The sequence below is a fragment of the Onychostruthus taczanowskii genome, unplaced genomic scaffold, assembly GCF_017590055.1.
Source record: "Onychostruthus taczanowskii isolate IOZ18803 unplaced genomic scaffold, ASM1759005v1 scaffold8, whole genome shotgun sequence".
NCBI lineage: Eukaryota > Metazoa > Chordata > Aves > Passeriformes > Passeridae > Onychostruthus > Onychostruthus taczanowskii.
The window spans coordinates 9,941,030-10,012,556 of record NW_024505892.1 but is presented as its reverse complement, the minus strand read 5'-3'; the positions used below and the strand labels follow the sequence as shown (position 1 = coordinate 10,012,556).

Sequence of the window (71,527 nt, the reverse complement as noted above, 5' to 3'; positions counted from 1 at the left end):
TGGCTCCTGTTGTTAATTTGTTTTATATAGGACATACTTGAAATGTAAGATCTGTAGTCTTAGCTTATGGCCATTTCAGTCTCACTGACAATCTGCCCATGCACAGGATGGGGTAGGTGGTAATTACTCTGTTCAGTATTTTCAGAGGCCATAAATTCCATTAAAGCAATATGATCCTTTCCCTTATGTGCATATACAGATGGAGAATCTTAAAATTACAGTGGGCATAGATAATTGCTTGTATGCTCTTTTGAGAAAATAGGAGAATACAATACAGCAAAAACACAACAGGGCAAATTTCTTTTAGCTCCTTAGTGGTTGAAGAAGAGTGTTGTGCCTCACATGGGAAGCAGACACTGCAGTATGACCTGTGGCCTCTGAGTCAAAGGTGGCCAAACTGGACTTGCAGAGGTTCACATGCAGCTGACCCACACTCAGGGAACTGAGAGTGGCCCTGAGATGGGTCACCAGCCCTCGCATGCCCATCCTGCCCTCTGCCTCCTGCCCTGCCCTGCACCCTGGGGAGGCAGAGGGTAGAGGCTGCTGCAAGATACAGCCCCATCCCACAAACAGTTTGCAGCTGTTTAATGAGACTTTATTAGAAAATGCCGATGTGAAAATGTGTGATTAAGCAATGGAGACATCTTCAGCCTCCTTGACTTGAGCGGGTGATTAATGTCATGTTCCCACAACCATGATTGCATAAGGTCCTTTCATGTTGTTCCCCATTTCCTCCAATGATGGAGGACTGGAAGAGGTTCAGGGCAGCTGAACATCAAAAGTGTGGATTTGGACAAAAATAATTTATGGGCAATGATAGCTGCCTGACAAATTTCTGCCATCTTTCTGTCATCTTTCTGCCTGCAAATCTTTCTAAGTCAGACAAAGACTCTATAGCTTGGTTAGTGCTTCTGAAGGAAACCCCTGAGCAGGCTGCTGTCTCTGGGTTAATTTTCCCCTGGGGAGCACTCAGTGACCTCTCTAAATTTTATGAAGCACAAAACTAAATAATGAGGAAAACAGAGGTGATAAGTAATGTAATATTTAAAAGAGCTATTAAAAACAAGCACTCTTGAGTTACAATGACCACCATTCCTAGGAAATGTCACAAATCACAAACGGGACTGCTCCTTTGCAATAAAAATCTTTTGCAGCTAAGAAAATACCAGCTCTTGAACTGTGTACAACTGAAGAATTAACCTATCTCTGTTCAGTCTGGTTTCATTAAAAGCAGAGAAGGGACTATTCCCCCTGTTAATGCTCAAGGAGCTCACTGCACCAGCAGCCTTTAAACCTTGCACCCTCCTGCACACAGACTACTCAGCAGTGCACGCATTTGGTGCAGTGGTTAACAGCTAAAGCCTACCCCAGCCAAAACTGAATTAAGTGCAAGAAGAATTGCATAAACTCTAGAAATCTGCTTTACTCCCTTTCCTGATTCTGCCTACTGTAGTTTCATGCTGGAGGAAGCAAGAAGAGAGCTGCCAGTGTGGTGTTCACATGCCAGTTATCCTGGCAGAAAGTTGTATCTCTGATGATGATTAATGTTATTTCTTCTGGAAAACATTCACTGTCACTTGAGTATTCTCTTTTATTGCCAGGAAGCAAGTTGTTGTCCTACAGTGAGAGTGACCATGAGTAGCTTCACATACTGCAGGATGTCCAGAGGTTTTGGCTACTGTCATCCAAGCTGCCCTTGAATAATCCTGGCCAGACTCTCTCCTGTGTATGGTCACACCAGTCTTGAGGGAACTGAGTGGTCCATCCCACCAATATAAAGGCAGGTGACTCTTGTCACCTGGATATTCCCAAGTACGATGTCTTTAAGATGTTTTTAGTGTGGTTTTTTTCCCACTTTGCTGGGGACAGAGCAGGCAGTGAGCATGCATGCAGTTCTGCTGGTGGATCTGAGTGCATGTGAATAGAGGCAGCATGAGAGCTTGCCAGGCTGACATCTGTACTGAAAAACTAAACGTGACTGTGCATGGGCTCAAGCACTGTCTCAGCCACAGGGCTTCCTCTTTACCACCCTCCCCAGTACTGTTTGGCCTGATTCCTGTCAGCACCTCACAACACCCAGGCAGGTCTGGGGAGGTGATGTCAGGCAGGCTGTTTCTGGTAGTCAGGAGAGAAAAGATCACCCTGACTGGGGATGGTGCATACAGACATGAGCCATTGCCTGCAGCCTTCCCGTTTATTAGCACAAATGCAGCACAGCACCAATCAGCATACAGCAGGTAGTTGAGCCAGATGAGAAACGGGAAGAAAGCCAGGGCAGCTCTGTTAGCCGAGGGCATCTGTGTCCCTGACAGAAGACCCATATCACTCTGCAGTGGCAGGTTCATGAAACACTGTCAAGTGTGTCAGGTTTGCTGGGTATAATCAGTAATCCCTTCAGTCTGCAGTAGTGAAGCATTACCATGACTGCTTTAAAACAAGTCAGCCTTCAAAAGCTGGGGTAAACGTTCCTGTACTCTGACCTTCCTGAGCTTTAGTTCTAGGCTTGAAGGGTTGGTGAAATGTGAACAAAGACAAGCCTACCACACTCCTGTAAAAAAAATTACAGATGAAAGGCATACTGATAATGATTGTATAAATAGCTGTTGGCTGCCAAACAATAGCCCCAATTCAAAGATATGAAAGCATCTTCTCATGAAATCACTCATGAAGACTGAGAAACTGAGGCAGAGTGATCTGGCAGGTTAGCTTTTCAGAGAAATTGGTTTTCAGATCTTTGAGAATTTAGGCTAAAACAGTTTGCTAGAGGCACTTTAGAGAGACTTTCCCATTCAGACTTTCCCAGGAGCATGCTGACATTCCTAGAAACCTTCTTGCATGAGTAAACACTTCTGCATTGATTTCCTTCTAGTGAGTCTATGGTTGTGTTCGAGGGTCTCAGGACAAGGGAAGAGATGAGAATCTTGATTCCATGTTTCAGAAGGCTGATTTATTATACTATGATATTATATTATATTACATTATATTACATTATATTATATATTATATTGCAATATTAAAACTATACTAAAAAGAAAAGTGAGAAAGGATCCATCCGAAAGCTGAAAAGGAATGGAATGATAACAAAAGCTTGTGACTCTCAGAAAGTCCACACAGTTGGACCATGGTTGGTCATTAAGTAGAAACATCTCACATGGACCAATCAAACATGCACCTGTTGCATTCCACAGCAGCAGATAATTATTGTTTTTCTTTTCTTCTGATGTTTCTCAGTGTCTCAGGAGAAAAATCCTGGGCGAAGGGATTTTCATAAAAATATCACGGAGACATGAGTCATTCTTTCATCCTTTCCACTTAGTGATGATTTTGGTTCAGTACTTCCCTGGGTATTTGGATCTCATCATAGCTCTGTTTCCTGTGAATATATCAAGAACACAGAATTTTAACAGGGAGCTTTGTGCATGCTGTCTGTCAGAATCATGTGCTACTATGTACCTGAGCAGGGGGCATGCTTGATTCACATGAATGTGATGGAGAATCACTGGAAACATCCATGGAAGCATCAAACAATGCACCCACTGAGAGGCACTGCCTGTGCATTGGGGTGCAGGTACCTCAGCCAGGCTGAGCCAGTCCAATTTCTTGGTGCAATGCCCCATCCCCTTTCCTACAGCCTGTTTTGGCATTTGCTAATCCTGTAGACCATAAATTGGCTCAACTTGCTGCAAAGACAGAGGTCAGTCCTGTCAGCAGTAGTAGGTTGTAGGGCTCAGTGAAGGGATGAGGAAAATTCAGCACAACAGAAGGCACAGGATCACACGGCTCAATCTGCTAGGAGAAGGAAGGGTGTCCCTGTGGTGATGGAAAAACCATCTGTCTTGTAGTTTTTGGTAGGGTTTCACCTGGGCTAATGTCAGCCATGTAAAAGCTGAACATGTAGCATCTAGTTACCTCTGGATATATATCCACATGTGAAGCAGGAGCCTACAGAGGTGCTTAATGGCAGATCTGTGCACCCAGAGCTGCTAATAGCAGCTGGAGCTTGGGGCATGGGATCTCAGCTCTTCAGGTCAGCAATGAGAGCTGGATATCTAAGAGCTGACTGTAGAGGGAGCCTATGCACCTTGTTTTTAGGCTGCTCAATTTCAAAAGGCTCATGTTTGCACTTGGTATTTATTTGCACCATGAGCACTTATTTTACAACTGAGAGAAACAAAGTGTACTTTGTGGTTGGCTCATATACTAGTAACACATTTTTCTATGATGATAATCACACTATATCTGGCAAAACCCTCTAGTTTAAGATTATTTGTATCTAGATCCAAAAGTCACAGCTTGAGCTCATTTCTTCCTTGTACATTAATTACCACTTAGTATTGTGCAACCTAGGAATATCTCCCTTGGTCACAAAGACAGCTCAGTGCACAGTCCTTACTCCTCAGCTTTTGCCTTGGCACAGAGCACTACGTGTTCATGGAGTTTGTCCTCTGAAGGTTTCATTTCTGCAGTCATGAGGTGGCATGGCTTTTGCCAAGACCAGGAGCATGCTGAGCTGCTGTGCCACTGACATTTGGCCTCGTGGGCTGCTGGAGTGCTGTGTGAGCACTCTTTGGCCAGGATGAGGATGCTTGTGCTGCCCAGGGAGACGGAATTGGCCCTGGGACAGCTTGGCTTGTTGTGAACCTGTGCCATGATCCCTAGGGTGCTGTTGCTTCGTTCTGACTTCCCAAGGAGACGGCAAGGTCACCCCACAGTGCGCTTGGGATTTGCAGAGCTGCTCTTATCAAAGGGTGCACTGATAACAGGTTACCAAAGTGAGCAGAGAAGTCCAGACAGCCCTGCAACTCCTGGCACAGAGCCTAGAGGGTGTGCTAGGCACTTCAGGAAAAACACACAGGTTTTTTAAATGCTCATTAGAGAATTTTCCTGAACCCACCCACCCATCCACTTCACAAAACTCCTCCAAGAGCTGTCTGGAAGGGGTAACTACATCTATCAAGAGAGTCAAGGATGGAGCTGGGGAGACCAGCCTTCCCAGCTCTGGGATGTCACAGCACAGGTACAGCACATGCCATCCGTGGTTATCCCTGTGTCTCTACCCAGCCAGACACCACAGCCACCCGGACTGGGAAGCCCATGGCTCCCAGGACTGCAGCTTCCTGTTGAGCAGCCCAGAGTGACTGCAAAGAACAAGGGCTTGCAGTCTAAGCCTTAGGTTTGTTATTTCTTTTGCTCAGTTTAACTGCTGATACCTGCTGTAAAGGCAGCAGGACCTACCTGGGACAAGCAGTGCAAACAGTATGGGTGTTACAACGCAAGATCCTGCTCAGAGGACTTGATGAACAACTGGGGCTGGGGTGAGCTGGGTACTGAGGCTGCATCATAACATGCATTTCTGCTGCTGGTGAAGGCAGGCTTTGCTGCCATGACACACTGGGTAACTGCACCCAAAGCTACCTGTCAGGGGCTGAGGTGGTGCCTGTTTCACTGTTCTCTGCCTGGACATGGTCACTCCTGAATTGGTTTAAGCACATTGGCTCCTTCTGTCCCATGTGTAGAAGCTTCTTTTGGACCACCAGCTCTCAGGAATTGGAACTGCTTCACGCCCAGATAAGAAGGAAGAGGCAAGTTAAATAGGTGTCATGTGAAGAAAAGCTTGAAGAAAGCTGGCAAATTCAAAAGGGAAGAAAGAAAAAAAAATAGGAGAAAGAAAACTGGCAAGTAGCAAGCAGGTTTGCAGTTTGAAAGTGGCCCTGTTCCAAGACTTTAAAATGTAGTTAATTACAAGCATTTAATTTTGCAGGAAGGTCTTGGGAGTGTAGTTGCTTAATAGGTTCCTAGATTACACATATCAATCAAGTACTTACTGCTGTGCTCAGACAGGGTATCGCAGCTGCACAGCTCGAGGTGAGGCATGGGGCCATCCCTGGCACCTCACCAAGCTCAGAGCAGGACCAAAAGTGGTGGCAGGGGTTGAGGATGTCCTGCAGGGACCAGAGCAGGGGTGTCCTGTTCCCACCTCTGCAGGTCTCTGCTCCTGGTGCTGCTGCTCGGAGCAGCCTAGGAGGGAAGGTGACAAGGAGCAGCACATCTTATAGCTGTTTCCATCATCAGGGGGCTCCAGATCCCTGCTTTCTGGAGATCTGTCCTGGGCCACGCCTTTCTCCACCTCTGCAGTGGGAATGGCAGCTATGCAGAGGTGACCCACTGGGAGATGGAGACGGGGGTGCTTCTCTGAGGGGTGGGTGGCTGTGTGAAGGAGATGCTGACCCTCTGTCTCATCAGACAAGATGCTCTGGAGCCAATTTTCCTGGCCATGGGAAGATGGACAGGAACATGGAGGCATGAGGAGAGGCTGCTCTTGTCCTTCCAGATCAACTGCTCCCTGTCAAAGTTCCCTAACTCACCTCTCTGCCCTGCCTCAATCTGTGACAGTGCCCTTTGATTCCTTCAGCTGTCCCTGTTTTTGGCCCAACACCTTCAGAAATCCTGTTTGATCCTTCAGGCAGAAAAATGCCATCAGCCAGAGGACTGGGCTGTGTAAACCCAACCCTAGTAGAATAAAAGATCATATAACAGTATGAGAACTGATTTTTCTGAATTTCTGACAGCCTTACTCCTTGCATACCACCATGCAGCTCTTAGGATCACTGGTGTGAATGTGGTCTAATGAGAGGCTGGCAATTACAGAATTCCCACAGCTACACCATGTCAGAAGACTTCAACTTCAGAGTCATTATGAACAATATTCTTGAATTTTCCATATGGTCCTCAGCTAAATCATAGTTCTAGCACTTTTGTGAAATAAGTGAACACACCTATATCTCTTGGTATCATAAATTGCTCTTTAAATTACAGAAAGCTTGGAATCAAACAGAAAACACATTAAAAAAAACAACAAAGCAGTTAATACTGACCTAGGAAAATTGTAATTGGGGATCAATCCTAATTAAGCAACAGATTTAAGGACTTGACTCTGGGTTTGAATATTTTTTTTCCCAAATGCAAAAGGAGTTCAAATGTATTTCGCAAGCTTGACTCTGGGGAGTTAAGTATCATAAGAACACACTTGTGATGCAGTTTGTCAGTGTTTGTTTACACAATTGTTATTAGACTGGACATTTATGTTTCTAAAAGAGCTTTCTGCTGAGCAGGAAATGAAGCTACTTCTTCTGCTAAAATTGCTTTAAAAAAACAGTCCTTTTGTATCTGAGAAATGGCACATTGGTCTGTGAGATTTGGTGCTCAAGCCTGATGCCTCTGACATCCAAGGTGCTTGGCAGCGATGTGCAGCCCCAGCAGAGGAGGAGGTAACTAACACTACTTGTCATGTCAGGTGCTAAAAAGTCTTCCTTTCAGGACAGGCTAAGAGTTCTTGCTCTCAACTTTTATTTCCATTTCTTAGCCTGTGTTGTAAGTGTTTGGGTTTTGATATATTGTAATTTGGTTTTGTGAGCATTTGGGCATCTGTCTACACATCTGAGAGATAATGAAATACACTGATGACACAAATCCACTTGCAGCTACAAATTAGGTAATACAAACACAAGAAACACAGTTTCTTAGGGTCTTCAAGGGTAAAGAAAACCATCAAGCAGCAATGGCAAGAAGGTGTCATAGTTTACGTCCAAAGGGAACATACAGACCCAACATTCATAGACAGACAGTCAACTCTGGTAGGGAATTCAGACTGAACTCTGCCAGCCTATGATGAATGCAGACAGCCTTGCTTCACTTTAGCCCCAGGACTAAATTTCAGTGGGACTAGCTAGAAGTACACTAAAAGAGGCTGGTCAGGGAAGTGGGGGAGTCAAACATAAGGACACTAGCTAGCAGGCAAGTTTGAAGCCAAACACATACCACGTGAAAGAAGAAACAGAGAGCAATGTTTTTTGGTTTAGTCTTCCCATGGTAATTGCCTGTCTGTGCTGCCCAGTGGGCTTTGGTGCTCCCTCCCTGCTGCAATAAGTGCCTTCATAATGATCTCCAGGGTAAGAAAGGAGGCAGTGGGTGGACCTTAGTGGTGGAGGAAGCAGGGAGACAGTGATAGTCCCCACCAGATATCCTGTTTGGAGCAGTGGTAATTTGCCCATGTGCTTCAGTGAGATGTGACCCTTGAGCACCATAGGGCTGGTCTGCTCTTTAACAAGCATCTTTTGAAGTGAAATATCCATGGGAAAACTGAGACACTTTACAGCTAAGGGAGTGGGTGGAACGAGATCATTGAACTTGGCCCTTTGTGTGGCTGAAATATAAACCCAGCACGGGGACACTGCTGAGCCAGAGCAGGTCCAGTTTTGACTCAGCAGGAATTGGCTAAGTGAAGTCAGGAGAGCTCCCCGTGGAAAAGCCATCCTCAGCGGATGAAACTAAGACATGATTTCAAGCAAGTTAAGTGACTGAAGCTCAGCCTGTTGATCAGATCTAGGTAAAAACAAGGACAAAGTGTAGGCAGCATTCACAGAAGGAGCCACAGCGGAACAGCAGCACGTCCCTGTGTGTGTACACGGGGGCAGTGTGTGTGCAGGGGGGTCTTGCATTTCCCAGCAGGTGGTGGCATGATCAGCCATGCCCACAGCCCTGCTCCCACTCTGCTCTCCCGAGACTGAGGCTGCAGAGCCAGCAGCACAGGCAGTTTTACAGTGCTGTTCTCTAGGGAGGTACTTCCGAATGAGTGACCTTCTAAAATGTATGTGACTCTCCTATGGAGCAAGCTGCCCATTCAGTACAAGAGATTACTGATAACTTCTGAATTACTGGGCTGCTCCCATAAGTACATGAGTAAGTGGACTGTGATTGTACCAAGAAATTGTGAGCCTAAATTGTCGTTCAGTTATCTCTCTGAGTCCCTGAGGTTGAAAGCGGGTGGGCAGTGTGGTTAGTCATACCTGTGGAGACCACCCAGGTGAATGTCTATTTTCAGGCTCACGTGCAACACAATATGTAAAACACAATGCCTGTAATACACACACATAACACTCAAAGTACGTAATACTGTTGGGCCAGGTCATAGCTGTATCACAGCAATGTTAATATTTAACTGCATCTGCCCCTTGGTTAGAGTAGAAGATACTGTGATATCAGCTTCCCCTCCTAATTTCAGGGTGTGTTTCCTCTGTGACCTGCGGCAGAATTGTCCCATACCAGTGACACCAGTGCTGGTTCCCAGTTCAGACAGCATTCAGAACTGGCCTGGAGCCCAACTCATGTTTCTACCCAATGAGTGCACATGACACAGGATCTGTGCCAGCTCTACCTTTATATCAGTTTTAAGGCCAGCCCCAGCAGGACAGGTCATATCCAACCTGCAGACAGAGAAGGATCTCAGCCAGCACAGATACTGTTAGGTCCCTTCAATACTTTCTGGCTAAACCAAAATCAGCTGAGTACATTTATTAATAATTTTCACCCAGCACTAGAAGCCTTACAGGCACACTGACCAGAGACTCTCAGCCTGATATTGCTGCTGGTGGTGCATGGACACTCCTGTGCTTCTGGTGCTTCTGGTGTGTGGGATATGTGTGACTTCACTTCTTGTTTTCTTGAATGCCACAGGCCAAAGGGAGTAGCAGATAGAAATACAGTCATCAAGGACAACACCCAGCAGGAGTTTCAGTGAGATTGGGATGGTAGAGCTCAGCAGAGACTCCTCTCCCAGAGTGGATGTACTTTGTGGTGATCCACACACAAGTGCTCTGCTGGGCTGATGCAACAGACAGCACAGCCATGCCCAGTGCAAAATAAATCTGACAGCTACTGAGCAGGGAGAAATACACTGCAGACTCCCAAACTCTCACCTTATCAAGAACATCCTATAAGACTTTTGTGTGCTCTGAGATAATTAAAGGTGGCCATGGTTAAGAGGAAAGCTTTTGCGTAAGTCATATGATAGCACGTAACAGCTTTGTTTAAACTTCTGCTTGCACTGCAGTTTGCTTGGAGTTCCCAGAAACAGTGAAATCTAGGAAAAAAATAATCTTAAGAAATAGCCCCTAGGTCTGCTAAATGAAACTGCTGCATAGCAAGTAAGAAGCTGAAGCATGTCTGAAAATTTTCAGAAGTTCCAAGGTAATGAGCCAAGGTTTTCTAAGCAGGCACCAGGAGTGATCAGAGACAGAGGCTGAATGAGAGGGGGCAGGAATGCCACGTTCCTACAGATGGCATAAGGAGGTGGTGGCAGTATTTCTGCTGTAACAGTCAGCAGTGCTGAGTTTCAATATTATTTATCTCTACTTGAAAGTGACAGCCACTGGATGAGCAATCGTGCTTCCCCTCACTTCTGTGACCTCCTTAGTCCCCTCCTGCTATTTGGCAATCCTGTAATTTTTTTCACACATATGAAATATTTTCTGACAAAAGCATAAGAAAACAGAGATGAAGTCAGAGAAACCCAGCTTGCCTTTCCAGTGTAATGGCTTAGCACAGGTAACACAGACTGCAGTTGCTTGGAGCCTTGCAAGGAAAAGGAAACACAGAATCATCACAGATTGGTCGAGATTGAAAGGCACTTGTGAAGATCATTTGCTCCAGCCTCCCACTGCTCAAGCAGGGCCACCTAGAATAGGTTGCCCAGGATCAGTCCCAGATGGCTTTTGAGTATCTCCAAGGATGGAGACTCCACAACCTCTCTGGGCCACTTGTTCCAGTGCTCAGTCACCCTCACGCTAGAAAGTTATATCCTGGTGTTCAAAGGGAACAGTTCAGCCTGTTCCTATTGCCTCTTAAAACATACTTCTTAAGAATGTGGTTTAATCCTCTCCTGGCAAAAATTCTGCAGTCTCTGTACACAGTAGTCTGGACACAGCCTGAGTCAATGGATCGCCAAAAGATCTTTTCACAGTAGCAACTATCAGGGATCACAGCTGGGACTGTGGTTGCAATGCCTGAGGCCTCCTTATGCTGGTCACAGGGCTAGTGGTTCCTCCTGGATTCTTGGCTTTATGGAACAGGAGAGCAATGGGAGGAGGGAATTCTCTTATTGTACACAGAGATTTTCAAGTTTCTGCTTTTGTCCCGGAGAAACAGGACTTTTCTGAAAGGTTCATTCTCAGAGGAAGGAAAATAGAAGTGGAGCAGAATAATATAAGAACAAAACATTATGTGATGGGAAAAACAGGAGAGAAACTTCCTTGGATATAGAAAAGTCAGTGAATGACTGGCTGGGAACACCTTAGACTTCCAGAAGATAGAGAAGGATCTTCCTTGTTGAAAGCTGACAAATTGCTTAGCAGTGCCACCTGTCTGACCAAAAGCTGTTACCAGGAGGAATGTGAATGAGGCATTCCTGGTACTTCAGTATAAATTACCATTTTAATCACGCTGCTGAAAGGAAGGAAGAAGAAAGATTTTGAAGTGAAAGGAGGTTGGTGAAATTGCCTTTAAATCTCCCCCGTGCTGGGACAGTGACAGCCAGGGCCTGCCAAGCATGAGGTGTGTGACAGACAGCCTTCCTCAGCTGCACAAACTGCTCCAACAGGTGTATCACTTTGCATCCCTGCTCTGCCACCCTGTGCTGGGTGGGCAGTGAGTCTGGGACAGGCTCTGCTCCTTCTCACCCCATGGGAAGGTGGTGAGTTCTGCAGTCCTGCTGCAGATGAGGAGAGCATGAGGTCCATGCTGGTTCCTGCTGGCTATGCAGGAACACAAATGTGTCCTTGGCTCCACTGGAGCAGTTTGGTGTTGTACACAGGACTGGAGTGGGACAGTAATTTGAGGGGTCAGGAGGGTGCCAGCTGCTGTACTGATGCATATATGGAAATTATACAGTAACATTGCTCTTTTCATTTATTAAACAAACCCAAAGTTAATCCTTTTTGCTTGTCTTCAGCTATCATTTTTACTAAAAATACCATATGAACTAATCCTCTAAATAATATTTTCATAAAGTTCTTCTGTGAATCAGTCTCCTAAATCTAAGTTTCAAGGAGCTGGCAGTTAGTCCAGGAACTTCTTGTTTACTGAAATTGGACCGTTCCCCATCTCCTCATCTCTGTGCAGAAGAGCAGGTATGTGGGACTGGAAACCCTTGCTCCCCTGAAGGATGAATGGTGGGCCTGCATCCAAGGAATGTTATCCACCCTGGCAGCAAATGGCACCATCCCAGACTTTACAGGACCTCCCACTTTCCCCTTTCCACTGCAGCTGGCCAGCATGGAGCTGAGGGAGCAGTGGTGCCATCCCTCATCTGTGGTTGATAATGTCCCTTCATCATCCAGCAGCCCCAGCTCTTGGCTACTGCGTGTCTGCAAGGACTGGGTCAAGGGTTGCACTCCTTCTGCCGACACCAGCTGCCAGTGGGAGCAACCTTGCAGCAGGAAGAAGAGTTTTTGCAGACAATGCCTCCCAGTTCCCTGTGCCCCGTGTTTTCCACCTGCTGCATTGTGCTGACACCGCCAGGGACCAACTCTCCAAGTTTCCTGGTCCCTGCAACCCCTCACTCAAGGTCCTCTGTCGAGGCCTGGGTTTGGTGACTGAAAGCTCAGCCTAAAAATACAGAATTCCTCTCCGGGACTTCCTTTGCCAGCTACATTATTTTACCTGGGCTGGCTCCCCATGATACAGGTGTTACACTCTCCATCCAGTCGCTCATGGGAAAATGGATACAACTTCTGCATCTTTTTCAGATACACTCAGCTTGAGTGGCCTCTGTTTCAGTTCATCTATTTACTCAGGATTTGGGGATCTTAGACCAATGTAAACAATTTCATCATTTTTGAATTTGTTGAATCATTCTTGCTTTGCATCTTCACATCAGATATTTACATCCTTATGGTTTTTCTCTTAAATACACTCAGACACACTCAGGAACATTCACTAGGGAAAGGAAAATAAAATAAATCCAGTGTAATAAATACACTTACATTTAAAATCAAATAAATGTTAAAACAACTGAGTAACTGAAATACCCTGTGGTAGGGCCACATACCCAAAAATGTCCATTTTAAGTAGTGTGCTAAGAGCTGGATCACTAACAGTGAGCACGTTCATCCAGCCAAGCGGCCTGATGAGAGGAGTCTCGTCCCTCTTCCTATTAATAAAGCATGCTAATAAAGCAGGAGGTGAGAACCCAGCTGTGAAGAATTCCTTTGGGTTGATATTGTGCAGTCAGAACAAAGGACACAATGTTATAGAGAGATAAACTACAAAACCAGGGTGAACTATAAATAGATTGTAACTGCGAGGGGTTTCCAAAAGTAAGGACAGGGAGAATAGAGAAAGGCGCTGAGAAATTACCAGTTCCCATCCATCCTTCCAGGATGTCTTGAACTTTTGCTGGTCCATTTGGTGGTGTGTGCTGGTGTGTGCTGGATCTCTGCTGCTGCTCTGAGCTCACCCTGATCCTGCAGCTTTTTTTAGTTTCTGCAGAGCTGTTTCTCGTTTCTTTTTCAGTGGTGTTAAAAATAATCTGCTATTGTCTTGGAAACACAGAAACAAGAAATCTGTTGAGATTAGATAATTTTTCACATAATTAAAAAATGTATATTTATTCTCCCATGTGGACTTTGATCAACTAAGTGTTAAGATTCATGGGGTATTTTGAACCTGAATTTTTTGCTACACCAAATCATATTGCTTCTACCCAAAGCTAGGATGGGCAGTAGTTGTCTGGGGGAATTCCTCTGTTACTTTTTTCTCATATATATGAATGCGGGCATTTTTGTTGTGCTGGCCACCTTATGTAAAAGACCTTAGTGGTCTTTTACATTCCTGAGAGTTCCCAGCCAAAAAAAAAATGCAATAGAAAGGAAAAAAAAAAAAAAAAAAAAAAAAAAAAAAAGGCTTGTTGGGAATACGGAGTATAAAAGTAAAACTGAGAAACAGTATGAAAGTAGATAATACAGTCCAATGTAAAAAACCCTGCAAGGGGTTTCATGAGGGTTTTTTTTTCTCCTTTTTTTAAAAAATGGAATTCTCCCTTCAGAAATAGTTAGGGAAGTATATAGGTAGAGAGGAGGCATTCTCAGAACTCTCCATTGCACTGACACCATCATCAATAAGATTTAAAAGTTTCATCTTTATTCTCATAAAATGGGTCTATCAACTTTAAAGTAAAGTCCTTTTATTAGTATTTAGAAATGTTGACTTCCAAGCTTAATGGAAACTGAGTCATGGGGGAGGGACGTGCAACCATGAGGAAATCACAAACAGAAGCAACGTGATTTCTTATGACTTTTTAAGCAGAACTTGAAGCATGTGCAGTGGAGAGAGGAAGCAATCTTGTGATTTACACCTGTCTGATAAAGTGAGTGGGAAGATTTTCATTTTATTACACCTTTACACCCATGTCTGGAAATATACCTTGTTTGCTCCATTGTGTAAAATATCCTCTGGTGAACTTGGCTTATCTTACGGCTGAAATGCTTGCTTATTCTGAGTCATGAGCAAGGATCCTGATAAACATGCTGTGGAATTATGGCATATTTATCTGAACAGGAAGGTAGAGCCTGGTGTAACCTCTTCACTGGCCTCCAAGGTGACTGATTGAAAAGAAAAATGATGAGGGAAGCCACATATAAACAGTAAAAATGGGAATCCTTTTTCCTCTGGCTGCTTTTCCTTCAGCTGGCCTTGAGGAAACTGGTTAGCCCTTTTGGTTCCTGAGCCTGTCTCAGGTCCTGAGCTGAAATCCTGGCAAGGAGATGTTCCCACACCTGTGTGCACAGACACATTTCTGCTGCTTTCCCTCAGCATGCTGAGTCAGGCTATCATCTGCAAGAACCCAAATGTGTGGTACCTGATATTCTCCAACAGGCAAAGATGAGTGGGGTGCAACCCCCAAGGGGCTGAAGCAGACCGGGTTTGGGTGACAAAGCACAGGCCCAGCAGGATCCCATTGGCCTTGAGCAGACACTGCTACACGCCAGGAAAGAGCCTGTGCAATGAAAGGTGTGGGGTGGCAGGGAGGGAGAGCCAGTGGCTGCAGAGAGGATGAGCCTGGGGGAGCCCCAGGGGCTGCTGGCACTCAAACCCCGTGTGACCCTCACCTTCTGCACCTCGGCAGTGGGAGGAAAAGCTGAGGGTGTGAGAATGAACAGAACTGCAGATTTAGGATGGCTTTCTCAAAATGACAGATATAGGCTGTCTTCAAAATGGTCACTGCTGGTCTGATTTTTCCTATAACATGTGAAACTCTTTGCTACTCTTTTTTCTTTTCCTTTCACTCTCCATTGTTTATTCCCCCTCATTCTGATTTTCCCTTCTTTCCCCATGTGTCTATTTTCTTCTGCTGTTTCAGCTGCTGTTTTAGCAATGAATACACATTCCTCTGGTTGCTGTATTCTACAGTTCCAAGCACTACATTTATTTATATTTGTTCCTGGGATCAAGATGATAAAAATAGCTTACAGTCCATGGAAATACTGAGGGAGGGGAGTATAATGTATTGTGCATTCCTTTAATGAATTGCCAAAAGGTGGAAACCCTTTTGATTGGAATTGACTTTTCCCATGTCTCAAATTCAGCCTACAGCTCACTAAGTTGATCTGGAGGTCTGGGAAAGGACATATTTCATTGTGTACATTTGCCACCTTTTAGAAAGGAAAAGAGGAAATCTGGGAGAGGAAGAGGGAGATAAAAGAAAAAGATGAAAGTGGATTTGGGAGGAAGAAGAACGATTAATAAAGTGAAGGGGGAAAAAGCCAACAGCAAAAAACCAAAAATATGGGAACTGTCTGAGAAAAAGCTACATGTAATTTAGTGTCCTGACCTGGAATATAATTGTACCATCTGTGGGAGAGGGGAGCCTCAGCATCTCTAACTGCCCCATAAAGTGGTCTCACTCTGATTTAAAAAATCCACTATTTATTTAATCTCCAAAACTGAGCCTTTCTAATTCTTGCCATCTTCTGCTGTGAACCAAGCCCTGCCATTGTGTGTCTGTGCAATGTGCTTTGAGCTGCCAGTGCCTGGTTCCCTGTTGCAGTCTCTGCTGTGGGGTCTCCAGTGGGCAGAGGCTCAAGTAGTCCCCAAATTCAGGGCTGTGGAGATCCCACACGTTCTCCTGGCATGGAGAGTGGAAGAAAAGGCTGGTGTAGGCAGTCCCCTGGCCCTAGGTGTGAAGCTGACTGGTTTGCACCCTTGCTGCTTAGGGCTATCACGTCTTAGCAGTTTTGTCTGCAGGACAAGTATTTGGTACAATATGATGATGCTGCATCAAGTGAGATAACAAGCAGGGTGGATGATTGCTGCCCAAGCTTGTTCACAGGCACTCTTTTATTCAGCAAGAGGCGCATGTCTGTACGGATCTTAAACCTAGGTTGGGGTTTTCTGCACAACTTTATCACGGAACTGCGTAACTTTATCGGCGCTGTTAGGAAGGATGGTGCCCTCAAGTGTCTGCAAGCTGGGTGATGTCACTGCCTCACTGCTGACAGTGTTCCAAGAAGGATTTGAGGTTTATGAGTGATTATCTGATGCACTGGCAGAGGTTATCCGGGGTGTTGCAGTAAAGTTTTAACTGTCCAGGATTCAGTCAGAGTAGGTATTTATCAAAACGTCTCATGCTGTCATGCAGGCATGGATAAGTGGTAGTCTAGTGCCACATGTGTACAGGGAGTGTATGTGTTTTCCTTTCTAAACTACATGGTTTTCATTCCATGTCCAAAATAGCTGTGACATTTGGGCTGCTAAACAGAAGCTCCAAATGAAGATGCCTGTGATTGTAATTCAGTTGTACTTCTATATCTCCATTTTCTCTGCTCCCCTTTCATCACCACTTCTGCATCTGCTCTTTCCCTGGCTTGCTCCCTTTACACTCTCCCTCTTTCTGTTCTCTGCATCTATTTTTACTGCTTCTGCTCTTCTCATCAGTCAACATCTTCCTTGGCTTTTCCCAGTAACAAAGAACATAATTTTTTACTCCATGCATAGGACAGAATGTTTAAAAGGATGACCCAGAAATCTGTTCTCAAAAATTTAAAGTCATTCTTTCATGAGGCTACAATTACAGGCTTTGTGTACAAACCCATCATCTTCCTGTCCTTAGATGTGCTCCACTCTCACAGCAAGTGAAGCTGAAGTTCCAGGAAAAGAATGTAGAAGCCAGGAATTGCTTGCTGTAGAATAAATGCAGTAATGCACACTCTCATGCATCTGTCACTGTGATATGTTAGATTTCTTTGACAAACTGGAGTCTTGCAGTACACTGACATTGTGGCAAATACTGATACACTGTTTTTGGACAGAGAACTTAAAATACAGGCTAGCACTGAGAAACCAAGGTTGCCGTGACACCACGTATGCCAGGGGGTGGCAGTGATTTCACTGAATGAATCCTTGCCTCTATGACCAGCAGTGTAGCTGCAGGGAATGTGAGGGAGAATCCCAGATGTCCTCTGCCCTGAGCTCAGCACTGGTCTCTCAGGTTTTCTGGTTTCTGGTCTGACAGACTGTGATCCATGTGCTGTCCATGACCAGAGCATAATGGACAGGGATGTGTGATATTTTGACAGTGGGCTACTAGACCATGCTTTCTTTTAGGGAAGAAAGTAACTCCAAAAGCAAGGTTGCAACAGCGAACTGAATTCTCCCTCAACTGAGTCTAGCTCCACTGTTTGGCAAAGAGGTGGCCCAGTAATTACACCAATGGGTTTGTGAAACAGGAGGAATGCTGGGCACAGCTACATTGGTGTATGGCATTCAGGGGGCTAACCCTCATGATTCTGAGGTGAGCTAATATTCTCTCATGTAATAGTGGAAGCTGTCCCTTCCCACGGCAGCAGGGCTGGAACAAGATGATCTCCAAGGTCCCTTCCAACCCAAACCTTTCTGTGATTCTATGGTAATATTCAGCAGGGTCAGAACCAATATTTTTTAATTGTGGTAAGGCTTGGAGAGTAGTGGGTATTTAATACACCCTTGGTTGGATCTGTGAGAGCAGCACACAGTCTGAATATCAGGGTCTGTCCCTATTTCTTGTCTTTATGGCATTCCTTACAAGACAATTTCCTCCTCAGTCACTGGAAGCTTTTGGAATAAACATCACCTATGACTTCTCAGCATGATTGACCCCCCAGTTAGCCCTGCTGGAATTAAAGAATTTCTCTTGTTCGAAACCAGTCATCAGAGTGTTCCTCCTCTCCACCTGGACCCAAAGTGATGCACTCATGGCCTCTAAGCTTGAGTACTACAAAATAGCATAACCAGGCATCCAAATTCCCTCAAAAGCGTATTCTGATGCAAACACAGGAGTGCACCCACCTAGAAATCTGCATCTTTGCGGACTCACATCACAGCACCAGTTTTCATGCCAGATAGCCTGAATAGTAATTAAAGCTTTCCTTGAATTGCACCTGTTTTTAAAGTTTTACTTTATTTCAAAACCATAGACACCCATAGTCAAGGCTGTAGGTAACCAAAGACAACGGTTTGCAGGGGACATCTTTTGATAGGTGATGTCTCTCTGCTCCTTCTCCCAAGAGAATACAGTTGCCATGGATGTCATGACCCTGTGGTTCAAAAAATCCCACTATTGAACCTCTGATTTGATTGATGTTGTTCTGCACAAGTTATGCTCACATGCACACAAAATGCTCCCTCTTCCCTTCTCCTCCTTCCTCAAACAGCTGAGTAGAAAAGTGACATAACTTGTTTTCCCTTCATTTTTGAGAAAGAAACACTGTCATTTATCTTTTAAATATCTGAGAGATTTTGTGGACTTTAACAAGGTCGTGTAAAAGCCTTCTTGAAGAGGTAGATCAAACTTTAAGAAAAAAAAAAACCTTGGATTTTAGGTTGTTGCACTTTGTGACCCTTACGTTATTTACACTACAGAAGGAAAAGGCCCATGTGAATTAGGTGTGTACAGATGTACACACCAAGGTGTGCTGAAGCAGTGCCTTGGAGAAGTAATCAGACTTTGCCAGAGAACTAATTTCTATTTCTGGAAGGAAACACTATAGATCTTTTGAAACAACTTTCTTTCTGTCCCTGCCATCCTGCAGAGAGCCTGCATCACTCACTGATGCTTTCTGCAGCAGCTCCTGGGCTCTTTCCCATTTAACTCTGCTTTACCCATTAACTTATCGCAGCCGCTGCGGGAGCTGCCCTTTGCGGCTCGCCCGTCCCGAAGGAGTTAACGGGGTTCATGACATAATCTGTTTGACATTCGGGATGGATAGCAAACGCACGCCCCTCTTCTCCCGCAGCCCGTGAGCCCGCACTGCCCGGGGCAGCGCCAGCCGTGCCGCCGGCTGTGCCCGCATGTCCGCCCGCAGCCGGGCCCCGCTCCGCCTCCGCTCATGCCCCGCCGGCCCTGTCTGTCTGTCTGTCTGTCTGTGCACGTGAGAGGAGAGGAGCGTGGGGAGGCCAGACCGTCACGTTCGTAGGAAGTGCCGGCAGCCGGTGCCAAGTGTGAGAGAAAACTCTGCCGTCTCTCGGGCTGCTGCAAGCGGACAGACCACCCCACATAATGCCATCTTTTGATGAGGTTTTGAAGGAGGCCGGGGAATTTGGAAGATTTCAAAAGAGAGTCTTTTTCCTCCTCAGCCAGACAGGCGTAACATTTTCTTCCCTGTTCGCCAGTGTAGTTTTCCTTGGGCGAGCACCAGGCAACTTCTGGTGCAGGATCCCCGGGGCAGCTGAACTGAGTGAACGATGTGGCTGGACCCTGGAAGAGGAACGAAACTTCACGGTACTGCCCCTGCACCTGGGGAACGAGTCTGTCACTGGGGAGTGCGAGAGGCTGGATGTCACCTGGGACGCCTCTGCCAGCTGCGCCAGCCCGCTGGCCCGCTATGGCAATGGCAGCTCGGGCAGGCTGCCCCTCGCCCCGTGCCACCACGGCTGGGTCTATGAACAGCCCCGCGCATCCATTGTCAGCGAGGTAAGGAAACACCCGCCCTCTGACCGCTGCTGTCTGTCCTGCTGTGGGATTGCAGCAGTAAAATGGGATTGCCAATGTTTTTTTTTTGTTTGTTTTTTTTGTTTTTTTTGCCGGCTGGTTTTCCTTTCCAGTGTATTTAACTTAGAGTCACAAGCAAATCCAGGCAATGAGTATGATGAAGTGCTGGCACGAAGCTTTTAGGGAAAGGTGAACTGGTATGAGAGGTGGCTGTTCAAAGTCAAGAGCCCATACAAAGTCGAGTACCCTGCAGAGATATTGCTCTATCTGTAGAGAAATGTCAGATTAAAACAAAAAATAGTTAAATCCTTGCAGCTGAGGCTTCAGGTGCTCAGTTTCAGGCTAGCAGCTTTGGTGGTGTGAATTCCAAGTGTACTCTATGACCAGGATCAATGTAGATTATCACTCTTCTGTATTTTCAGTATTGAACATGTAAGTTTGCAGGTAATAAAAAACAACAGGTGGCAGACTGCCTATCTGAGATCTGGCAGGAGTCAGCAGAAGTGATTGTGCTTACTAAAGAAAAAAACCCAAAAAACCAAACACACGTTTTTCTCCAAAGCTAACATTCAGCTTTTCCTGAATATCGGTGTCAGAGAACAGCAGGCTGTTATCACTAGTGGTAAGCACTTGCAAATACAGTGATTTTTTTTTTTTTAATGAGGCTGCGAAAGGCCAGTGAAGATGCTTTCCTAGGAGATCCTTTGTGTAATCTGTAATTGTGCCATGGGTGTGCTGTGGTCTGGCTTCAAAATACAGTCTGCACACTAGGAGTGTGTATTTTAGGGTCATTCTGGCAGCAATTGTCGCTCATGCAGTGATGAAAAATCCAAAGTGTTCTTAGAGGGATTGGCTCAGAAATAATCAAGGTGAACTGCAAAATGTGCAGTTGAGGGCTCTGGTTCCTCCCTGTCTCGTGAGCCTCCTGCTGTGCTCTTTAATTCGGTGCTTGCACTGGAGCTGTGTGCTCCAAAACAGGGAGCAGGGCACAGCAGGCAAAGCCCTGAGCAACCACTGACACAGGAGATGCTAATCCCATCCTTCCAATTCAGCATCCTTCTCCCATCCAGGTGGAGCTGCTGTATCCTCTGCCAGGCCTGGAGCTGTCCTGAGCAGCAGCTTTGTTCCCTGAGTGTGCAACCTGAGCAGCTTTAGGGCAGGGTCTGTGCCCAGGAGAAGAGAAATCAGAACACGCGACTGACCCTCGAGCAAAGGTTCAGATCTGGCTTTCGTGTACGATCTGTGAAATCAAGGCTGCTCCAAGGGCTGCAAATGGCATGCAGGGAGTTGGTGTCAAACTTTGGTCCCTAATAATGATGTGTCTCTGCCCACAGAGCGTAAGGCAGGGCTGGATGGGCAGGGAGGGAGGACAAATGGTGCCTGGGAGCTGCAGCCTGGCTCTGGAACAATCCATAAGACATGGAGCGGGTGGGAAGTTTATATTGCTGCCTCTAAGGCACCTCTGCTGCGGGACTGCAAGGAGTTAGACCTTAAAAACAAAAATATAGAGATTCCTTTTCTGTTGTTGCCCCTTTTTTCCCCCCTTCAGCCTTGCCACAGGTGAAGGCACGTGAGCTGTGTCCATAAGATCATGCTCAGAGTCCATTTATGGCAGCACTTTGTGTATCTAACAGAGCCACTATGACTTTCCAGCAGCAATGGGTACAGCTGTGGGAAAAGGAAACCAGTATTTGTCTTGCAGCAATAAATGGGAGAGAAAGGTTCAATGTTCTCAGGCAAATACCTCATCCATCTTCACTTTCTTGCTCTTCTCTGCTGAGGAGAGCTTTCAGGGTCAGAGAAGGGAGGAGGGATGAAGGGATGATTGGGCAAGCACTCCCACCTGTGCTCTCAAAGGTGCTTATTGGGAAAACCCTGGAGTAACAGTCTGTAAGGTTGGGACTGTCTCTCCCCTGTGCCAGGGCAGCAGGTCCTGCCACTGGTGTCACTGTGACTCCTAGAGACGCTCTCACTGGCCAGGTCCACCTCAGATGGAGGCTGCTGGGCTGTGACCTGTGCAACTTGGAACCTCTTCCCAGTTTTGCAACATTTTCTGGACAAATCATATCCCACGAGGCTCAATTTCTTAATCTGAAAAGGAGGCTTGTGGCATGCATGTCCTGACTCAATTGCTCTGAGATCAGCTATTAAAAGGGGCTTGATATCTTATTAATGAGTTATACATCCAGCAAAGACAATTTATATCCCAGATTTAATTTAGTCTCTTTTTGCCCAGCAGAGTCTCTAACAAAGCGTGACTCAATTTAGGCTCTGTTTAATTAGCTCACCAAAGACTTATTTTCTTACCCATCTGCTTGTAAATGCTTCATTTTGTCCATGATTGCAGAAATGTTTCTTTCAGCTAAAGATTTCTGGCATGACTTGTTGAATCAGCAGTGGAAGTGACCAGGGAGACAAAGTCAAAAGGAGGAGTTGCAAAACAATCTCAGTATGTGTGTTTAGGGAGAAAGAGAGGACGGGGGGAAAAGTCGGTGTACTGAAGGAGTTCTTCCAGGCTCATGACAAGCACAGGTCCAGTGTGGATTTGCAGTGTGACAGAGGATTCAGAGGGCAAAAGCAGGCATATAAAACTTCTCTTTGGATAGATGTCATATCACACAGGAGGTCTGGCAGCCGAAGCACAGGCTATTGCAGTAAGTTCTGAGCACCCTTCAGAAGCTAAATCACGTGGCTGATTTGTCAGGAGTTGTGAAACAAATGGCTCTGTGGTACCTGACTTCACTGCTCACGTTGCTCACTGGCCATTCTCTCACCTTTGTTGTCTTATGCAAAGGTGTTCACAGTAGCATCAGCAGAAGGAAGCAAAGGAAAACAGGGGAGTGGGGATTGATACAAAGCACACACTTCTTTGTAAGTCCTACTTGGGGTGCCTGCTGCATCACCTGCTGCTGCAGGACTCCCAGGTCTCAGTGTTGGGAGTACAGTGAAGTTCTGGGAGAATGTACAGGACTTTCCTCCTTCAACATTTGAGGAGAAGAGCAAATTATATTAAGAAATTGTCACAGAAGCCACACATGGCAAAGCCAGTTACCTTGTTCTGCTAAAGATTCCCTCTTAAGATCTTTTGGGGTCCAGTGGGCTCTAAGAATAGGTCCCTACCTCTGCAGTGACATGGCCAAGGATCTCTGTGCTCCATTGCTTTAGGTCAGGCTTTTCTGTGAGGGCAATCCAGATTTGAGAAAGTTGTCACTGGTGCTGCACACACAAACCTGCACTGTGTTAGAGCTGAGCAAACAAGACCTGGGTTGACATAAAGGTTTCAAGATATCATTTTGAGACATAGCTGTGTTGAGGTGGTGGAGCTGTGCAGAGGACCTTGGCCCAGTGCAATCAGCTCTGGTTTAATTGAGTGTGTCTTGCATATCTCCCTGTGAATCTGCATCAGCAGCAGGATGGGAATGCAGAGGCTATTGAGATTTTTGTTGGAGAGGGAAGCTGACAGGGTAAATAATCAAGGTAAATCAATTCCTGACTCACACCAGCTGGTGCCATCTGAAATGATGCTGATCCCAGAAGGTGGCTGGCACTGCTAAGGAGGGAGGGCTGGTGACAGCAGAAGCCTCTCAGAGGGAGAAGGGAAGGGAAGGGAAGGGAAGGGAAGGGAAGGGAAGGGAAGGGCTGTGTTTTTGTGCAGCAGATGGAGATGGAGAAACAATTGATGTGCTGGGAGGCTGCAGTGGACTGGGGGGTCACAGCCTCATGCTCTGGCCCAGAGGTCTGGAGGGGAGCCCAGGTCATCCCCGGACCTCTGTAGCACTTGAAACAGAAAGTGTTTTGTCTGCCAGGTCCTGCTGGGTGAGCCTTGTGAAGGACCCACGTATCCAGGACATACAGAAGTCAATAAACTTAACTTTTCCAGGAAACTGTGCTGGAGATGGGGTCACTGACCTTTAAGACTGCTGGGCTTTGGCACTATGCACCATTATCCCTGACAGACAAATCAAGCACTTTGTGACAGAATGGCTGGAAATAGTGTGCAAAGGAAGAACTATTTTCTTCAGACATTGTTGACATTGGTGACTCCTCAAGGCATAGGCACGAGTTACAATTGTGACTGCAGTGAAATGGCCTGAGGTGGTGGAGGAAAGGAAGAGGGAGATCTGTATGGTCAGCAGCAGCTACAGCACAGATGGGGGCATATTTTAGGCAGCCTTTGTTGGCAGGAGTTGAGCAGAAGGTGTCGTTGGCCAGGGGCTATGTACAAATCACGAATGGGATGGGACTGCTAGGAACATGTCTTGAGCTGTTTTATTTTCCAGCATCAGTCTCATTACATGGTTATGACAATGGGAAGATGCCATCAGCTCACATCTCAGGCAGCAGACCAAGAACTTAATGTTACAATTTTAAAAGTTTTTTGACTAATCACACAAAGCAAAAGCATATTGACAGTAGCTCCATCCGACCACTATAAGCACACATACCTTTGGTTAAAATAATTCTTGCTTATTTCGAATACAATACCTGCTTGTAAGCCTTAAAACACAATACACAGAACTCAATTATTAAGCTTAGAACTTCCTAATATCTCGCTAGATATACTTTTCTGCAGCTTAGGGAGTTATTCTAGCCAAGTGTCAATACACAGACCATTGTTCTATTCATCCTTACTTTTCTACTTACATAATTTTTCTGCTAAGCAATTGTATGGCTACTGCTTAGCTCTAATCACAGTTCTGCTGTCTATGAGGACTGCCTTTTGTAGTTTTCTCAAAACTCTCTGATTTTATGGATTCCCACAGAAGGGACAGATTTCAATACGTCCTCTCTGCAGCAAATCTTCACACTGTAGATGATGCCATTTTGAGGATACTTTACAATACTTTGCTGCCGAAGTGTGAGGTCTGAGGTGGACAAACGGTCATCTGAGCATAGCCTATTGCACCTGCTGGGAATCAATCTTCTTCCTTCTCTGCTTGCCATCCATCTCAGAAAATACCAGTCAACATTTGCAGAGAAACCTGGAAGAAAAAAAATAATGTTTGTCTCATGGTTTTTAGTCCCTCAGAGAAGGAGATAACATGTCAGTCAAACTCAGGGTGGAAAAAGCACAGCTGATCCTTATGCTATCCTCCTCCAAGGGAATAAACAACTCAATTTACCCTCAAATTGTTGATCTAGTGTGACTGTTGTTATTGGCATGGCAGTATATCCTGTCTTATTTTCAAAGTCATGGTAGGATTAATATTAATTAGGGGAGGGAAAAGGGGAAAGGACACACAGAGAGCAGAGGAAGCAGCAACTGCTGAATTTCTTGTGAAACTCTGACTAAGATTTCTCTGTATGAGAGGGGCTGGAGCAGTCGCTTGCTGGGGTTATGCCAGTGGGGCTGTGTTTCTTCCACTGCCATCAAACCTTGCTACTAGTTGAGAGTTCAATTTTTATTCTTATTATTTTGAGGACAGTTGCTGGTTTTCCCCCATTAGGAGATGAAGAATTTCTCTACCCCCTTATTGTTTTGTCGCTGAAGAGACAGAGAAAAAGGAGAAGCACAGAAAAGGCCTTTTGTGCTAGGACACTCAACAGGTGATCCCAGTGGCAGGGACACAAAGTTCATGGGCTTTTGGTGGTGCACAGGAGAGGAGGGAAGCTTACAAAGTTTTCAAAACTAACCTGTCCCTCAGGCTCTGAGCCCCAGTGCCCTGGCAGCAGGGTAGTGGCTGACTCCTCTTGTCCTGGTAAGTGCTCAGCTTGGAACAAGACACGGAGAAGGACAGTTGCTTCATTCTTGAGCATTCTGCCAGAAGCTTTAACAGAAAGCAAAAAAAGAAGATAATTTCTCCCTTTACCACTGTATGCACTTGCAGAGGGGTTTGATGCAGCAAGGATGTAGGAAAGATAGCAGTTTGAAAGGCCAGTGGACAGGAGAAGAGGAGAAGAACTGCCCAGCAACAACTAAGGAACATGTAGCAACAGTCAGCATCTCCCCAGGTTTTCTTAAACTATGAATATCTTACTGAACCATTTGTCACTGGCAGTGAAAGGGTATACCAAGCTCTTTTTGGTCACTTGTATGAATGTCATTTAAAACGTGTGCCTGGGCTCTGGACATGCTGCTGCAACTGGGCTGGGGAATCACTGTAACATTCTTTATTGACCCTAGAGTTTAATCCATTCTTTGTAATTTAATTGTAACAGGCAGTGAAGCTCTTCAAAACTCCTCCCCAAGGGTGCTACATTTTGAGGAGCTTTTAATGGCATGTTGTGATTTAAAACAATATATTTCTACAGGGATATGTCTGCTGAAGTGAATAAAGGTCACTCAAGTACCAAGAATTACAAGTTTGTGGTTAGTCTGCAGGTCAAACTGAAATGGGAAATGTTGGCTTTGTTCCAAAGCCATGAAGAAAGGAGAAGTTGCCACAGTTCCATATTTCCCAGTCATTAGTCATGTACAAGTTCATCCAGTTGCCACTCCTTCTTACAGTGATTGCACCACTAATGAGCTCATTCCTTCTAGTCACAGCGCTGCTCCTGTAAATCTGAGCATCTCCTTGGTGTCCAAGCCAACGTTCATGACAGGGATGTATTTCCAACCAGCAGTGGCTGGCTGCATGGACTGCAAGGCTAGCAGGGAGGACAGAACTGGTTTTTTTATCTGTTAGAAGATAGAAGAAAGTCTGGAAGGAGCTGGTTCCTCTCTTTGCTGGCAGTACCTCATTTCTGCTTACAATTGCAGCTCATTGTCAAGGCTAAGGGAGAAGTAGTGAGGAAATAGATTGCTTCCCAATTTGGGCAGTTTTTAGTCAGCTCCCTAAATGGAAAGGATGTGTGTTCAGGTGCACAGTGGCTTGTGTCCTACAGTGGATAGAAATCCTGTAGGTGGGGCCAGGACTGAATGCAGAGGTGAGTTGCAGGGCTGTGCTGGGTGCCTGCACTAGTGCAGTGAGGGGCTTGGCTGAGAGCACAGCAAAGCCAGGAGGAGGATGTGCCCTTAGCTGGGGCTGGCCAGCTGAGCTAAGTCACTTGCTTAGTGACTACCTTGAGGCTACCAAGCTCTAACAGGGTCTGTTGGGGTGTAGCCAGCCCTGTACAGAACAACAAATAGGCTTAAGATCAGGGGAAGAAAACCCTAAGGCTTTACTTCACATTTTCATATCCTTCTCTCCCTGCCCTCTGGCCCTGCAATAAATGTTTTAGCTTTTTAGAAGTGCAAACATCAGCCTGTGCATGGACAGGTGTATGAATGTCCAGAAAGGGAGAGGAGGCACCACGCCACTACCTTCTGTGGGGGCTGCTAGCAAGGAGCGTGGGAGGTGTTTGGGAGGGGTGTCATACAGGAGGACTAAGGGCTAACTGGAGGCAGTCTCAAAACCTGGGTAAACTGTTGCAGATGTTTTTTGTCCACGGGATGCATACAGGGATAACTTTCATTCCCAACCCAACCAGGTCACAGCTGGAGCAGTGAAGTGGGTCTGACAGGCAGCCTGGATAAAGAAAAGGTCTCTGCGGGGTGTTCAATTCTCTTTTAAAGGTTACATTCCCCTCTAAAGGTTATGTTTGCAAATAAAAAAAAGACATTAGCAACGTGATGACTTCAATGCTAGGTCAAGCAAATAGAAGTGCTTATCTCTATCAGAATTTATTGAAATACTTAGAAAGTGACAAAGTGCAGGGCTAACTTAGGAGAACAGTTAGTGTACTGTCACTAATCTTTACAAAGAGCCTGTAGCTCCTTAGAACCTGTATGGTGCTGTTTCCCAGAATATATACAATATTTCACTACAGTCTTAGTGTAGAAGTAGTTGCAGCTGCAACATAAATAATAGGAAATTGCTGTACAGATGAAAGAATCCTCTCTGTTAAAGATACTTTCCCCTTCCTTTCTGACATGTATTTGTTCTCCTGCCTTTTTTCATGATAGTTTATTCCTTGCTTGTTTACAATAAAGAGAGATAAAATAATTTTTTAAAAGATAGGGTTTTTTTCAGTTTTTGAAAAGGGGTCAAGGAGAGTCCCAGCATCTGTCATCAGCACAGGCAATTTCATTGTGATTTTGAAAGATCTTCTTTTAATGGCCATTCTCATAAATCCCCACTGTTTTCCAAAGATACATCTTTTGATACCATTTGCTAGCATTGCCATAGCTTCAGAAAGCAAGAGGTTAAGCAGCATTTGAAATTTGAAAGTGCTGCTCTACCTTCAGTCTAATTTCAGAAGGCATTGCAATTGCCCTTGAAGTATGACAGCTGAGAGCAGGTTTTATTCTTCTCAGAGGTTTCTGCAGCTCTTGCTCAAGATTTACAGAAGTGGAAGCTAGGTGCTCACAGCTTGACTTGGCTGACAGGCGGCCAGTCAGGTTCCTTGGAGTAATGGGGTTGACATCAAAGCCATGACTTTGTTTCAAGGCAGTGGAGGTGGGATATCTACCAGGCTAGAGACCTGTGAGGTTCCCCTTGTATGTCCTGTGTGATCTGAGACCTCTGAGATCTCAGGCCCAGAAAATACTCTGGGCATTACAGCACGCAAATGGGCTGGGATGGAGCTCAGGCCCATGACACAACATTTTAGGGTCTGGAGAACTGTGAATGGCTGAAGAGGCTGCTGTCTCTCTAGCCCACCCTGTGCCCACTCTGCTCAAGCAGAGTGCTTGAGCATTGGTGTTGTCATGTACTGGTGAGCACAAATGTGGCACATTGTGTGTGCCTCAGCAACCAGCACCTTGCTGACAATTAAAAAATTTCTTATAGCTCACATCTGAAAGCAAAATAATCTCTCTAGGTCAATGCTGGCAGCCGCTGTTGTCTGTGGCTTCCTTTGGTCCTGAGGTTCATTGTTGCAAAGATTGTCCACGTATGGATTGAAACCTCCCAAATCCCATATGGTCCACAGTGGTTAAATTTCTTTATTCTCCACGAAAAACTGAAGTAATTTCCCACGCCATGCTGCCTATAGAATTACTTCAGTTTTAGTTTAATTCTAGTTTTAGTACCTAGTCCCTTCCTTCCTCTCAACCACCTTCCCTTTCCCTTTGCCTTCTCTCATCCCCACCCCCATCCCTACTAGTAGTACTAGGGAGTTATGGATGCTGCAGTATAAGGAATAGAAAGTCTGGGAAAGCTTCAGCAAGAAAATACATATTCAGTGTGTCTGCAACTGACCTGAGATCTGTTTTCAGTTTCCTTGGAGATTACATGGTTTTGCTTTTATCTAGAAGGCACGAAGAAGAATAACTAAACTAATAGATTTCTATAAGACGCTGTTTTCACTGGCAAGAGCTGTGGACCATTATTCTGCACCAAACAAAGTCAGGACTTTGCCTTGGCCCCATATTTAACAGTGATGTTTGTAGAAGAGCGATTTGCTTTCCAAATCTGGACAATTGATGTATGAAAGGCAGCATCCTCTTGGCAAGGAGAAGCTCTCCCTGCTCATGACCACTTTAAGAGTGCTTGCTATGGCCCACTAGTGCTTGTTATTGAGCAAGCAAATTTGAGCTTCCCCTTCCTTTTTCCCTTCCTGTGTGGACCAATGCAGTTCTGTAATGCTTTACCCTGAGGGTGGCAAATGACCCAGCTGGGTGTTTATGCCTCTCCCTTGTTCCCACAGTATGATCTTGTGTGTGGCAATGCCTGGATGGTGGATCTCTCACAGGCCATCCTCAATCTGGGGTTCCTGGCTGGAGCATTCATCTTGGGCTATGCTGCTGACAGGTAAGGTATGAGTTCTGCTGTCCTTTGGCTTGTTGGGAAGTGAAACCACTCTCAGTCTCACCTGCAATAGGCATGTGTCAATATTTTGCAGGTGTACTTCTATCGGGATAAATGTCTCCAAACTGAGTTAACAAAACCCAGCCAATGTAATCTTTGCTTTGATCTGGGCTGGAAAATTTAGCAATTGTACTTACTAGACCTGATTGGAGCTTAAAATGCTATGAAATGAGCTTTTCTTGTGGTTTCCAAAGTTTTCTATGCACATCTGGACCCAGAAAGGGAAGAAAGACACAGAAACAAAAAGGAAGCATTCAGCGGAGCTTTCTGACTGATGTTTACTGAAGGATATTTAACAGGCACCATTTATGATTTCCACTTTCTTTTCCTTTTTCCACAGATATGGCAGAATCATCATCTACCTGCTCTCCTGCCTTGGGGTTGGGATATGTGGTATCATAGTGGCATTTTCACCAAATTTTACTGTATTTTTGATCTTCCGTTTTCTCCAAGGCATGTTTGGCAAGGGAACCTGGATGACATGCTACGTGATTGGTGAGACCTCTTACCCTCTTTTTTCACTTGGTTAGGGAAAGTGAGGGATTTTTGAAAGACAAAGACTCTGGCTGCATCTGCTTGTCATACTATTTTTTTCTTGGGAACAAAGCACTGGCTCTGGAGTCAGCAGACAAAGAGTAACCCAAATCCACCCTGGTTTATGCATTTGTCCTCCAATGATTAAGAGGTGAGGGAATGGATTATTTATATATAAAGATTTTGTTATTACATAGAAGATCACCAGGATGATAAAAAATCTACAGAGCAAGCCCCAAACAAACCGGATACACAAACAGGGACATGGTTTATTTTGGCCGTCTGAATGTTTTACACAGATGCTCAGAGGAGTTAGCTGCTTCTCCTCACTGGGAGGACAGCTTGGCTGGCTGCTTTCATTCTTTAGCTTAGTGCCAGGCTGGACACCAGGGTCCATATTAGGATTATTGTTTTGCTGAAATGGGAAAAGAAAGGAAATCTTTGTTATAAATAGCATCAAAGCAGCAGGGACACAGAATCTTTGGTAGATTATAATTTATCAGTCTATAGTCTATAGCAATGAAGTTCCTTGCACAGCAATCTTCCTTTTGATGAGGAAAGGGTATTGTTGTGGTGTCTTGAATGACTGCCAGGTTCAGTAAGGCAGTCATAAAGCATGGAAAAGCCAGACACTGAGGAAGGTATCCTGCAAGAGACGGGATGTCAGATTTACTTAAAACCGGCCATTTGGTGATCTACTGCTATAACCCAAAACATATTGATAACATCATTATATAGGGCAAAAGCTTGTAGCATTGCTGTTCTCTATGAGGCCTGTGACAAGTGTTTAAAATTTCTGGTGGAACTTAGATGAATGGGAGCAGAACTGCAACCAGACATAAACACTCACAGTGAGACCTGGGAGCACTGTGGTGATCTATGTGCAAACATACCAGTCTAGCCCTTTTAGCATCTAAAGCCCAAAAGAACCTTGTTTGTCTGGGCTAAGTTACACTGCTGAGCAGCTCCTGTTCAAGATCCAGGGAAAGGACCAGAAACTACTTTTCCTCTTACTTCCATGCACATGGCTTAATTTTAAACTGAGATCTTGAGACTTTGGCAAGTGCTCTAACCAGAAATATGTTTTATGACAGACCCAGGGCTTCCTTAAAATGGCTGAGCTTTAACAGAAAGGAATGCCTCAGATCAGGCTGCCTGACTTTAGGGAAAGATTCAGAGATCCTGAGAACCTCAAGAACACTGTATTACTGCAGACCTCAGCAAGGTGCCTGACTCTTGGATAGAATGATTCCTTCCAAATCCCTTCAGGGATCGACTCTTAATCTCCTGGGATCACTCAGAGTATTTGCCAACCTAACATCTTTTAAGAAACATACATATACAGATCATAGGTTTGTTTGCACCGGGAGGGTGGCTGCTATTAATACATTCCCAAAGCCCTTGATCTGTGTTTCAGGCTGCCCCAATAACCTCCCTCTGCTTTTACATACAATCCAGCTCTTTTGGGGACAGTGCTAATCAGCTATCTTTAGGCAACAGAGTTGCCCCTGAGCTATACAGAGGTGATGGATAATCAATAAAAATGGTCATGCTGTCATATCTCTCTGCATTGACAGCCAAAACAAACCATTGTTGCTTGTAAATTGGTACCTCCTTTAGCAAAATAAATAAATAAATTTAGAATAAAATGTTTTCTGTGTGCTGCAAACCAAGGTAAAGCCCTTTCCTTTTACTATGAAGGTGTTGCAATGGAGATCATTTTGGAACAAACAGGAGACACTTCTTCATGCACTGCTCACCTCAGTTGTGGATGTCATGGCCATGGGATATTGCCTGAAAAATGAGCACAGATTTCAGAGCTAATAGACACATTCACAAAATAAAGAATCCACCAAATGATTAAAAAAAGCCAAAAAACAAAACAAACAACCAAACAACAAAAACTAAAACTTTCCTAAAAAAAAACCCAACAAACCAGATTGGATTGTACCTGACCCTCAGAGCAACCTGCATGATATGGTTAAACTCTCTTCCCCACAGATGCCTTGTCCATATTACCTGCTGTGAGCAGCCTCTGCCTGAAGGATCCCCTTGTCTGGGGCATGTGCCGAAACTGCACCAGGGAGAGTGCTAAGGATTTCCCACCAAGCACGATCATGATGCAATCTCAAACCCCTGTTGTAGCCCTATGTGATTCACTTCTGAGTCACATAGAAACCCCTCTGGCTGGAGAAGGGTGGGTGAGTTGATGAGGAGATGTCACTCATGTTTGCCCTGGACAGCCTCAGTGACATGCCTGCTCTGCTGAAGACAAAATTCTGGGCTAGACAAAACTGTGGCCTGATACAGCATAGCCTTCCTTGTATTTCACCTCTAATAATTTATTTTCAACTTGGGTTTGTTTCTGTGTTATTTATTGTGGCTTTGTCTCTGCTCAGTGACGGAGATCGTTGGTTCCGATCAGCGGATGGTTGGAATTGTGATTCAGATATTCTTTACCCTGGGAATTATAATTCTCCCTGGAATTGCATACTTGATTCCCACCTGGCAGGGGATCCAGCTGGCCATTTCACTGCCCAACTTCCTCTTCCTGCTCTACTATTGGTAATGTTGCAGTCATTGCTCTTGTCATTATTGCTATTGCTGTTTGAGCACCTTGGGAGTCCTGCTGTGGCTCCAAGTCTCCAGAGTGGAGGATGTAGGTTAGGAAGAAGATATTTGCACATTATTGACTTTGTAATTTCTGATTCCTTTTTAGTGACTTGCAGACATACATTTCTCTAGTTTTTCTGCCCATAGTTTGCCTCTCTGATCAGCCACAACTGACCCTTCGCAGAACCCGGCGCTGTTATAAGGTTAACTTGATCAAAGTTGGTTTTTCCCATCAGCCATGAGACCCCACTTCTGCCTCCCATTATCTACTTAGTTAAAGTTTGACTTTGCCCTCAGGTCCCCTGAGCTGGGCAGTACAGCTGATGAGAAAGCAGAGCTCTAAGCTGTGTTAAACACCCATCTCAGTGCAGCCGTCCTGTGGGATGGATCCCGAGAGTTAGCACTCACGGAGCCTCCTCCTGAACACTGCTTGCTTTAACACTGCCTGCTGTGAGCCTTAAAACAGTGAATCATCTTAACCCTAGGCTAGCAGAAACTGAAGCACCCATCAGTGGTATTGCTTTGTGTTCAGTTTATAAAAGAAGTACATGTTTGTGTGTGTGCATCTTACAGTGATACAGCCAGAAGCTTCCTGATCTGCCTCCATGTGTACATTTTTAGTGTTGGCTTTCATTGTTGCTGTTCTACAGGAACTTTCTTTGCTTGTTGGTTATACTTTTGACAGCCATTGTGCAGATACAATATTAAAATTTCTGATTTTTCAGCTTTGCAGAGTATTGATGTAGTCTTTTTTTTCTTCTTTCTTGCTCACTAGGATCAAATATTTTACAGAAGCTGACTGGAAAAGCAGTCCTCAAAAGAGTTGTTTTGTCCCAAAGACTGAAAAATCTGTGTTTTGTGTTAACACAGTGTAAAAGATAAAAGACTTTGGTTTACTTATGATGTTATAAGGTAAAAACACTTTTGTGTTCTTACAGGGTGGTTCCTGAATCTCCGCGTTGGCTCCTGACACGCAAAAAGGGAGAGAAGGCATTGAAAATCATGCGCAACATTGCAAAACACAATGGGAAATTTCTCTCACCCCATTACTCAGAGGTACAGTCATACGTTTGAGCTAGAAGTTTTTTCTAAGCTTTCTTAAGCTTTGGAAGTTCAGTGGTGTTAAGATGCATTCTCTTTAAGGGATGGACAACATTCTTGAAGAGTCACACCCGAACAGTTTGTTGTCAGCCACACAGCTACTTTGTGATTGCAAGATGGGAAAAGTGAACTGGCTGGAAATATATGGGCTGGAAAAAAGTTTGTAAAACAAGGAATCTGGTTTTTCTTTTGTAACACTCCTACTTTAAAAACTTGTGGGAAATATCAGAAACTAACCTGAGGGGTAATGGTGTTTCATAGCAGTTGCCATTTTATCTGACAGAGTGAGTGGAGATAGCATGATCCACTTTCCTGGCTCCTCTTCTGGAAGTTCCTTTTATAACTCTAAGAGAAATTGAGGTTAGATTTTCAGTATAAATTTGCTTTCATCTGAACAAGGAGAAAATACACTGCAAATTTCACAACTGAGGAAACTCTATCTGAGATCACTATTCAGAAAGTGTTAGGATAAGTGTTAGACTTACAGTCCTATGGCCAGCAGTCGTGAAAGAACTTGAAAGGACTGATGCATTTAATGCAAATAATGCTGCTGTGACATTGCAGCATTTGGCTTGTCCTGTGTTGGTAGCAAGAGCTACCTCAGCTCTGGCTCTCAGAGCGTAATTACTGCAGCATTGGCCTTATGGTTCAGTGAGAACAGATGTGGTTAACCAAAGTGATCATTAAAGTCCCTTTCAACCCAAAACATTCCATGAGTCCTGTGCTGGCTGCAGCACTCCAGGTGTGGTCTCACAAGGGCAAAGCAGAGGTGCAGAATCCCCTCCCTCACTCTGCTGGCCACGCTGCTTTGGATGCAGCCCCTGGCCATACAATTGGCTCTCTGGGATCCAAGTGCACATTGCTGGGTCATGTCCAGCCTCTCAGCCACCAGAACCCCCCAGGTCCTTCTAGGCATGGCTGCTCTTGGTCTGTTCATTCCCAGCCTGTGTTGATACCAGGGTCTGCCTGGACCCAGGTGCAGCACCTTGTTAAACCCCTTGTTAAACCACATGAGATTATGAAAGGACCTAGAGCTGTTGGAGCGAGTCCAGAGGAGGGCTGTGAAATGATCAGAGGGCTGGAGCACCTCTCCACCTCTCCAGAGCAAAGGCTGAGAGAGCTGGGGTTTTTCAGCCCAGAAAAGTGACGTTTCCAGGTAGACCTTAGAGCTGCCTTCCAGTACTAAGGGAGAGTTACAAGAGAGCTGGAAAGGGACTTTTGTTGAGGGCATGAAGGAACAGAGCAAGGGGGAATGGCTTCAAACTGAGAGAGGGCAGTTTTAGATTAGATATTAAAAAGAAAATCTGCACTGTGAGATTGATGAGGCACTGGAACAGGTTTCCCAGAGAAGCTGTAAATGCCCCATCCTGGGCAGTGCTCAAGGCCAGGCTGGACAAGGCTTTGAGCAACCTGGCCTAATAGACAGTGTCCCCGCTCATGGCAAGGGAGCTGGAACTAGATGAACTCTAGTGCCCCTTCCAACCCAAACCTTTCTGTGATTCTATGAATCTAGAGTCTTTTGCAGGGGCATATACACCATTGTGATTCCCACATCCAGGTCAGAATTATGCACTGCCAAGGTGCCCCAAGTCATGTAGCAGGAAGTTTGTGCTTCTGCAACTTCCTCTCCATGTTCAGCCCTGCATTCCTACACCCACTTCCTCTCTAAACATCAGAATTTTCAAAGCATCATGTCTGAAAGATGTGTCCTTCCTTGTTTTTTGTTTTAAGTTGTATTTATTTTTTTTTTTTCAAAAGTATCCATGCTCATGACTTTAAGCCACACACAGCTGCAACAGTTTAACCTCTACACATCCAGATTTGTACTGGATCTGTTCATGGGAGCTTTTTAATATGGAATCTCTGTCATCCTTTTGCTGTGCCCAGGGGAAAGACAGCATCTCCAGGAAGTGCATGGATAGTGGATCAAGGGTATTTCTCACATTAACTGACATCAGACTTCTCTTTCATGAAGCAGCTCCAGAATTTCAGGCTAAGTGCTGCAGGCACAGGAAGAAGTGAGGCATTATTCCTCAATGCACTTGGGCTCAGATTTTCCAGTATGTCTGTATCAATTTCATCAGCCAAGTCTCTTACGCAGCTCTGGATGTTGCAGCTTTGGGTTTTTGTTGGCATGCAGAAACCACAGATGACCTTTATATGAAAAAGGATAAACATTTGTTGCTTTTGCTTTGTGAGTTATGACACTGGCGTAGGTCAACCCTAACCAGAACTTATACAATTAATTCTAAATTATAAACTCTTTTTTTCCAGTTGCTCATATTTATCCTATCATGGAGAGTTTTTCCAAACTAATTTTCTAATTCTTGGTCTCTGTCCAAAACTAGAATGAACTGCAACCCGCTGAGTAGAGCTGCTTCTTAAGATAATTGTGGATCAAAATCTGTCACTTTATCTACAGATTTTTTTTCCTACCCTATAGAACATATCTAGACATATATATTTCTTGCATCATTACATTACATATGTAAATGTTATATACATCCATGTATATATAAGCCTGCATGGCCCATGAAGAATTAAGCATGTGTAGAACTATGTACACAAAAATAATGGTGAGAAAACTGATACATAACTTTGCTGGAACATGAAAATGTGAGGGAAGTTATAAAGGGCTCATCCAGGGTTTTCAAATAGTGTATCTTTGGAAACATGGGCCCTGTCACTGAATTCCTGACTGCACTAGTGTGAATAGCAAAGCTCTCCTTGACTTCAAAGAACAAAAAGAGGATTTTTTTTCCCCTGCTAAGTGTTGACTCTCCATAGTGCTTTTTTTCTTCATCTATGAAAAAGTGCTCAGTCATGCTGGGGGTTTTTTTTGACTTTATTAAGACATAAAAATACAAGTGGCAGTTGTGCTGAATTTATCTTTAGTCCTCTGGAAATGTAAAACCATATTTGCACAAAGTCACAACTGATGGCTGGCAGCCTGTTCTTATAAACAGCAGACATGGCAGCTTTATAACCATATTATGAGAGAGTCCAAGAGCAGTGCAGAAACCCAGCAACCTCAGCCTGCCTCACTAAGGAGTCTGGCATGCAGCACAAGTGGCAGTGCTTTGAAGGAAACTTTTGGCTCTGGTTACAGAAGAAAAGTGAGAGGGAGTAGAAAGGAAGTTCAAACAAGTGTGGGGTTACTCTGTCTTACTTACAAAGCTTTGTGTCAGTCAGTTACAAAAAAGTCATGTGTAAACACATCCAGCCAAATCTCACTGAAAAGCAGCTGTGCTACCTTATGATATAATAAAACAAATAAAGGGTGAAAGCTTTGGACTCAGCCCTGGCTGAGCTGATGAGACCCTCAGGCAATGCCTTTGGCTTCACCTGTGTTCTCATCATGGATCTGCATGTTACCTCCAGCTTCTCTTTCTTGTCACTCCTGTCTCCCCTCTGGCCTGGGCTCCTGCACTCTGTGAGCAGCAGATGCTGTGATGATAGAGAGGGGTTTGCTCCTCTCCTTGCTCCTCCTCTTAGGCCTCCTCTCAGGAGGGGTCAATAATGGAGAGTTAAAGCAGCAAGGCTGCCTAAAGTCCTTCTGAAAATGGCACAGCAGGTTTAACCCCATGTTCCCCACAGCTGCTTTGAGAGCTGATAGCAATCCCAGCTGTGGTTGCCAGTTCTTGGGCAGTATCATGTTTGGTGCCTGCCTAAAACTGCCCCTGCCTTATCTTCCTTGTGTCTTCCTCACTTGCCAAATGACCATATGAATGAAGGGTTTTCACCTGGCTTGGTTCAAAACTGCTGGCCAGAGTTAAAAACAGCCTAGATCAATGTAACTAATCTATTTTTGTCCCTGCTAGTATTCTGGCCCTGTACTGCCTACAGCAATGAACTTCAATGGGTAAACACAGGACTGTGTGAAATCCTGCTCTTTTCTGTTAGTGTTAAACCTTCTAACCAGAAATTTCATTGAGTGTCTCATGGGTAAAAGGGTAAAAGCCCTGTTCAGCACAGCGTGTGTGTATTTTAGGACCCTCTGAATCTCACTGGTTGAATATTTTGTAGCACCCAAGCACTGTCACAGATCTCTTTCTCTCACTCCCCTTTTCTTCCTGCTGCCCAGCTTGCTGCCAGTGATGTTCCCAAGCCCATTGCTTACTGATCAGCCCCTCTCTCCCTGCTTCCCTAGGCCATTGTTTTGCCCTGTCTCCTCCTCCCTGGCAGAAGGCAATTTTGTGCCCAGTGGCCCTGATATGACAGATTGCTTGTTACCTTCCAAGAAAATCCAGGTCAACAACAAGGTGGAAATAATTTTTCCATTCTGAAGTTAAGATTGGAGATCTTTTAAATTGATTTTTGCACAATCATCTCATTAAGGAAAGCTCACAGCCATATCCAGTTATTGGCTCTCCCAACACCTGTGCACTGCTCTGGAGTGCTATGAGCAGCAAACTGCCTTGTCAGCACCTTTGCTCACTGGATTGTAATGTTGCTGAACACTGCATTTGCACAGAAACTCTGTCCCAGTGCCTGCCTGACTGCTGACAGCTGACTGCTGCTCACTTGTCTCCTCAGATCACTATTAGCAACGAGGAGGTCAGCAACCCCTCCTTTCTGGACCTGGTGAGGACTCCCCAGATGAGGAGGAACACTCTCATCCTGATGTACGCCTGGTGAGTGCCCATGTCATCCAGCTGGGTGGTGGGTCTTGAGGAAAGATTCCCTTGTGACTTTTAGGGTCTCTCCAGCTACTTGCAATCATTTGTTTGCCTCTCAACCTTTTTTTCCCTCTGCTGTTTAGGTTCACAAGTGCCCTTATCTACCAAGGGCTTGTCATGCGCCTGGGAATTATTGGGGGAAACCTCTACCTAGACTTCTTCATCTCAGCAGTCGTGGAGCTGCCCTCTGCTTTCCTGATCATCGTGACAATCGATCGCATTGGCCGGCGCCTGCCCTTCGCCATGGGCAACATCGTGGCGAGCATCGCGTGCCTCATCACTGCCTTCCTGCCAGAAGGTGATTCCCTTCCCTGGGACGGGCTCTTCAGGTCCATGGCTTCCCCGGAGCAAGGATAGTGAGCCACACAGAGCTGCAGATAAAAGTAAAAGCATCTGGTGATACAGGCAGCACCCAGTCATGGAGCAGCACACCTTTGCATGTAGTACAACACCTTATTTCCCTGGCCATGGAATAGCCATATCTTTGAGGGGTTGTGAACAACAGCTGGGAGTAGCCTTAGAGAAAATGTATATAAAAGCCCTGCACTCTCTGTAAAGGCAAATGCAAGGGAAAAATATACAAACATAATGGGAAAATACATTCCCTGACCTGGAGCACACTTAGTGATGTAAGAAGTCAGTGATTTTGGTGAGTCATCTTGGTAAGTCTTTTCCTTTACAAACAAAACAATGCAAACCACAACACAATGTAGGGGCTGTGGTTGGCATCACAGAGCTTGTTGCCAGGGGTTTGGACAATGCTAAGAGGCTGGGAGAAAGATATGGCTTTTGATTAAGCCATTCTTATCAGTTTCAAGGACACAGAAAAGGTCTGATATTGCACAAAGGCTTCCCAGCACTTCTCTCCTTTCTTTAAATTGTTTTCCTTACCATGGTCCTTTGGAGGGTTTTAAAATGATTTTTGTTGTTTTTCTTGTTTGTTTTCTTTTTTGTTTGTTTTCTTTTTTTTTTTTTTTGGGTTTTTTTTTTGTTTTGTTTTGGTTTGGGGTTTTTTTTTTAATCTCTAGGGAGGCATTTGGAGGTGCTTTGAATTGCATATAACCATAGGATTATGCTTTGCCTTACTGTAGCTGGGAACCAGCAGCTCAATGGACATCAGAAAGGCTTATTCCTTCCCAGAACTGTTCCTATCAAAGTGAGGGACAGTCATGGCCGTGCTAAGAGGTTTTATATTTCTCAAGGTATATGGGGCTGCCAACAGCCTTATCTCAGTAGGAGAGGACAGCCTTGGGATTAAGATACTTGCAGTTGGACACTTGAGGTCCAAGTCCTGCTTTAAAGAAGTCTGTTTATACAGATGGAAAAACCTGCAGCTCTCAGCTGTGAGCCCCATCACACTGTGTTGCTCACACAATTCCAGTCCCCTGGCAGGGGGAGGATCCACATGGACGTCACCATCACCTTGGGAGTCTGATGGAGTGAAGGGATGCCATGGAGATGATGTGGATTTGTTTTGTTATTTCCAGCCTTTGTTTTTCTTATATGTTTTTGAAAACAGAACTCTTCAGGGCAAAAGCAGTGTCTTGCAACATGGGATGAAGTTTGATGGTGATTTGTTTGGTTGTTTTGGAAGGGAAATAAACCCAAGTGTCTCATTTTTGGTTCAGAGAAAACTGAAATGTTTTCTTGTTCTTCCACTGAAGGTTTGAAAAAACACAATCACTGCCAGAGCCCTCTCCAGTGGCAGAGCTCCCCTTTGTGCCAAGTTCAGGCTTGTTGTTTCACTTGCCTCCCTCTGCCTAGTCGTGGTTAGACCATGCAGGAGGCTGTCCTCTCCCAAGAGCGTGACAGAAGTGCTTGTCGCGTTCCTTGTCATGCACTTCCAGAGAGCACCAAGATCTCCAGAGAGGAGTTGCTCACAGTGAGAGGGGCAGCTCTGCCCTGCTGTGTGTGGGTGGCCACTGCATCCCTGCTGATGTACAAGGGCTTCCTGCTGATGTATTCAGGGCAGTGGCTGCTCACTGGAGCTTGGGTGGAGCTGGGAGATCCAACAGGGCAGTGTCAGGTACAGCCTGTGCCAGGTGTGATGGAAGGGGAGGGGAGGATGACCAGGACTAGCATAATTAGGAGATTGTCCAGTGTGCAGTGACTAGAAAAATCACAAAGGGTAGGTGGACTGCTCTAGGGAGAATGATTTTACTGCAGCCTTCCTGGAGGTTTCTGAGATGTGTAGATGTGGCACTTAGGGACATGGTTTAGTAGTGGAGAGCAGGGCTGGGTAAATGGTTGGACTCAATGGTCCTAAAAATCTTTTCCAACCTAAGTGATTCTATGATTCTGTGCAGCTTTAGAGGTGCTTTCCTTGGGGTCAGAAGGCTTTGGGAGGTGACTCAACAGTGTTTCTAACAGCATAACATCTCTGTATAGAAAAATACTCCTTTCTGGAGCACAATTTGGATGGAAGTTTATGATGGTTATTCTCCCACCCATACTGTTATGCCCCACCAGCATCTTGAATCAACCAGCTCTAGTGATTTCTAATTCTCCAAAGCAGCTTCACGTGACATTTGAAAGCAATAAATGCTAGTACAGATTGATACCTAGAGCAGTGGTCTTTCAGTTTGGTTTGCAGTGTTCCTGTAGTATAATTTCTGCTGACAGGGTCTGGGGCTCTCAGAAATGCTTTGCTGGTGTGGCAGAGCACACTTCAGCAGAAGTGTTTCTTTTTGTATGAACAGATATCCCATGGCTCAAAACAACAGTTGCCACACTGGGAAGACTGAGCATCACGATAGCTTTTGAAGTTGTCTATCTAGTGAACAGTGAATTGTACCCTACCACACTGAGGTATGTCAAAAGCTCCCAGGAATCTTTCAGCTTTTCCATGTGCTTTTCACCATTTCCTATTTCACTGTCCTTTGGTTAAACTTCGTTGTCTCCAGAGTTTCCCACTCTGAATAGCCACTGCTTTATGTGGAAGGCATATACTGAAGAGATAATTATGGAGCTAAGTCTACATTCTACTCTTTAAACTGCAGGTTATTCTGTTTGGTAGCACCTCTCTAATATCTGTTACTTTTTGTCTTTTGCAGAAACTTTGGTGTTTCCCTGTGTTCAAGTCTGTGTGATCTTGGTGGGATCATAGCCCCATTCCTGCTTTTCCGATTAGCAGCCATTTGGTTGGAGCTACCTCTAGTTATTTTCAGTAAGATTTAATTTACAATATACTTTTGGTTGAAATATCCTTCTCCTAACAGAGCTTTTCTTTTGGGGTAAAAGTATTGGCCTTATCTCCCCTGCAGAGCAGTGCTTCTCCACCTTTATGCCTACAGCAAGAGGCTGAATGGCAAATGCTTGAAATGTGAGTTCTCTGCACAGTGTAGCAGAGCTCAGGTCTGCTTAGGTAACTCTGCTGAAGGAGCAGAAAAGAAACTATATGAAGTGCTTTAAGACTGAGAAACCTTTCAGCTAGGTTCTGTAATTGCATGGGAGTCTGTGACTAAACCAGACTTCTAGGAGGTAGACGTGACTGGAAAAAATCAAAATGAAAAGGATAGAATAAGAGGGGAAATTTGCACCAGTGACAACTTTAGCTGAAAACAAAATTGGAAAGACAAAAGACGTTTTAAAAGATTACCATTATTTCAAGAAAATACATAGGTGGAAGTACAGTGCTCACATTATCTAATTATTAAATTCTGCTGCTTCTGAGGCACATATGAATTCCCTCTGTCTTAAGTAAACAGCTACAAAATCAGAGGGGATCAGAGTGAACTATGCAACACTCATGGAACATTTGATTTTTTGCTCCAGCCCTTCTATTTTTGACTTAATAAATTTTGTGAATTATATCTCTGCAGGAAATTATTCCAAAATATCCATTCCTAATTCAGATTGTATCTGAATGCTGTTCCCCAAGGAGGAGTTTTTATTCTGAACCATATAATTTACTTTGGCTGTGGATAAAGAAGAGAGTATTCAGGAAAATCTCAGTGGTTTCCGGAAACACAGATGCATCTACATGACAGAGCCCTTTGAGACAAGGCAGATTTGTTCTGCATGAGAAATACCATCCTGGTTCCCATGCTGTTTTTACACATTTGCCCATGTGCACTTATCTCAGGTTTTTGAACTCTAAGATCTCCCTCTGCAGAGGTGAGGCTGCAAATGAGCTCCTAGCCCTCAAATGATTTTGTAATAGGCTAAATTCATGGTTCATAGAGGTATTTGATTAGAATAGGTTAATCAGAAATAGCTGACTCAATCTGAATAAACTTCTCAGTGGATAAATGCTGAAAATAAAAACAGTAACAATGTCCTTATTGCTTTTGTATTTCTTCAATGTCTATTGTAGGTATTCTTGCAGCTGTCTGTGGCCTCTTAGTATTGCTTTTACCGGAGACAAAGGGAATTTCATTACCAGAGACTGTGGAAGATGTGGAGCAGCTTCCAAGGTATGAGATGTATTTTCTTACTTATACTTGGGTGAGGTTTCCTGAGGATGCTCTCCTCCAACTTTACCAACTGTCATCAAGTATTGACGTTTTCCAGTGTCAAAGTAAATTCCCTAGTTGGGTTGATGCTATGAGCAGGTGGTATTTTTCTCATTAGAAACCTGAACTTTGCAATATCACTAAGGAAAGCTATTAAAAAATGTACAGTGGTAAAATCTCTATTTTTCTCATAGAGATACAAAGCTGTCCTATGCATCTCTGGAAACAAAAAGCAACAACAGTGCACAAGCGAGGTGCTGCAAAGTATAGCCTGTAACTCTCTGCTTGAGAAAACCAACTATTACCTCAGTAAAAGCATCCTGTGAAGAAGGGCCCCTTATCATGGATGCAATCCCACAATTTGTGAAGTCATTTATAGCTGAAGAGTTGTAGGCACAGCTTTCCCCACTCCTGGCACACAGCAAGCCACACTGCTCTGCAGATATGTGGGGAATATTTGCACCTTGGCTAAATAATTTGAGGTCCTAGTGCTGTAAATGAGTTTCAAGGAGAGGCTTTGAATATTACATTAACAACTTTTGCCTGATTCAATGTACAAACAAAATAAATAGGAAATTTTCTATGGAAAAAAATAATGTTTCAGTACTGCAGCTTGGACTACAATTTAAACTACATATTTTCCCGATTTTTCACACTTCTTCCCTTCTGTTTCAACAGTCATTTTGGAAAATGTGGCAAGAAACAGAAACACCGGGACACCAACTCTTATATTTGACTTTTGAAGGACAGCACTGAGCTAAGAACTTTGTTCCCATACTGGGAATTTGTTCTCCACCTGCCATGGCTTCAAAATTTGCTGCAGAATATGGATTAAACTTCACGTTTTCCTTGTAAGCACAAGGACATTTAATACAAGTAGTGTATTTTTCTATGAATATGGAATAAATACTTTTTTTTTTTTTTCTGAGTACACTGTTTGCAAGAAGAGACTGTGGTTTTCCACAGAGAACAGAACAGCTTTAAAAATATGGAATGTGCAGCTCAGTGACCTTGTATTTATTTCTGTATCTATTTGAGACTTTTGTTTATTGTTTTGTTAGGATTTACATTTGTGTGGGAAGGATTTAAATGGTTGTGTTTGTTTAGATGACCTTGAGGAGGAGAGGATGACTGTTTTAACCTGTCCTCCTGTGCCCCTGAAGAATTTGGACCAATAGAAGTTATGATGGCTGAAGAAGGAGGACACTGATCAGGGTGACACTTTCCCTGGTTGAGAGGGGTGGAAATCAGCAGTGTGCATTGGGAGAACCTCTCTCTCATCTGATTGTCATCCACAGGGACCCTTTTCAACAAGAGCCCTTCTTCCCTCCTTGTTCAAGGGCTTTCTGAAATGTGGAAGCAGCCCTCCTCACCTTTCCAGGGCTTTATGTAGGTGTCATTCCCTGCACAGGGCATTAGCTCTGCAGGACAGATTGTCCTGCTGCCCATTAGTGCCTTTCCCAGCACAGCTGGGGTTCGTGTGACACCTCTCATCTCTCCAAGGGAAGGGCTTCTGCCTGCTCTCCTCGTTGAATGCTTTTTCAAACACCTCTTTCAAGAGGATGCTGATTTTTTTCCTTTGCAAATTATGCTCTCTGCCCATCCCTACAAACCAAATTCCTGCACCCTCACCACTGCCAAGATGACCTGCAATTTCTGTTTTCTGTTCATTATCACTATCTGTTATCTTTCTGTCTTGGGGATAATTTTTGTGGGTTCTTGATAGAGATGTCAAGCTGTCTTGGGCAGGGATGAGCCAGGAGTTTTGGTTATGAAGGGAAGTAAGTGTTAATTGGTTCTTTGAAGCTGACATGTAACAGAATAACTCTGGCTCTGTAAGCAGATTCCAGGGACAGACTGCCTTTCCTTTCTCCTGTGTGATCTTTGTCAAGAATTGTGTCCTGGCCACTGACTGGTGAACAATATACTCCTTGCAGGGAAGGACTTTAAAAGATGTGGCATTCAAAAGGTATCCTGTTACTAACAGAGAAATAAATAAAAGCAAGTCAGTGAGATGTTGTAAAGAACCTTATAAGCTCACAAAAAAACATGTTTGGCACAAGCAAATACAGGACTGAGTTTGGAAGGTTCATACCACAAATCAGTAGCACTATGGTACAGCCAGTGAAAATGAATGACCACTGCTCCAGTCTTACCGTCCTAGGAGCCCAGCAGGATTTCCTATGGTGAGGGATATGCTGTGTTTTTCAGCAATTCCCAACTCTCCCTGCCTTTTCCCAGCAACTGCCTTTACCACCAGCTCTTCTGGAGGAAAACAGGACCTTTAATAATAATCCCAGCTTAATGTTTGCACACTTTAGGCAGTTAGTGATAAAGGCCTGTCTTTCAAGGCTGTTTCTAACTTTGAGGCACAGTAGAGGTCAAAGGTATGCTCAGCAAAAGTCAGTAATGACTTAGAGATATGAAACGAAATTAACATCTCACAATATATACACCTAATCTAGAAGACACCACACAAAAGTGGAGCTTCTGCTACCAGGAGAAAACTTCTAGACCAATACAATCTTCCGTAGATAGCTGAAGACAATAGGCCAAGGCTGGCTGGCAGGCACCAGCCCTGAACTGGAAGCTCTGGGCTTGCACTGGCCAGATGCTGTGTCTCCCCAGCCCAAAACTCAGCCCAGCCAGCCCCTACTGAAGGCACCTTGGAGAACCAGGGTGAAGTGATCACATGTGACCCTGGATGAGCTGAACCCCCCTCTTCCATTTAGTGTTTCTTCTTTGTGATTTTTTAAAAATTGGTGTCTTAAGCACTTTAGCAGCTTGAGAAAGATCGCAAAGATCTTTTAAAGCTATGACTTTCCAAATAAATGTGAATAATATTTGACAGCTTCTTCAGTTTGTGGACAACAAAGACTTGTTTCCTCCTTTCAGATTATGCTTTGTTTTGCATGTGTTGCTCAAAAGATAATGTAAGTGATAAATTTTGGTAGGTAAAATGGCTAGGGACAGTGTCAGAAGTTTGAATACATTTATTTCTTAAAAATTTGCTTTGTAAAGGATGGCAGAAAAAAGCCTATGCATATGTTTTGACTTCAAATCTAGTAGTGCTAAGCAACTTCATGTGGAGTTTGTATTTGGTCATTGCTTTTGTGCTAACTCTTATCCCTAAAAGGGATTTTGTAAATTGAAAAATCCTTCCATCTCTGTGAGACTTTGTGTTGCCTCCTGAAGGTGTAGTGGGTGTGTAACATGGTGCATGACCAGTGGTCTGGTAATGGTGGGGTTACACTCTTGTGGGCGAGAGATGACAGATGAGGTGGTGGTACCAGAGGATGAGCTTCAGTGAGGGAGAGCCCCAAGCAAAACCAACTGCATGGAGCTCGATGCATGTGGGCATGCAGGCCACAGGACTGGCTGTTTGTTTAAAAAAAAGTTCTAAATTCATATGTGCCTGCTTAATATTTACAGGAAAGTCCTACAAGCTTCTCAGGAGGTACAGCAGTGTTCTCCTAAGATGCACGTGTTGACACTAAAATGGGCATTGTGACCCAGCTCACTCAGTGAGAGGCACCTCTTCAATGATGGCCTGAACCCTGTCAGCTATAATTGTCCTGCCTGTGTGTCCCCCAGAGGCACAGTGACAGAAGTGGGGTACACAAGAGACAAAGGGTCACCTTACCACCACCACAGGCACACAAACAATGTGACCTCAGAAAGCCAACTGTGGTTTTCCTGTTGGCAAAGAGGTTTCTTGGACCAACAAACATATGGAAGTGCTATTTTGGGTCAAATGTGCCACTGCCACCACATGTGCTGGGTTACTTTATCCAGTCTGTGCAAATGGTTACCAAAAAAAGTGGCAATTTTTATTGCCCCTGACAGTCTTGCGGAAGGAAAAGATCACAACTGGCACTGTTTGAAGTGTTATGAGGTGGGACTTCTGTGGCCCCTCAGGCATATTCAGGCATTTCTATCCAGCTTGGCAAGGAGCGCAGGGCCAATGCTTTCTCTGTCTATAAGCCAGGTATTAACTATGCCTTCAAGAGTTCACATCTGAAGAACTTAACAAATCAAAGTCCAAGCTGCAACACAGAATTTCTGTTGTCAGGGAAGAACTGTACAAATATCTTGGCTGGCTTAATGACCAAAGTGGATATATATGGAAAATATGCAGGAGGGTATTTGTGCTCAGTGGATCCCTCTGACCAGACAGGTGGGTGGTGCGTGCTTTATCAGAGCTGCTCCTGCTCAGGAAGGCAATGCCCTCAGATGATTTCATCTCCCAGAATCAGACTCCAGATGTAGAAGCTTCAGAAATCACCCTGCTACCTAACTATGCTTAATAGTTCTCATCTCCCTTTATGGCACTGGGAGAAAAAAAAACAAACCAAACCAAAACTCCTAGGATACAACACATCCCTTCTGCATGTGCAAGCTTATAAAAAAATAAAGTAAATTTTAAAATGACATGCAGTTTGGCTTGTCTGGGAGTGGGGAAAATGGACAGGACAAATCCCACCCCAGGAAGAAGCTGTTACTTGGAACAGCCTCAGCACACCCTGGGGATGCCAGAAGGACCCTGTGCAGAGCTGGGGGTCTCCAGATGCCTGTGGGGAGCTCCCTGCTTTATCTGCCAGAGAGGCAGGATGTGAGCAGGAGTTCATAGTCAGCAATTGTTTCACTTTGGCAAGTATCAGTCAAGCTTTCCCTGGAAATAATTTTGAAATGTATAAGCTTACACTCCCTATAACCACATGTGTACATCATCTTCTTTTAGAGGAGAAAAATTTACATCTAACAATTTTGTAGTCGGATAATGCTATACAAAGAAATAAAGGTACTATGGGTACACAATTTTAAAATATGTAGATGCATTGTCACTATTTGTGGTACCTATTAATAGCTATTTTATTTTCTTTACTAGGGACTAACTTCAGGGTGAGGCTGTTTTTTTATTCACTGTTTTATATCTTTGATACAACATTTATACCTTTGCAACACATGTATTTCCATGATGATAAAAAATATGAAAACACGAAGCAAATGTGTTTCCTTCCTTTTTTTTCCCCATCCCATGTATTTAATGCTATCAGATATACCTAATAAAATGTCACAGGCATATAAGACATGTACTATGAAATTCTTCTTTGGTTTGTAGCATCAAATTGGTAATAGGTTCAGACAACTCATAGAAAATAAAAGGTATTCTCATTTCTTCATATGTTAGAAGTAGAACATCTTGAAAATGATGACCTTAAAAGAAAATGTCATTGCAGAGCTAAAAAAAATTTAAAATACAAGTGTCCAGTTACAGTTAAGGTTGGAATTTTCAACATGTATTTCAGAGGTGGGTAAGTCTATTGTCAGACATAGCAAACAAACTATAGAACATATAGAAAGAGGGTAACAGACTGGCAGCTGGGCTTCTTGGCAACGACTACTAATTTATAGCAATTTAATATGGATGATCATATTTGTTTTGCTTTCTTATGAATGATTGTAGCTTTAATATTGCACTTGGAATCTTGTATTTCTGCCGTGCATGCTGCTTTCCAGGAGAGGGCAGTCCATACCCAGGATCAGTTGTTTTCCATCACACTTTTAATCCAAGGAATATAGTTGGAGACTCGAACATAAACACCAGGTTTCATGGGTTGGGCACAGCCAAGGCCCCAAGAGGTGACTCCATGTTGGACAAATTTATCTTGATCCAGACATACCAGAGGTCCTCCACTGTCCCCCTAAACAACAAAAGAACAGGATGATTCCTTCTTGGACAGACCCATGCGGCCCTCCCACAGGAGGCACAGAAATAGAAGTACTTCCAACACAGGAATTATAAAGAAACATTGGAATTCTAGCAAGGTAAGAGTTCTCTATGAATGTTGTTGAACACTTTTATAATAAAAGCCCTCTTTATGTCACCTAGGCATTACATTCAATTCTGAAGTAAGGGGATTTATTGAAAAATAATCTGATCACCCTTGTTAACTTAAACTGTGCTTCCTCCCTCAGTCTCTTTTCTGAGGTCTTCATGGGTTTCTGTTGTTACTAGATGATCCAATGGCACTGATACTTGGAAGTTCATAGTTCCTTTGGCCCTTGCTTAGCCTGCATGGCAGGCTCCACTGCATCCTTCCTCGACTGCTAACTGAGATGCTGTTAACCGAGCTAGCTTGGACACTGGACGTAATCTGGTTGAGGCTAGCAAGGGGGCCTGGGGAAAGAAAACCAGACCTTTTGTCATTCTAAGTTGGCTTCCACACACCTGACTTGTGCAGCTGTGTGTTACCACGTGCTCTGGAGTTCAGGCTCATCTGAAAAATTGCCCCACTTCCCAGCAGCAGACAAGGGAGCAAGGAAAGAGAATACATGGGCATTTTTCAGCTCAGATACATGTGGTGTGGTAACATCCTGAGGATAATTCTGGGCCTCTAAAGCCCAAAAAAGCAATGCCCTATTTGATCTGAATGTGCTTACAACTGACTCTCATGCTGACAGACTTTCTTACCTGGCAGGTATCTGTGCCACCATGAATATTCCCAGCACAGAGTTCGTGCTTTTTAACTCTACCATTCAAAAATTCAGGGCGGTTGCATATTTTATTCTCGATTACAGGAAAGCCAGTTTCCTTTAAGTAGCCCCCACCAGAAGTACCTTTGCAAATAAAAATTAAATGAAAAAAGAATGAATGACAAAGGTAATTATCATATTCACAACACACAAATATCAGGATATGGATAAGCAGTAAAATCAGCATAGTGTGCACTGTGTATACACTTCCCAGGCCCAATATGAAGATATATCAAAATCAGTAAGCATTATCAGGATTATGGTATACTTATCACCTTCTACCACCCACTATTGACCTTCCTGTTCTCATAATACATCCATGTGGGTCCAGTACCCACAGATACTTGGGAGTCATTCCCAAGCCATTTTATTTCTCTATATCTGAATTTTGTGTGGAAGAAATTAGGTAGGAAGCAAACAGTAGAAAATGGCATGATGGGCAAGGAGGCAGAGAAGGTACCAATGCACTTTTGAACCAAGACAGAGTGAGAGGTTTTGAAAATGAGGGTTTTATTTGTGTGAGATGAGAACCAGCCTGGCTGGGAGGAAGAATCACTCAGGAGAATGAGAAAAGTCACATTTATGTGATTAAGAAATAATTTAAATCTGGAAAAAACTTTCCACCCAATTGGGCAAAAGCCCGCTTTGGGGAAAAGCATATGGACTGAGAGAGAAGTGACTCCTTAGCTCTGCTTCTCCTCTTGCAGCATCTATTTAGAGGGTTTCAGTTTACATGGCATTGAACAATTTAGGAGAATCTGTCAGAGAGAGACAGTGGGAAATTTGGCAGCACCTGATGAATTTTGATGAACAACTTTTTCATCAATAGCTTGTGTGGGACACAAGAGCAGGCACACTTTGGATACAAGTATATACCAGTCTGCAAACATGGAGCTTTTAAATGTGTTAATGCTGTCTCACCTTTTGTGTCTCCCCAGCCCGTCACATAACACTCCTCTCTTCCTCCTAACACAGAGTTTTCTTTTGGTAAACAAACTGGGATTACATGATTATTAATGACAGCTGGTCTGAAATGAACAAAGGGAAAAATCTTTAGCACAATTATACTTAATACTAGGTTCTAATTCAGGATTCTAAGAAGGTTTTATATATATTTATCCTTTTATAATTTAAATCCTTAGTTTCAGTTGAGTTTTTTTTTCTGACATGCATAATTGCTTTTTAGGCTCTAAACCCACAGAAAGTGATACACACGAGAAAAGTCTGAAATGGATAATGACATAAGAAGAACCAACAATAATCCAGGAGAATGCTTTGACTTAGGCTAATACACAGCAAACCGAACTTAATCACAGAACTATTACAAAAGGTATAATTTAGTGGCCTTTAGCACCTAGGTGTTAGCTTGCTCTTTCTGCATCCAGTCTGATTTGAAATCACTTTCTGTCAGGACACTTAGCACACAGCAGAACCTAAGTCCATCTGACTTGCCTTTGGGTGTAGCAAAGAAGACCACATTTTTAAGCTGATTCTGCATCTGTTTCAGACATGCACTGCAGCCACAGCACTGAAAGCCCAAGCACCACACATTCACATCCACTTGCAGCTGCATGGACAAATTCCTTTGGATTGCACAGTTCCACAGAGGGCATTTCCAATGAATGGAAATGGATACTGGGCATTACATCAAATTCTTTGCCTGCCCACTAGCCAGCCCTGTTGGAAGAGGAAATCTCCCCACCACAGCATGGAAATAGCATGGACTGGCATCATGCTAATGTTGCAGGTTTCAATGGTCATTACCTTATCAAGGTACCACATGTAGAAACACAGACTGGAGGCTCCTCTTGGCATTACCTCCTCCTATTCTGCTGCCACTGCCTGACCTTGCAGCAGCTGACACCCAGTGCATTTCCAGCCTGGCTAACTGTCCCTAGCCCTCCTCCCCTCCCAAAGACAGCCTTTCCCTTTCTGAAACCCAGGAGCCTCTGCAGAAAGGGAAGAAAGAGGGGGTCTCAAATCACTAATTGAACACAGAGTATGCAGAAACACTAATTTCTACAACACCAGCAACCACTTTTTAGTCATCTTGTCCCATCAGAACAAAGGAGTGCTTCAGGTAAGAATGTACCTGCTCAATTTGAGCAGAGCAATATCTGCTCTGCGTGGCTCCTTGATCAACTTCTCTACATCACGAATTTGTACTGATGGCTCTGTTGCTTCTTCTCTGTGTAATCCAAGGTATACTTTATATGCAGCTGGTCGTGAGGACCTATTGGAAATGATTGCACATGGTGAGCTGATGAATACACAACCAGAACAGAGACCACTGACAGTGTCACTGAGCACCTTGCTCTATCAAAGCCAGATTGCTGGCTTTGGAGTAAACTTAATCCCTTATAATGGCACTTGAAATCAAATTGGCAGCAGTTATCACTGTCACTCTGCTTTACAGTCAAAATTCCGCTTTAATGAATGACAAATAAACTTGGCTCAATTCTCAAGTGCTTGCAAGCTGTTTGCAACCAGCCTGGGTTGGTTATTGGGTCTCTTGTTTCTCCTGTTGTTTTCTATTTCATGTAAGCAGTTGCTGGTGGAGACTATAACAGATACTTACTTTTCTAAGCAGTGGGCAGCAGTAAGAACCCATTGAGGATCTATCAGAGTTCCCCCACAGAAATGCATTCCATAACTGTAATAGAGCAAAATGTCATGAAAAGGGCAGTGGTTTAAGATGGGGAAGTTAATCCTACTTTATTTTATCAGGTAATATTTCTAATATGTGTGCCTTTACAAACTAAAGACATTACACCACAATTTCATTAAGAAATGTTTTGCTTTCCTAGAATAATGCTTTTTGCAATGACAGTAAGAGTCTGTGGACATTTTTAGGAGGCTTTGTATGAAAACACCTAGATCTTCATTCTTAGTCATTGTTTCTATTACTGGAAAACGCTGTGTGCAGTGAGGTTCACCATTTTAGAGATTTTGACTTTTTTTAGCTCTAATCACAGTCACAAAGCTTTGCAAATGGCTCTGATTCCCAGTTTTATTAATAATTTTGCTAGTAGGATCAAATATTTACATGGAAGGACTGATCAAGAAGTGTACTAGCTATACTGTTGCTTTCATTCATTGGAAACTGATTCTATTGTAGAATATAGCAACAGATTTAAAGTCATTCTGCCTTCTACTGAAAGTGTTTTTGAAATTAACAATTAACAATTGATTTGTCACAAAATAGTGTGTTCTTGGTTGTCTAAATGACCTTCTTTAAGAACAGCACACACAATGTTTAGCCTTGAGCTATTTTTAAATTAAAATCAAGTTTAGAATGCCTGAACCACTTTAATACTGTATGAGAGGCAAGGTTTCCTTGCATGTGGAGTCCAGTGTAATGGAATAACCATACCTGGTACGGAGGCTGATCTGCCAGGGCCAGGAGTGTGGATGTGAAACACACCCTGCAACAATCCTTTGAGCACACAGTTTTGGTCTGAACTTGGATTTCCCACATTCATACTGAGGAGGAGCTTCAGAATAAGGAAAAAACATCACTGTAAAGACCTTAAGTGATTTGCTATATATTCACTATGAACTCAGTGAACTAGAAGGTGAACCTGTTACATTTGCTACTTCAGCTTCTGATTCTCTTCAAGTAATTCTATACCATACATCACATATATTTTGTTAGGTTATCTTCATCTGGAACACCTAAAAATGCCTAGTAAATTTTTTTTTCACATACAGTTCTCAGTGGCCAGCAAATTATACACGAGTAGTTCTACAGTCAGATAGAAAAAAACCCCAAACAAACTCAAAACAAAAACAGAAGGGGAAGGAGAAGAAAAGAGTCAAAAAAGAAATAAATTCTTCCAACATTCTTAAATGTGTCTTATGGACGTCAGCAATGCAGAAGCTGCAGTGGCAGTTGTTTTAAACTAATCTTGGTGGTACAGCATGTGAAATTCTAATGCTGTCTCTGAGGAACAAAATTTTGTCAACTCTTATTTCAGGATCATTTGGCACTTCAGATGTCTCTGAGTTATTAAAAAAGTAGCTCTTATTTGGCCTTGATGAACTGAATCTTATCAACATAGAATGTAGAATTTTGTCAGCAAAAAGAGCTAACTAATGAAATTAAAGGAAAAAGCCATGTTTCCTCTGTTCCTTAGATTACCTTCTCAACAAAAAAACCCCCCAGTAATAACTTAAAGAAGAAATGGATCATCAAAATACAATACAATAGTGATGTGAAAATGTGAGTTTTTTTCTTTAAGCATCCCAGCCCAACATGTTCACTGCAGTACGACTTTCACAGGTCCAATGTGTTTACAACAACAATTTTCTTTTTCTTCTTTGCTCCTTTTTTGGGTTTTGATCTGAGCATATTTTCTTCTGCTCAGCACTGAGGGGATAAAGCAGCAAGAAGGTCACTCTTTTTTTGAGAGCTACCTCCCTTCCTAGCATAGCTTTTGTTGTTGATAGACATGAAAGAACTGGATACGAAAATGTTATCAAACTTTATCATTGTACACTTTGTTGCAACACCTCATTCAGAGCTTGATTACTACTAACAAAGACAAAGGGCATTTGGTTAAATATTTAGGGTCGGATGCATTTTGCAGACACCAGATATGGTACAATATCAGAGGAGGGACAATCTGGTTGTCATCCAGAACAGAAGCAGAGCCACATGAGCAGGGACTGCAAAGATTTTGCTGGTATAAGAGTGTGCCTTGTTCAGCAAGGCCACACACAGAGTTATGCCAGGAGACTAGGCTGGGGCAGGGAAAATTTCTGATGGAACTGCCCATTTTGAAACACATGGCAAAACCCCATGAGCTTCAGTGGCCTCCATAGCTTGTGGTGCATTTGGGGCTTTCAAGGAAGACCAATCCCAAGTCTTCAGACAGAGACCCTGAGAACATCACTTCCCAAGAGCCTTAATTTCTAACCTATATCTATTGCACTTAGATCAGTCTTTCAGACTAAACACCAAGTATTCTCCAGCTGTTATAAAAAGGTACAGGAAAGAGAGACACTAGAATTTAAGGGAAAGGGAGACACTAGTCTTTAAAGGAATAATTACGGCACTTGGGAATGTCACAGTACTCCCAGGCTTTTCTTGGATCTGTTGTGTAGCACCAAGGTCCATTCACATCTCCATCAGGATTCCTGCAATACTGTAATAAAGAACAAAGGCACCAGCTATTAAACAGGGAATAAAAAGGCCAACTAACTAAAATTTCAAAATAAAATAAAATAAAGTTTGGAAATAAAAAAAAATATTTCCCATTCTTATAAATTATTTCCAATTCCTTCTGCCAAAATTTATTTCATTTTTCCATTTGCTCTGTGAGTTTGGAAAAGTATAATAAAAATCACACTTCTTCAACTGTCTTCAGACATTAAGCTTCATTAGGGCAACTTTGGATCTCTGAGATCTCAAAAATTAGGAGATCTTGACTTTGGATGAAGCTTTCTAAGGCACAGAAAATATCTACTCCTGCTTTCCCTGCAGTTAATAGGAGCAGTAGGATCAATCCTGAGGTCTTTCCACGTCCACTCTGGCTGCATGACTCAGGGACCAGTGAGTGTTGTGTAAGCTGCACTTGCTCAACCTGGTGATGCCTGGCAGGGCTGCAGTGTTCCCCCTCACGCAGGTGCTGGTTAGCTGAATCGCTCTCTAGGTTTTCCCTGGGTATACTGACTGATCCCTGCTCAGCACAGACACCTCACACAACTGCATGCTACCAGGTACCTTTTCCAGCTCCCTTCCCTATCCTGAAACATATCCCATGTCTTAGAGAAAAGGAGAAAATATTTACTACCAAGAGCCCCTGACAAATGCAAGAACCAAGAATTTATGACAGGCAGCTTTTTAGAGGGAGTTTCCCCAATCTGGAATTCAATACAGGGTATGTGATGCCATCAAAGAATTGACTAAAGCAAGTTCTAAAGTCATCTACCTGGTAAAAAAATAGTACAAGCTGTCAACATCAAACAAGCTCTTTATACCACATACAAAGTTTGTCACAAATCAGGCAAACACTGTAAATGGGATGTTACAAGTCTAAAGAACTGGTGATGAGTACATTTGTTAGGACTAGGGAGATGAAGGTTAGAAAGGGAGATTGCCTTCCAGGATGGTCAGGTACACGTATAGCCCTGAAAACTGGGCTGTGGCAGAAGCTGGAGGGCTCAAGGGGAATTACTGGGGCATGGGGGCCTACAATCCATCAGCTGTGTATCTCAAGGAACTTGCACCAAACATTGGATTCATCACCACGTCACCTGTCCCTGGTACTACTGACACCTGTGAGCCCCGGTGTTCTTTCAGTCAGAGGAGACAGAGGCACTGCCCACAGACCAGCTCTGGTTAGCCCTCAGTAGTGAGGAGAAGAAAGGGCCCATCTGGAGCCCCTTGGATGTGCTGCAGAAGCATTCAGTAGAGCTTCTGGGCATCTCTGTGTCCCACAGTGACCACACTGGTCATGTCAGCGTGGTCATATCATGATCAGGTTTTTGGATTGAACTGAGGGAAAGAAATTAACAAACACCTGTCACCAAATGCTTGCTAAGGGACCCAGAAAAAGACAGGCAAAGCTCAATGACAACAAGTATTAAATGAACAGTTGTTTACATTTTTTTCCAGGCCTGCTCTTGGATGAGTTGTGGGAGTGAAATAGTCATGGCTATGAGGTCTCTGAGAACTCCAGTCTTGACAAGTCCTGCCTCTTGCAGTTTTTGCCACTGTGCCACGGTAGTCTACACCATTTTCAATAATGCACTCTGTGAAAAATGAAGGAAATGAAATGGTTGTTAGCTGTGAGCTGTTGGGCCATGTCCATACTTGATGGTGGTGAAGCAGAGATAAATTTGAGGAAATACTACTACAATTTACACATCCTACATATTATGTAGATGAGGAAAGAAGGGCTACATAGTATCAAGGATGACTAACAATGATATTTGAATTTCCTTGCATCTTAAAAATTTTCTTCATGATCATGAAAGTCATAAATAAAAGAAACTTACATTCAGTCAATCCTTCAAGACTCCAGAAATCAGGACTACAAAGACCATGCATTCATAAAGTATTTTCCTTGCAGACACCGATATCTGTCCAGTGCCACATTTTACAGTAGGTAAAATGCAGTAACACATATTCAGCCAAAATTATCAACCTTCTAACCAGTGAAACATGTCACAGCAAAAAAAATTAAACAAAAAGAATGTTGCAGCACTCTAACCATCTACTGCATAACAGGGTTGCATCTGAACTGAATCAAAAAAAGTCAGATGTCCTCTGATGGTAAGTGGAACCCTAGAAATGTGAAAGCATGGCACAGGAAAAGAGATTTTTGAGCAGGTGTCAGCAAAATGCCATCACTGCTCCATTTTCTGTCATTGCTAGTTGCCCTCCCACAGTAGTGAGGAGACTAGTAGCCACCTGCTTCCTTGTTTTTCCAATATTGCCAGAAGTAGCAAGTAAAATATATGACATTAGCCTAAAATCCAATGCAGAAATCCTGCTATAAAATTCTACAAAAATGCTCAGAAAATTAAGAGTGTGGATACAATATTGTATTAAATTCCGTGTTTCATCCTCATTAAATTCTTGAAGGTGTTTCCATAAAAACCAGCTTCCTGGTTATGAGCATTTCTGGGGAAGCTGAAAGTATTCTCACCAGGGTTTCTTTCTGGTGTTGTCTGAGGAGGCTTAGGTACAGTCTCTGGCCCTTGGTCATCACACTTCTTCAGGTCACAATATTCCCACCTCACCCTGGGGTTGGTGGTGTAGCACCATGGACGGCTGTCGGCATCCGGGTTTCTGCAGTAATTTTGGCTCAGGCCCCTACAAATGCAAGCATATTATATTCCTATCCATGCCACTGCCCTGGGGAGAGCTCAAAAGAACATTTTAGAAAGCAGATCTGCTTTGGAGTTAGCATATGCCATTTATCATGTATATTCTGTCATGGACAGTTGAAATCGTTTTTACAGCAGAAAGAAATCAGGGCGCATACATTAAATATTTAAATATGCCAAATACTTATTCACTGATTAACACTTAAAGTAGAATATAATTTAAAAATCCATATAAGTAAATGTACACATGTACAGCAAATATATAATGTATTTTATTTTTTTCAAATACGGCAATAGTTTTTCAAAAGGAATATTTTTTTTTTGCATTTTGGAAAAAATAAGTGATAAATATTAGGAATAAGAAAAAATCTACTCCTTCTTCCAAGTTTTAATGACCTGCAGACTAGGAAGCAAAGACAAACTCATGAATAAATTAATTCATAGAAACAGCTCATTTCCGCATAAGGGAAAATTTATTATAACTATTAATTGCCTCAAGAGCAATGTAGAAACACACAGTTAATTAGTCTAAAGTATAATAGTGACACCTGTCGTTTCTTTCAAGATGAAATTAATAAAAAAAGTTTCCATGATAAAAGAAGAAGGAAGGGATTATTTTTATCTAGTACACTCCCAGCTTTATAATCATTGTTGTGCAATGATGATGCAAATCAAAACAAGTTCATGAATGACCACTGCCCAGTGAAACCTGGAAATGGGAGATACACGTACGCATTGGGGAAGTTCTCTGCCGTTTTGTTGTGCCGGTGAGGCGACATGGAGCTCCAGGCTTGGCACTTCTTTCCCGTGCGAGTGAAAGAAGCTGTACCACGGTAAGTCACCCCATTGCCCCGATAGCACTCCTCAGTGATTTCAGCCTGCTCAGGCACATCAACAGCTGTAGTGAATAACAGAAACCAATCGCTTGCGTCTTGATACTTTGACATTTATACTTGAGCATAGAAAGACAACAGAAAACAAGAAGCCAGAGTACTTCACTGACCACCACAGCATGCTCTCTGTAACAGAATCCTTCTCAGACAGTAGATCAAAAGGAAGATTTCAAAAGAGCTTGCAAAAATTTAATGATATGCTAGATTAAAAGCACTTGTACTTAATTTTATGGTTCCACATGGGGAGTTATTTCAGATAACGAGCCAAATAGTTAACATATGGATCAAAATTTTTTTCAGGATGGGGGCTGTCTGTGTCTTTGCCATACACCTATGTGTGGAACAAGACTACCTCATGTAAGAAGAGTTTTCTTCTCATTGTTTTCTATGGAGTCTTGGTTCAATGCTCCTAAGTTATCTTAGGTTTTTGCTACAGATTCAGTTTTAAAGGAACTGGCATGTAAAGCTAACTAACTTTTCCATGGAGCATTTAAAAATATATTAGTGGAGGTAACCACCACTGGGCAAAATGAAAAGACTTCTTTTACTGCAAAATTTCCTGATCTGAGGCAGCAGCTGACTAAAAACCTTCTGCACTTAGCCACCAGACTGAACACACCAGCCTGGGCTCCACATCAGACCCAGGAGTTCAACTAGACACGGCAATGCCAACAGTGACAGCAACAGTGCAGCTGAGCAGAGTCACATGAGATTTTTCAAAATAAACCATGATGACCCTCCTCTTCCACTTGTCTCCTTTCTTACCAGGGCCCTCTGGCTTGGCACTATCACAGGAGGGGACATTGCAATATTCCCACCGGGCAGTTGTGTTGGTGGTGTAACACCACGGCCTCTTCTCACCATCAGGATTTCTGCAGTAGTTTTCATCTAGGCCCCTAGAACAGAAAACTTGACTGATAAAAGTCTCCCTTGGAAATCTATTAAAAGTTATGAATAAATGGAGAATCTCTTGCTGCCTAGTTTAATGTTGTATTCACTGATGATATTTGTTACACGAATAATTGCAATTTGCTGGTGTTTTGGATGTGCTAAACCAGATACCTGCATGACTGATGGATGAATGAAGAGACTGTAATACTTTGAAGTCAAGAGTAGCACAGCAGAGAGAATGTGAAAGAATCTAGCCCCAAGCAAATATCATAACTGTACCCTTCTTACTCCACATGGTTTCATCTGAGCAACCATACAGTAAAAGGATTACATAAGGATGGAAAAAGTCAGCCAAGAAGAGCTTGGAAGTCAGAAGAGAAGACACCTGTATTGAAGAACAAAGAAGTCAATAAAAAGAAATGTATGAAAAGATTGAAAATATGAGATCCAGCAGGTGATGAATGCTGGTGTAACTGAAGAACTTTGCAATACAGATGAAGAAAACTGAAGTAACTTTGAGACTTGGTATTTCTCATGGACACCGAACAACAGAGGGGTTTCACTTACTGGCAGGGATAGTTTTCAGGAGTGCGAGCGTGTCTGTGGGGAGACTGAGAGCTCCAGTGCTGACAGGTATTTCCTGACTCAGTAACAGATACTGTGCCTCGATAGTCTTCTCCTCTTCCTGAGAGACACTGGCGTCCTGGTGCAGGAGGTGGTGGGGGTGTTGCTGTTACAGAAAAAGGAACTGAAATTAATCACTGCTTTCTAGATATAGTAAAAAACTAAACCAACAAACCACTCTGGTCTTTATAATTAGGCTGGTTTTTTTAGATTTCTTTGCAGGCAAGTTCTAAATATCAAAATATTTGAAAAGTCCAAAAGGCAGATAAAAGATCTAAAGATATCTTTCTTAACTTTTCTTTCTCCCATTTTGAGTTTTCACAAGCAGTCAGGCTGCCAGAAGGGCACTTGCATCTGCCTCTTTACAGCAACCAGGATACAATCCAGTATATAAAAGTCATGATATGAAAATGCTAGCAGCCTCATCAGAACAGAGCTGGAAAGTGAGCAAGTGGTAATACTGTGAAGAAAACTGGGGTGAAGGTGTCTGGCCCATCAGTGTACAGACAGGTGCACGTGTAAAATAGACAAACTGGTGAGAGACAGCAAGGATGAGGTCTAGTGAGAAGTCACAAGGAAAAGTATAATGGCAAGGACAGACCTTTAGGGGAAAACTGAAAAGGTAGAAAATTCATTTGGAAGAGCAAAACAAAAGCCCGAGTACTTTCAGGAAGAGTGAAACTTCTTGGTATCAAAAGAGGAACATCAGAAGAAACACCAGAAATGCTTGGTTATAGGAAAACACATCAAGGAAGGGAGATGTGCTCCAGACAAAACCATTAGAAATGCCTATGACAGAAATGTCTAGCCTCAATAAAGCTATTGAAGTTCATTTTAAAGTGATTGATTTTTTTCTTTGAGATAAAATTCAGCTGTCTTTTATACTTTTCTTTATCTTTGGGATCTCTTCTCTTTGTTCTTGACCCTCACACCACTCTGAGTGGGAGAAGTCTAGAAGCCAGACTCACTGCAACGAGGAATGTCACAATATTCCCAGCGTTTAGTTGGACTGGTAGTGAAACACCAGGGCCGAGGTTCTCCATCAGGATTACGACAATAATTATTCTTCAGATCCTTCTCTGGAAAACTGAACCAGAAAAATAAGATTTTTAGGTTTTAAAATATGCTAATAACTGTAACAATTATCCTGTCTGGTGCAGCATGGTCTTCAGCCCACGACTGGTGATACTATCACAGAACCTGACTCACTTTTCCGGGAGGTATCCATGGGAGTGAGGTTCCTGGGAGTCCCAGCGCTGGCACTCAAGCCCAGACGTTGTTGTTGCAACTACTCCACGGTAGTTTTCTCCACTGCAGTGCATGCACTCTACTGTAGGAACAAGGCAGAATAAGGACAAGAAAGACAGAAAGCTCCTGATGAACTGGTCCAGAAACATTCCCACTTGTCCCACATGAAGCATAAGAGCCTGATCAGAGCACGAGGCTGAAGTACAGTCATTTTTTTGGCAAAGTAAAATCTTATTTTCCTTGGTAAGATGACTTTAACTAGTTGATTACATTTGTAGTATTCCATTAAAAGAAACCCCAAACCAACATTACAGACTACAGGCTTTAAAACAGATAAATTTAACCTATTAAGATATAATTTAAAATCTGTTCTTTGCTACTGTCACATTTTATTGAGTTTTGCACAAGCAAATGTTATTTGGTTCAATTCTAATTTTATGATATATGAATACACCCATATGCCTTTTTTATCTAGGGGGGAAAAAGAGGGCACTGTATTGCTGTTTTCAGGATCTTTTGATATCTTCCTTGTTGACGTTGAAAATGCTTTGGAAAGTTTCGTGTTGAACTAAATTCAAGTTTGAAACAAATGTTCAATTGAAAATAAAAGTGTCTGAATAACTTCACATTCTTGAACACATCTTGTAAAAATTGGAAAGAAGGTATGTGTGTCCTGACCTTCACACTCAGGGATATTACAGTAGTCAAATCTGGTATCAGGATCTGTTGTGTAACACCAGGGTCCCTTTTCATCTGCATCAGGATTTCTGCAGTAGTTTTCCTCCAGTCCTGCTCTGGGATATTTTTCAGGTGTGTAACTGGAACAGAATTAAATGAGATTACAAAATAAGGAAAGCATCCCAATTATTCAGCTAAGGGCTCATCCCAATTATTCACCTAAAGGCTCTAAAAACAAAATCTTTATCTGAGGACAATTTTGTAGATGTTGGTCTTTAGAGGGCCCCTAACAGTTACTGTGGCCATTGCTGAAGCATTAGAAGTGCTACAATGATAAATTCAGGAATTAGAGTGCCTCTATGGTCAGTTATGCCTTTAATACTTGCATTTTCTTTCACTATTGGTCTCCAGCAGTTATTGCTCAGGCAGGGTACCATGTGGCATGTAGTGAACAGCTTCCTCTGGGATATGTTCCCTGGGAGATGCAATGAGACTGTATTTGCTGAAATGTGAGAGTTAATTCTCTGTTAAGATGAATGCTATAGCTTCTTAATAGAAGGTTACTAAATAAACCCAGTTCGGTGTTTTTTATTAAATACAAGAAATACTGCCTTGTTAATTGTGAATTCACTGATAAAATGATGCACCTCTATCTCGTCTGCCACATGTTATACCTTTGGCCAAGAGAAAAAGTTCTTGCTCTGGTGAGATTACTGAAAAATTCTGATTTCAGCAGAACCAGATGTTTCCCTGTCTAGAGTTTTGCTCATGTAAAGCCCATAAAATTTAAATGTGACTCCCAAGGCTGACAGTGTCTCTGTTGATCATGTAGCACCACTTAGAGGTCTCTGAGTAACAACTCAGACTAGAGATTTGTCTTATTATAGATAGGTATAGAAAAATATTTTATAAGGAGATTTTCTAACATCAAAAAAATTGCTTACAAGACAAATTAGCACATATGTATGGCTTAACAAAATTTCAGAAAAACATATAAACAGATACGAAAAGACCTTACTTTGGTTTATGTGGGGAATTATCAGCCCACTTTTGGCACCGCACACCCTTCTGAGTTTTGGCTTCTGTTCCTCTGTAATCCACTCCTTTTCCCTCCTTGCATTCTAGAAGATAAACTGAAATGATATGTGCTTAATCAGTATCACGGCCTATCCATTGGATTCTAACATACACAAAATCCATTTTCATGCCAGCACACTTAAATATGTTTGATCATATTTTGACTTTATGTTCTCAAAACTAGACATTGTACATTGTAAAAAACCTGCTAGATAGCTGATGTCTAAGTTGAGTTCATTGGGACTGAAAAATGTATGTGAAAGCAAAAGAAGTTCTACACCAGAATTCCAGAGAAATAAGTGTAACACAACCCAGTTATTTTGAGAACATGCCATAGTAGATTTAAATAATAAAATATGCTTTAAACATTTAAATAGATACTATAAAAAATAAAAACACATTCTATTTTCTTACCTCCTATGAGATGATTATAGTTATGCACAGTAATTCAAATCAATTCTTTAAAGACAGTTACCCGAATTCAGCTGAAGACAAGACAGCTGCAGTTTAGGGACAGTCACTGTTAGGCAACGTGTCCTCTGGCTGAGAAATCTAAGTAGGAAACTCATTTACCATTTCCCTGGGAAAGCAATTGTCTTTTAGGTTGTGATGTGGTTTGTCTCAGTGTCTTTAAGTAGTGTCCAAACTGAATACTCAGTAGAGACCGGGTTTTGCAACAGTTTTTCTCAGCATCAAAGTTGTAACAAAGCTGACGTACAAGCAGAAGATTAACAGAAGTCTTGAGAAATAATGCCATTTTACACAAACCTTCTTGCCCACAGTGAAAAGAAGTAATATTTGATTCCAAAATATGGTTCAGCTTTTCTGAGGGCTGATATTTTAGACCTGAATTTATAGATGCACCCTTAGGAATGCTTTTATTTCAATGTATATATAGAGGTAAGATTACCCTAGAAACTTTAGCTGGAAGCCATTTGGATCTCTCAAACAATTTTGCAATAAAATAACATTAAACCCCTCAATCACTGAACATTGAATCAGTCAAGTGCTGACTCTTCTTGTTTGTGTAAACTTTTGACCGTTTATATAACCTTTAGGGCTTTTCCTTTCTGATGACAAATTACTAACTTTGATCCCCAAACTCAACCCGTGTCCTTTGGGTTAACTATTTCCAAACAGATATGTAGGTAACAATTCCCAAATGCAGCTTTAATTCTTCCTACTTTTTACTGTAAGTCAGAGAAGATTAACTTTCTTTTTTATAGCACATACTATAGAAAAAATAACTTCTGAAACTGTCAGTTTTATAGTAATTGTCATCCTTTTTGTTGAATGCAATGATAAATAGCAACTAGGTCTCATCAAGTAATTGCTTAGACTGAAAAAATTACTGCAAATACAAAAATGAGCAACAGAGACACCATCTCACACACACAGTAGGCTGTGTTTTTGATGTTTATGATACCAAGGTCCATCTTTTGGTTTCTGCAGACAGAGGTGCAATTTTCAAAAATTTTGTTTTGTCAAACAACAGTTTTTCACACTTTTAGTGGTGTGTTTCTGTTATTTCAAGAAACTAAAACACATGTCTATGGCCCCAAAACATGTAATAACAAATCCCCAATGAGTATTGCAGTACCAGGTTCTAACTTCAGTAAATCCAAGGGATGTCTCAAAAATAAACCAAATCAGAATCTAGCTCCTGATCACAATAAGAAAAACCACTATGACTATTTACATATAACTTGCTCATTCAGTCTTTTAGCTTTGTTACTTGTTAATTGATCCACTCAGTTTTCCTTCTAAATAAGAACTGCAGATTTCTTAGCGTTACTTAACTGTGATTTATAGAAATTCCCACCTGCTTCTATGTATAATGAAAGAACTAATGTTCTAAACCTTAAATTACCTACAGAAAAAAAGCAGCTGGCCAAAGGTTTCAGAAACTATTAGGCTGAAAAGGACACTCAGTTGTCTTTGGTCCATAGTCCCAGAATAGCACATTCAAGTTCTAAGGTGAGTGAGACTGCCCAGAGCTGTGTCCAGCCAATACCTGCAAGGGTGAAGGCTCCACAGCCTCTCCGGGCAATGTGGCCCAGTACTTACACACCTTTCTGTGAAAAAATACCTCCTTATCTTCCTTATCAGGCACTTATCCACAGTGCCTGAACAAAATCTCATTTGGATGTTCAGCTGCAATCCAGCTAAAGCTCTTGAACTACTATCTAACATCTCCTTGCAGCTGCTACACAAACAGCATTGTCTTAGCCCACAGGGAGGGATAAGCCACCAAGGTCAACAGAGAAGTAAAGATGAATTTCTCTGGAGCTCACGGGTATTTACTGTCAAGTTATTGAGATTCTTGCCTTTTGCTTAGAAACTGGCCCATCAAAACCACTTAATGATCTTCAGCAGCTGAGAACCTGGTTCATTTTGTATTACTAAAGTCAATGAACAGAACAATGAAATTTATGTTACATTAAAAATAAACCACATTCCTTCTTCCCTGTATACAGCAAGAGCTCCATGCTCGATAATGTAATTAAAAAATAGTCTTAAAACCCAATTGTTTCCCTGCATCTGGCATAAGGTGGTAATTTTTGAAACAGGATAAAAAATTGAATAGCTGCTGCCATTCCTCAGAGACACAATTCCTATTTTCAGAAAGAATTAGAGACCATTTCTGTCAAACAATCCTCATGTATGACAAAAATATTCATAAAACATGTAAAATAGGGAACACAAAAATTCACCACATCAATTAATTACATCTTATAAAAATAAGAATGGGATAACAATGTCACCAAATTAATTAACTGAAGAGTATAAACATCATAAAACAATATACAAATATTATAAAAATAGATAATTTTAATCTGAACCACAGTCCAATAATACAAAAAAGATATAGACATACTTCTTTTTTCGTAAAGAACTGCATTTGCTCTTCTGAATATCATTGCTGTTTTGGTGTTCTCTGTCAATGTTAAACACTGTTGGTCTTTACTGGTAAATAAGAAGGCCCTGTTAAATTTAAGAGGAGAGAGCAATGTAAGAAACAATACTGAATATATGCTTATTTTCCTGAAAACATTTTTGAGTATTCAGCTGTCACTTTATCAAACATTAGAGTTCAGTGATATTTAAGACTATGAAATGGTTTGAAATCACTGAGTATTACAGCTCACATTTTCAGTGGTGATTTTCACTTCTAAGTGCTCATAACAAACCTAGGCAGAAAGGAATTATAGAAGAAGATTATAACAATAAGAAATTATAACAAGGGATTTATAACTTGCCAGAGGTTCAAGAGACCATGTTGAAGGTGATATATACACAAGGCACCTTGACCTTATTTTGAAAATATTAGTGGTCATTCAAGGAGTCAAACACAGTCCAGGACCTTAACCCATCTTGTAGTAATTCTTCTGAGAGTAAGCACTAAGTCATAGCCTTTTGTCTTTTCAGCAAGTGCCTAGGCTGTAAACTGCTAAAACTGAAGCAGATGGTGTAGCCTCTAGAATACCATCTAAGGAAACCTTCTGACAGGCTAAATAGTTTCTACAGCTTGCTTTTCAGGACCAAAAAGAAAAGAGCAATAGCAGCATGGCCTTCAGTGGGTGACAAGAAAGTTGTTATGCCCAATTAAGCCAATTAAACTGTCAGTAATGTTAAATTTGTAAGTAGGAAAGTAATTAAGGAGCACGGCCCAATCCATGTCTAAGGTGAGATAATAAGTCTGGAATACTGATCTGAACAGATTGGTGTGAAGCGTTAATGTGAGGATGCTGCAGTGCTGGCCTGGTCTTAAGCTCTAACTAACATTTATCTTTCTTCCCTCAAATCCTTCCTGCCAGACAGCACCTGTTCTTGCTTGATTGTAATAGATCTCATGTAAGTAATTAAGGCAGCATTAACCTGATGTCATTCCAGTGCCAAGTGATGGCAGGCTTAGACCCTGGGGCAGAAGCTGAGGAATGATACTGTGTCTGAATATACCTCAAAAGAGAACATTCATTCCCTGCAAAGTGTAAATATATAATCTGAATATACAGACTTGCACTCTCTGCCTTCCTCCCCACTCTCCTGAACCACATGCTACTGCAGGTCTGCCCTCTTTGTGGTTTTCAGAGTGAAGCTGGATCAAGGGGAATTGGTGTTATTTCATACAGTGAGGAGACCTCTGTCATCCTTCAGGGTTACACCTTTTTTAAAAAAGTCTCGTTTTCTCATCTGAGTTAAAACACAAAGTTACAAAGCACATTTACTAAGTCAGCAGCATTGTATCCCTACCTAGAATAAAAGCATTAAGTAGAACCAAGTGCTTGAAACAGCACTGCAGGCAATCACTCTGCTGAGTTCAGAAACGCACGCTGCAGAAGTGGAACACTGGAAGAGACAACACCTCTGCCCCCTCAGTGCAGACTGCCTCCCACTGCAGCAATGGACATCTCTCCTCACTGCCCCAGTTTCCTGCTATACTGCTGGAGCTCAAAGGGCTGCAAGGCTTTGGCACAGGAGATCCAGAAGCCCTAAGCTCAGAGCAATGGGCTCCAGTGGGGCAGAAGCCTGAGCAAAGACCAACAATACAGGTTCATCAACACCTTTCATGCTTTCCAGCCCCCTGAGCCTGCTTAATGCAAGTGCAGCAAGAGGACTTGGCTGAAAGAAGTGTTTAGAATCATTAAGGTTTAGGTGGCCATCTCCTTCTCAAAGTAAATAGAAGTTACCTAAGTCCAAATTCTAGTAAAATTCTGAATAATGGATTTATCTGCAAGGTAGCCAATGCAATGAAAATAAGCAATGTTATTACTGCTGTCCTAATTTTCTAAGAAATTAATTATGACTCCTTGTTGCAGAAGGAGTGCAAGAGTCTTGATAAAACTATGTCAAGTTGTTTTGCAGCATGTCAAGCTGTGCATCAAGATATTGTAATGTTTTCCAATGAAAATTCAACATAACTTTCTTAATTTCTCTATTTTTTCTGTCTTCATCTACATGTCCCAGCCATTCTGTTTGTGCACATTTTTTTGTTTTTCCAGCAAACCTCAAACCCCCACATAGTCATAAGGAAATCCTTAAAAGTTCAGACTGCGGATAAAACACGCATATTGTTCCATCACCTGCAATGAAAGATATATGTGGGAACCAGTGGAAATTACCTGCAGGCAAACTTTTCTTCATTTTCACATTTCTCTGCACATTCTTCATCACTATTTGCTCTATAAACTTGCTTCATTGGGTTGAGCAACCAAGCTCCCTCTGTTCTCACATAGCGGTCTAGAATGCTTCCTTGCACTAAAAGAAAAAAAAGAGAAAGGCGTGAAAATGGGAATGATAATTTGATTTATTTCAAACTCTCATGTTAAATTCTTTGTAACCTAGTCATGTGACATCACCATTTAATAATAAACTATTTAGTAATGAACTATTCCATATTAATGGAATAGTTTGGTTAATGGTGACAAAATAGGGCTAAATCTAAAATGCCTTCCTGGTATGGCAAAAGACAGCATCACTGAAAACCCAGTGTAAGGCAGGACAGGAAAATGGCTTGAACAGTGATAACATAAACCTATGGTATAAGGTAATGGGAGCACAGGAGCAAAAGGAGCAAAAAAAGTGAGGTGTTTCAGAAAGAAAATATTGGCCATGCATCCTTTGGACAAAGCAGACAAATGGGGCTCAAGAAAGATGTGGAACGTTTGTCCATTGCTGTCCATCTATCCACATGGAATGACTTCAGACTTACCAGTCACCTCCTTTCAAAGGTTGCTACTCCAAAAAGAAACAAACCACCCTCAGTCACTGGGGTTGTCAGATGTTCAGTTTGTAATTTTCATAATAACCCTGTACTGAACTTAATTAATAATAAAGGTAGCAGTTGTTGTGCTCCATTGCAATGAATTAAGGCAAGACACTAAACAGGTAAATAAATTCACCTAACAACCTCTGGGCTACAGCTGCATGTCAAATATATAGGATACTAAAAATTACAGCTATGTTTAATGGTAAACTCAAAAAGTGTTCCAGAACAGTTCTCCTTGTAAAGGACTTTGGCATTTAGTATTTTCCTGTTACAGCTCTGCAATCTCAGAATTAGTGCACAGCACAGTGACTTTCATGACTTCCAGCTGCAGGGTCATGGAGTTGCATGAGTCCTATGATTTTTACAGTTTCTTTATCAGTAGAGCATATGACTCTTCTGATGAACATTTGGCTGTGGGAGTTACCTGTTCTGTAGGGTTTCAACCCCAAACAGACACGCTGGCCCCTGGTCACTGCAGGACATCTCAGTCCTGCTCTGTGCTTTTGTGCCTGGCCTTATGCAATTGCTGAATAAAAGGCAGACATGGGATGAACCAGACCATGACTGGAATCTCAGGAATAACAGCCATGCTGCAGAGAGGAACTTCTTCACTTTCTCTGACCCCTGTGTATCTCAGCCATAGCCCAATGACAGCAGGAGGGACAAAAAGCCTCTTTGACCCACTCAGACCCATGGCCCGTGAGAGGGGGCTCCACTGGGTTGTTTAGTGATGCCTTTCCAGCTGAGAAAGGCAACAGCTCCTCCCTTTCCCAAATAACACTCTTTACTGTGAAGCAGGCCCATAAGTGTCCTGCTATTAAACTCCTTCACCTGAGACATAGCTTAACCTGCAATTGGATATTTTTTAAAATATCATTTTGCATTGAAGTTGAAGCTGGTAAAATAGGGATAAAAGCCAGATTATGCTTCCTCTCACACAACTGCAAAAGCATAGAAGTTACTGCAGGGGTTTTTTGCATTTAAAAACCCCTGGGAAGAGCTCGTCCCTAAGGGTTGGCAGTTACTTTAAGAGTATGCACGGAAGAAAAGGATAGCTGCTGGAAAACAAAAGAATAAGTGAAAAAGAGTCCAATGACAATTCTACTAGTTATTTCAAAACAAAAACATTGAGAAGAAATTAGTTTTGAGACAAAACATTAAACTAGGTTAAGACAATATCATAGGGATGCTGCAATGCTCTCCACAAGGAAAAGAAAAACAAGTAAAGAATTCCTATTATGGTACAGCTTCCATGCAAACTTAATTCTGTTCTGTTTTGACATTTTGCAACAATATTGTCATTATTAATACAACATTTGATTTTAGAAATATTGACAGGGTCATAATTGATTTGCATAATAAAAATATTTTCTCATTTTCTGTTATATTTACATGGCAGGGCATTACTTGTAGGAAAATAAAAAGGAAAATATGCAATTGGTAAAAAAGCAGTAAATTTTCATACTACCATTTTCCCTATACCTGTGATGTTTTACAGTCTCAGAAAGATGTATTACTATCTTATTCAGAAATGCAAATATTTGCTACCATTTGATAAAGGATTTGCAATCAAAAGTATAATATTTCAGATAAAAGCCCTAATTGCATCTTTTTGTCCCTCATATAAAATTCCTGCTCAACTGAGGAAGGTATTTGATTTTACAGAGGCTGTTCTTTTGCAAAAACAAAGCTTAGAAACTAGAATTTAAACCAAGATAAAAATTCTTAGCATTAAATAACAGATTTTTTTTATGTTGGGGCATGTCTCTAATATTTCCAGCTAAAATCCACCCATACATTTTCCTAACTGTTACTTTTTCTTATGTTTTAAAATTGCACATGTAAAATGTTCATTTATTTTATTGTGTCTTTATATATGCATTAGCACACATAACTGTATTTTTTACTACAATCATAACATATAGTGTGGTTATACAGATGCCCGCAAGAAGCTGTGTGGTCTGAATCTCACAGTTCACTGGAGTTTAAGGTTTTCAGGACAGAGAATATTCATATGTATGAAACCCATAGAAATATATCTAAAGAACCCAATTCAGTTCTTGTGTGTTCCAAAACTTTTGCATCATCTCCCACAAAAATACCTTTTTGTACAAGACTATTGCAAAAACTAACAGTGATCAGATTTGGTCTCCCTATCACATGGAATGAAAAATTCACTGCTAAGAATGTAGTTATGAAAAAGACTGAAACTGCCGTGTGTCGAACAAGCTTTCCTCTCCTGTACCATTCTGTTTTGCACAAGCATTAACAAACTTTAGAGCAATCAGAATAAGGATCACAGTGGCTGGAAATAACAGAAAAAAAAATCCCCAAACCTAAGCTAAAGGCTGCTGAAACCAGAGGGAGCCATGCCCTTGCACAAACCTTTGACAGGCTGCTTCCCAAGGGTGCCCCTGTCTCTGGCCATGGGGAACATTTGCTGGGAGCCATTAGCTGCCCGTGCAGACACCAAGACTGATTCTTTTCTGGTGTCTCTAAGGAACACAACCCTGGAGCAATGACAGCTCTCACTCTGTTCAGCAGCAGCTCTTGCTGCACAGCAAGCCCCAAACCCATCATCATCCAGGGGAGTTGAGACACAACACAACTCAATTTGGGGACCTACCTTCATCACATGGAGCTTGCAAGTGTCTGACCCCAGCCTTACCTAGGCAAGCAGAAGGCAAAGGACTCTTACCTGAGCTGAGCAAGAAAAGAAAGAGAAAGGCAGCTTTGCTAATCCCCATTTTGGGCCAGCTTGGAGGGTGCTGGAAGTTGTGTGTGTCGGTGCTCAAACTTTTATTGACTTGCACTGGAGTGAGGCAGCATCAAACAAACAAGGCAGGAGGATTAAGTTAATCATTCTCCCATGCTGCTCCCCCCTTGCCGTGGTGTGGCTGTTCAAACAACCTTGAATTGGATGGATTACCAAATCAGATTCAATCATTCCTACTGGATGCTATTAAATGCAAAGGCACTGTCTTGTTTTGCAGGATATGTTTTGTTCTCAAATGGTTAGGTCTTTCTCTGCTAGAGAAAAGGCAAGAATAATATTGCTGGAAA

The 71,527-nt window shown here is 42.7% G+C and overlaps 2 protein-coding genes across 2 annotated transcripts; one reads left to right on the top strand and one right to left on the bottom strand.

Moving 5' to 3' along the window:
- Positions 1–19,121: 19,121 nt before the first annotated feature.
- LOC121346286 (solute carrier family 22 member 3-like) lies at positions 19,122–45,760 on the top strand. The gene is made up of 11 exons (XM_041423986.1): positions 19,122–19,780; positions 29,369–29,472; positions 29,870–30,024; positions 32,463–32,628; positions 33,615–33,732; positions 38,314–38,411; positions 38,540–38,754; positions 41,156–41,264; positions 41,510–41,622; positions 42,772–42,871; positions 43,589–45,760. The coding sequence occupies exons 1-11, from the start codon at positions 19,367–19,369 to the stop codon at positions 43,644–43,646; spliced, it is 1,650 nt and encodes a 549-aa protein (XP_041279920.1). The 5' UTR covers positions 19,122–19,366; the 3' UTR covers positions 43,647–45,760.
- A 2,494-nt stretch (positions 45,761–48,254) lies between these two features.
- Positions 48,255–71,211, bottom strand: LOC121346285 (plasminogen-like). Its single transcript, XM_041423985.1, has 19 exons — positions 71,163–71,211; positions 67,818–67,953; positions 65,573–65,679; positions 62,636–62,750; positions 61,618–61,757; positions 60,901–61,021; positions 60,660–60,778; positions 59,635–59,797; positions 58,942–59,072; positions 58,016–58,181; positions 57,103–57,269; positions 56,055–56,203; positions 54,501–54,594; positions 52,821–52,941; positions 52,026–52,100; positions 51,540–51,680; positions 50,369–50,475; positions 49,386–49,531; positions 48,255–48,615 (listed from the first exon to the last, which is right to left on the bottom strand). The coding sequence occupies exons 1-19, from the start codon at positions 71,209–71,211 to the stop codon at positions 48,454–48,456; spliced, it is 2,409 nt and encodes an 802-aa protein (XP_041279919.1). The 3' UTR covers positions 48,255–48,453.
- Positions 71,212–71,527: the final 316 nt, after the last annotated feature.

Bases quoted from the DNA above. Each gene is read 5' to 3' on its own strand.
- LOC121346286 (XM_041423986.1), top strand. From the start codon at position 19,367: ATGCCATCTTTTGATGAGGTTTTGAAGGAGGCCGGGGAATTTGGAAGA. The intron at 29,473-29,869 runs GTAAGGTATGAG...CTTTTTCCACAG, and splicing joins TTGGGCTATGCTGCTGACAG to ATATGGCAGAATCATCATCT. The intron at 30,025-32,462 runs GTGAGACCTCTT...GTCTCTGCTCAG, and splicing joins GATGACATGCTACGTGATTG to TGACGGAGATCGTTGGTTCC.
- LOC121346285 (XM_041423985.1), bottom strand. From the start codon at position 71,211: ATGGGGATTAGCAAAGCTGCCTTTCTCTTTCTTTTCTTGCTCAGCTCA. The intron at 52,101-52,820 runs GTATGGTTATTC...GCTCTATTACAG, and splicing joins CAGATCAGCCTCCGTACCAG to TTATGGAATGCATTTCTGTG. The intron at 48,616-49,385 runs GTAAGAAAGTCT...TTTGTTGTTTAG, and splicing joins GTGGCACAGATACCTGCCAG to GGGGACAGTGGAGGACCTCT.